The following is a 72089-nucleotide window of genomic DNA, read 5'->3' as shown; positions in this document are numbered from 1 at the left end:
CTACCTGTCTGAGCCAGCGAAGATTGTCCACGGACCAGTAATGCATGTTCCGTAGATTCACTGCCTCGTGGTTTGGAAACCCTCTTCATCGGTAAACAGGTAGAACTGCAATGCATTCTGTGTTAATGTCCATTGACAGAATTGCACTCGATGATTAAAGTCATCACCATGTAATTGCTGATGTAGCGACACATGAAACGGGTGAAAGCGATGACGATGCAGTATGCGCATGACACTACTTTGACTCAGTCCACCGGCTCTCGCAATGTCCCGTGTACTCATGTGTGGGTTCATGGCAACAGCAGCTAACACACCATCTGCACCCGCTTCTCCTGTGACGGGCCTGTTACGGACCCGTTTGCGTGCTACGACCATGCCTGTTGCATACAGTTGGCGGTAGATGTTTTGCAATGTGCGGCACGTTGGATGCTCTCTGTCCGGGTACCGTTCTGCATACACCCTGCAGGCTTCAGCTGCATTTCGTCGACACTCGCCATAGATGAGTATCATCTCCGCCTTTTCAGAGTTCGAATACAGCATGGTCACAGTTCCTACAACACTACACTATCACAGACGTCTGGTAACACGGTGTACTACAGTTGGTCTGCGTGCGGAGACGAATGTAGAATAACAATAGCAGCAAGCGCTACATGAGGACACTGCGACAGCTAGACCAAACCACAACAGTGCACTACAGCCACACTCGTAAACACGGTCGTCATCGTAAACATGTCCCTGCAGATGCTGCTCGCCGACCGTGGCCCTTGTTTATTACACGCAACTAGCTGCGAGGCGGAAGCCAGTTCAAATTCTGAAGCTGAAAACATTTACATCACTGTATCATCTGTCTTTGCAATAATGCACTGAGTAGTGTAGCAAGGTACTGTCCACATATCTTTGTTTACATTTGTGACGTCACTTTCACAGCTCAGCAGCCTACCCTTGTCACAATCCACATCATCCTTTTCAGTGACTTAAACACTTTCATCAGTGACACGATTACCCTTATCAGTGTCACCATCACATGATAAGCAACACCACACCTTTCCTCCTCTTCTGCCTCTCCTCTCCAGCCCACTATGACATAGTATTTTTTGCCATAGCTTCAAAAGTACACTACTGGCCATTAAAATTGCTACACCAAGAAGAAATGCAGATGATAAACGGGTATTCATTGGAAAAATACATTATACTAGAAATGACATGTGATTACATTTTCACACAATTTTGGTGCATAGATCCTGAGAAATCAGCACCCAGAACAACCACCTCTGACCATAATAACGGCCTTGATACGCCTGGGCATTGAGTCAAACAGAGCTTGGATCGCGTGTACAGGTACGGCTGCGCATGCAACTTCAACACGATACCACAGTTCATCAAGAGTAGTGACTGGCGTATTGTGACGAGCCAGTGGCTCGGCCACCATTGACCAGACGTTTTCGTTGGTGAGAGATCTGGAGAATGTGCTGTCCAGGGTAACAGTCGAACATACTTTGTATCCAGAAAGCCCGGAAAGGACCTGCAACGTGCGGTCGTGCATTATCCTGCTGAAATGTAGGGTTTCGCAGGGATCGAATGAAGGGTAGAGCCATACCTTCACGCAGGGTGATACGCCAGTACGGCAATGACGAATACACGCTTTCAATGTGCGTTCACCGCGATGTCGCCAACCACGGATGCGACCATCATGATGCTGTAAACAGAACCTGGATTCATCCGAAAAAATGTTTAGCCATTCGTGCACCCAGGTTCGTCTTTGAGTACACCATCGCAGGCTCTCCTGTCTGTGATGCAGCATCAAGGGTAACCGCAGCCATGGTCTCTGAGCTGATAGTCCATGCTGCTGAAAACGTCGTCGAACTGTTCGTGCAGATGGTTGTTGTCTTGCAAACGTCCCCATCTGTTGACTCAGGGATCGAGATGTGGCTGCCATGTGGATAAGATGCCTGTCATCTCGACTGCTAGGGATACGGGGCCGTAGGGATCCAGTACGGCGTTCCGTATTACCCTCCTGAACCCACCTATTCCACATTCTGCTAACAGTCATTGGATCTCGACCAACGCGACAGTAATGTCGTGATACGATAAACCGCAATCACGATAGGCTGCAATACGACCTTTATCAAAGTCGGAAATGTGATGGTACGCATTCCTCCTCCTTACAAGAGGCATGACAACAACGTTTGACCAGGCAACGCGGGTGTATGAGAAATCGGTTGGAAACTTTCCTCATATCAGCACGTTGTAGGTGTCGCCACCGACGCCAACCTTGTGTGAATGCTCTGAACAGCTAATCATTTGCATATCACAGCATCTTCTTCCCGTCGGTTAAATTTCGCGTCTGTAGCACGTCATCTTCGTGGTGCAGCAATTATAATGGCCAGTAGTGTATTTATGCAAATAATTACACGAATGGTTTGCCTTGCAGAATTTACGCACTTAAAATACCTCAAACAAATATGCCCATGTGCACAAACACACACACACAAACACACACACACACAAATTAGGTGCACCAATGGTATTTTCATTCCAAAACAGTTACAAAACAGATGTTCTAAATGAACAGTAGACGTTTCATGTTACGCGTAAATGAAGCGATGAAGCAAAACTAACCTGATCAAGCTAACAATTTTAGGACTACACCTGGTATAAGGAACAACGAATCCTCAAACTGCATATTTCCACAACTAAAATTGTTCTGTGATAATTGTCAATTGTTTATTTACCAACTGGAACTAATGTGCAAACACTCTCTAAGGTATGCGATTCAAAACAGTCACTGCATTCAGGTACGTTGGCAACGTTCGCTCGTAAAATGGTTGAGATCAGGGATGACGGTTATCGAGGAAACAACCGATTTTTTAAACGCCGGTTAAACCGGACTGTTAATATCGCTCGAAATAAGCAATTTTCAATTTTTTATTTCTATTATTTCCAAAATCGATCACAAATTGAATGATTTTCTCTGTTTCAAAATACTTAGGTTCAAAATACTGAATGAAACAGGCAAATAAAGGAAAACATTGTTCGTCCACCGTTCGCTGCTTTTCTCAGAAGATTATTAGTGGTTGACTATTACAAGAAAACACTAATATTCTCCGATTGGTTCTACTTGTATGAAACTCTTCACGAAAGGCGTGTAGTTATTTGGGATTATACCACTATTTGCACTCTACGAATACTCTGTGCTAAAGGTTGAAAACTGAGGTAAAAACGTTTCTCTTTTTAGCGTTAATTTGTCCGTTTTCAAAGGCTATTAGCAGATAAAGTTATAGTACTTAGACATAGACGGCAGGTCAGCTGTTTTCTGGTTTTACTGTGAACTATGAAGGAAATATTATGGCTTAAGTTTTCTCCTTATATTATGTCGCAAGTTTATTGTGGCTTCTTTAGTTTCCACTCTTTTAAAGCAAATGGAGCAGCGTGCATCACTGATACTGCATTTCGTAAAATACTTCTGGGGTAGGGGTGGTGCTAGTTTGTAACACAACTGATGTCCGACGACAAAAGCAAGAAAGTCCTATATAGACGAGATGAGGCAAGCCTTGTGCAGTACTTGTACATCCTTATCTTCTACAGACCACACCACATGTTAACAGGTACATTATCATCTCAGCGTGTAAGACGTGTATATCTCTATTGTCTATTGACAAACCACAATTTATGAAAGATGTTTATATTTAATAGGATTAAGTAGGAGTAATTAATATTTGTCATGTTGGAAATAATTGTGGTAGCAGGGAATGTCTGCACCAAAGTATTGTTGGCAGGAGAGACCGCTCATTGATATAATTTTAAAAAGGGCGGGAGAGGCCGTGTATGGATACATTTTAAGAAAAGAGCGGGAAAGACCGCGCATTGATACATTTTGTAATGGTAGCAGGGAGTGTCTGCACCAGAAAGCACTGTAGGCGGGAGAGACCGCACTTTAGCGTTCGTAGGAAGTCAGTAGTAAGCGAGATGTGAAGCGAGTCGGTAGCAGGTCTGAAGCGAGAGGTTGAGAGGAGCGGTGTGTCTGCCAGCCACCAGCTATGAATTACAAGAGATTATAAACGGATGTACAGACACATCAGCCAACTATTATCATAAGAGGAACTAATATTATTGAATAAATTTTTTGAGAAACTCAAGACTAGTGAAGGTATGTTTGCGCAATGCTAGCTGTAAGATTATTTTAAAAAATAAGTCCCATTTGAACGTTTGTAAAATCATTTCATTCAGAATATAATTAATTTTTGCTAGCAATATTGCATTACTGATTATAATCCATCCCAAAACCATCAACATAAAACTTTGCAAAATTTTATTGTTGTCAAGAAAAAGTTTAACTATAAATTGCGTAACTTCAGTCAAATGAAATAAAGAATAATGTCAGCTTTGCTATTAAAGAATAAAATCAGCTTTGGTCATAAATACAGCCACTTATTATGACAGCCCACCAGCAGCTAATAGAGTATAGTAAAACGGAATAGGTATATTCATGTCGCAGTTCGATGTAGCAGTCAGATGGCGATCCTGTAACAGTAAAAAAGGTATGGAACAGTTTTGGATTATTGCTTATAACGACTGAGGGCCACGACGACGACACATTCTATGTTTCATCAAAATAATCAGAAAATCACTTTTAATAAGCAGCAATTAAATTTTTATGCGAAGATTGAGAAAGAGAATAAATTTCAAAGGGAAGATTTCATTTGTTATTATTTAGCAAGAGATAGAAATCCTAAGGGAAGGTTTCATAGGTTATTGTACAAGGGAAGGTTGCGTAACAGAAGAGATATGGAGGAGGCGGGAAGGCTTCAAGCAATACTGTACCGTTTCTTATGCCAAGCGTGTTTTTGCTCGTTTCCGTCGTTATTGATATTTAAATAACACTGATCGCTTTTCCTGCTTTCTATTATAACGTAATATTTCAAAGCAATGCATATGATAAGCATAAAAATTAATCGTTCTTTAAAAAAGTATACTTAAGAATGAAAGATTTTAACACTGCTGTCTTGGCTAATTGATTTTCAGTTTCTTTACCTACTTATTAGTAAAAAAATAAGAACACGAGAATTACCGCTTAGCAAATGAATACATATCAGCTAACCAGTTGCAACGAAACGTGGTTTTATTCAATATTTTACAATGGTTTCCGCAGACGTATACCTTTCTTCTTCACCAAAACAATGTAACAAAATTGCACATGTCCAGAGTATAGAAATATTGCTATCGGTTTTAACCGTTCGGTTTTTACCATCCCTAGTTGAAATGGACAAGCAGCAGCAGTTCCTTCCACGGGGTAGCCGTGCGATCTAAGGCGCCTTGCCATGGTTCGAGCGGCTCCCTCCATCGGATGCTCGAGTCCTCCATGGAGCGTGTTTGTGTTTGTGTGTGTGTGTGTGTGTGTGTGTGTGTGTGTGTGTGTGTGTGTGTGTTGTCCTTAGCGTAAGTTAGTTTAAGTTAGGTTAAGTAGTCTAGGGAACGATGACCTCTGCAGTTGGCTCCCATAGAACTTTACCAGAATTAAAAAAAAAAAAAATCACGGTGAGGTCATGGGCACGTCCGAAGATAACAGCTCCTTTCTGGAAGACGACAGCTCCTTTCTGCTCCTCTACCATGTCACTGTGTTGACCCGTCCTGTTACAGCGAATCTACCCTTCCGACAGGTACGTACAGAACAGTTTACTGCCGGCCGCCATGGCCGAGCGGTTCTAAACGCTTCAGTCGGGAATCGCGCGACCGCTACGATCGCAGGTTCGAATCCTGCCTCGGGCATGGATGTGTGTGATGCCCTTAGGTTAGTTAGGTTTAAGTAGTTCAAAGATCTAGGGAGCTGATGACCTCACATGTTAGGTCCCATAGTGCTCAGAGCCATTTGAACCATTTGAGCCGTGGTAAAATTTGCTGTTTCGAAGAGCGCGCCAAAGCGCGTAGTGTAAAGCAGTCGCCTTCCGTTTCCGGCGGTGGCACCGTTGCAATCGCAGCCTTGCTGTCTCCCTCTGGTACGAAAGGAGAAAAGTTGCCTATTCTCGTGGATTTAAGGGGCGCTATGAGCTCGGAGTCGGTCAGTCGGAGTGAGTCTGGGGCAGTCTGGGAGTCTCGGCGAGTGTGGACGGATGGTCAGCCGGGTCAGTGTGGGGCAGTCAGTGTCTGTCTGTCGTCCGGAGTGCTAGTATATGTTAGGCCACCAGTCTGCTCGAGTTTGCTCAGACAATGGGCATTGGCGGTTGGATCGATCGGTTGGTCGGTCGCGCACTGGGACACAAGATGACTTGTCCGCCTGGAGCGTCGGCGCATGTGAGGTCGCCACGTGAGTCCAGTGGCCCCGTCGCAGAGCGAGGCGTAGTGGCTTCGCGGCCGACACGAGAACACCAGTCAACCCACGACATCGGTGTGGCCGGGGCGAGCTGCGACCCCATGAGATGGGAGAACGGCGCGCCTTTCTGCGTCCATTCAAGCGGCTGGCAGCGAGCGGTTCGGGAGAGCTGCGCCAGGTCTTCGCCAGGAATCGCAGTTATTAGAAGTTACGTGATTCGTGATATGTTGTTTCAGTTACTTGTTAAATTCTACTTGTTTTCTTCGTCAGTCTCTCGTCCCCAGCTAGCTCGTTTTTCTCTCGTCCGCATCTACATCTACATCTACATCTACATTTATACTCCGCAAGCCACCCAACGGTGTGTGGCGGAGGGCACTTTACGTGCCACGGTCATTACCTCCCTTTTCTGTTCCAGTCGCATATGGTTCACGGGAAGAACGACTGTCTGAAAGCCTCCGTGCGCGCTCTAATCTCTCACATTTTACATTCGTGATCTCCTCGGGAGGTATAAGTAGGGGGAAGCAATATATTCGATACCTCATACAGAAACGCACCCTCTCGAAACCTGGCAAGCAAGCTACACCGCGATGCAGAGCGCCTCTCTTGCAGAGTCTGCCATTTGAGTTTGCTAAACATCTCCGTAACGCTATCACGGTTACCAAATAACCCTGTGACGAAACGCGCCGTTCTTCTTTGGATCTTCTCTATCTCCTCCGTCAACCCGATCTGGTACGGATCCCACACTGATGAGCAATACTCAAGTATAGGTCGAAAGAGTGTTTTGTAAGCCACCTCCTTTGTTGATGGACTACATTTTCTAAGGACTCTCCCAATGAATCTCAACCTGGCACCCGCCTTACCAACAACTGAATTTATATGATCATTCCACTTCAAATCGTTCCGCACGCATACTCCCAGATATTTTACAGAAGTAACTGCTACCACTGTTTGTTCCGCTATCATACTATTTTTTTTTTTTTGGTCATCTGTCTACTGACTGGTTTGATGCGGCCCGCCACAAATTCCTTTCCTGTGCTAACCTCTTCATCTCAGAGTAGCACTTGCAACGTACGTCCTCAATTATTTGCTTCACGTATTCCAATCTCTGTCTTCCTCTACAGTTTTTGCCCTCTACAGCTCCCTATAGTACCATGGAAGTCATTCCCTCATGTCTTAGCAGATGTCCTATCATCCTGTCCCTTCTCCTTATCAGTGTTTTCCACATATTCCTTTCCTCTCCGATTCTGCGTAGAACCTCCTCATTCCTTACCTTATCAGTCCACCTAATTTTCAACATTCGTCTATAGCACCACATCTCAAATGCTTCGATTCTCTTCTGTTCCGGTTTTCCCACAGTCCATGTTTCACTACCATACAATGCTGTACTCCAGACGTACATTCTCAGAAATTTCTTCCTCAAATTAAGGCCGGTATTTGATATTAGTAGACTTCTCTTGGCCAGAAATGCCTTTTTTGGCATAGCGAGTCTGCTTTTGATGTCCTCCTTGCTCCGTACGTCATTTGTTATTTTACTGCCTAGGTAGGAGAATTCCTTAACTTCATTGACTTCGTGACCATCAATCCTGATGTTAAGCATCTCGCTGTTCTCATTTCTACTACTTCTCATTACCTTCGTCTTTCTCCGATTTACTCTCAAACCATACTGTGTACTCATTAGACTGTTCATTCCGTTCAGCAGATCATTTAATTCTTCTTCACTTTCACTCAGGATAGCAATGTCATCAGCGAATCGTATCACTGGTATCCTTTAACCTTGTTTTTTAATTCCACTCCTGAACCTTTCTTTTATTTCCATCATTGCTTCCTTGATGTACAGATTGAAGAGTAGGGGCGAAAAGGCTACAGCCTTGTCTTACACCCTTCTTAATACGAGCACTTCGTTCTTGATCGTACACTCTTATTATTCCCTCTTGGTTGTTGTACATATTGTATATGACCCGTCTCTCACTATAGCTTATCCCTACTTTTTTCGGAATCTCGAACAGCTTGCGCCACTTTATATTGTCGAACGCTTTTTCCAGGTCGACAAATCCTATGAAAGTGTCTTGATTTTTCTTTAGCCCTGCTTCCATTATTAGCCGTAACGTCAGAATTGCCTCTCTCGTCCCTTTACTTTTCCTAAAGCCAAACTGTTCGTCACCTAGCGCATTCTCAATTTTCTTTTCCATTCTTCTGTATATTATTCTTGTAAGCAGCTTCGATGCATGAGCTGTTAAGCTGATTGTGCGATAATTCTCGCACTTGTCAGCTCTTGCCGTCTTCGGAATTGTGTGGATGATGCTTTTCCGAAATTCAGATGGTATATCGCCAGACTCATATATTCTACACACCAACGTGAATAGTTGTTTTGTTGCCACTTCCCCCAATGATTTTAGAAATTCTAATGGAATGTTGTCTATCCCTTCTGCCTTATTTGACAGTAAGGATCCCCTATCTCTTCTAAATCGACTTCTGTTTCTTCTTCTATCACATCAGACAAATCTTCACCCTCATAGAGGCTTTCAATGTATTCTTTCCACCTATCTGGCCTCTCCTCTGCATTTAACAGAGGAATTCCCGTTGCACTCCTAATGTTACCACCGTTGCTTTTAATGTCACCAAAGGTTGTTTTGACTTTCCTGTTTGCTGAGTCTGTCCTTCCAACATTCATATCTTTTTCGATGTCTTTACATTTTCCCTGCAGCCATTTCGTTTTAGCGTCCCTGCACTTCCTATATATTTCATTCCTCAGCGACTTGTATTTCTGTATTCCTGATTTTCCCGCAACATGTCTGTACTTCCTCCTTTCATCAATCAACTGAAGTGTTTCTTCTGTTACCCATGGTTTCTTCGCAGCTACCTTCTTTGTGCCTATGTTTTCCTTACCAACTTCTGTGATGGCCCTTTTTGGAGATGTCCATTCCTCTTCAACTGTACTGCCTACTGCGCTATTCCTTATTGCTGTATCTATAGCGATAGAGAACTTCAAACGTATCTCGTCATTCCTTAGTACTTCCGTATCCCACTTCTTTGCGTATTGATTCTTCCTGACTAATGTCTTGAACTTCAGCCTACTCTTCATCACTACTATATTGTGATCTGAGTCTATATCTGCCCCTGGGTACGCCTTACAGCCCAGTATCTGATTTCGGAATCTCTGTCTGACCATGATGTAATCTAATTGAAATCTTCCCGTAGCTGCCAGCCTTTTCCAAGTATGCCTCCTCCTCTTGTGATTCTTGAACAGGGTATTCGCTATTACTAGCTGAAACTTGTTACAGAACTCATTAGTCTTTCTCTTCTTTCATTCCTTGTCCCAAGCCCATGTTCTCCTGTAACCTTTTCTTCTACTCCTTCCCCTACAACTGCATTCCAGTCGCCCATGACTATTAGATTTTCGTCTCCATTTACATACTGCATTACCCTTTCATTATCCTCATACACTTTCTCTATCTGTTCATCTTCGGCTTGCGACGTCGGCATGTATTCCTGAACTATCGTTGTCGGTGCTGGTCTGCTGTCGATTCTGATTAGAACAACCCAGTCACTGAACTGTTCACAGTAACACACCCTCTGCCCTACCTTCCTATTCATAACGAATCCTACACCTGTTATACCATTTTCTGCTGCTGTTGATATTACCCGATACTCATCTGACCAGAAATCCTTGTCTTCCTTCCACTTCACTTCACTGACCCCTACTATATCTAGATTGAGCCTTTTCATTTCCCTTTTCAGATTTTCTAGTTTCCCTACCACGTTCAAGTTTCTGCCATTTCACGCCCCGACTCGTAGAACGTTATCCTTTCGTTGATTATTCAATCTTTTTCTCATGGTAACCTCCCCCTTTGCAGTCCCCTCCCGGAGATCCGAATGGGGGACTATTCCGGAATCTTTTGCCAATGGAGAGATCACCATGACACTTCTTCAATTACGGGCCACATGTCCAGTGGATACACGTTACGTGTCTTCAACGCGGTGGTTTCCATTGCCTTTTGCATCCTCATGTCGTTGATCATTGCTGATTCTTCCGCCTTTATGGGCAATTTCCCACCCGTAGGACGAGAGAGTGCCCTGAACCTCTACCCGCTCCTCCGCCCTCTTTGACAAGGCCGTTGGCCGAATGAGGCTGACCTCTTATGCCGGAAGTCTTCGGCCACCAATGCTGATTATTTATCAATATTTTAATTTAGGCCGTGGGGGAGGGGGGGGGGATCGAACCCGGGGCTGAAGACTTTTTGATTATGAATCAAAGACGCTACCCCCAGACCACGGGTAGACAATAAAGGATGATTCTTTCTATGTATTCGCAATACATTACATTTGTCTATGTTATGGGTCAGTTGCCTATCCGCTGCAGATCTTCCTGCATTTCGCTACAATTTTCTAATGCTGCAACTTCTCTGTATACGACAGCATCATCCGCGAAAAGCATGGAACTTCCGACACTATCTACTAGGTCATTTATATATATTGTGGAAAGCAATGGTCCCATAACACTCCCCTGTGGCACGCCAGAGGTTACTTTAACGTCTGTAGACGTCTCTCCATTGATAACAACATGCTGTGTTCTGTTTCCTAAAAACTCTTCAATCCAGCCACACAGCTGGTCTGATATTCCGTAGGCTCTTACTTTGTTTATCAGGCGACAGTGCGGAACTGTATCGAACGCCTTCCGGAAGTCAAGGAAAACAGCATCTACCTGGGAGCCTGTATCTAATATTTTCTGGGTCTCATGAACAAATAAAGCGAGTTGGGTCTCACACGATCGCTGTTTCCGGAATCCATGTTGATTCCTACAGAGTAGATCCTGGGTTTCCAAAAACGACATGATACGCGAGCAAAAAACATGTTATAAAATTCTACAACAGATCGACGTCAGAGATATAGGTATATAGTTTTGCGCATCTGCTCGACGACCCTTCTTGAAGACTGGGACTACCTGTGCTCTTTTCCAATCATTAGGAACCTTCTGTTCCTCAAGAGACTTGCGGTACACGGCAGTTAGAAGGGGGGGCAAGTTCTTTCGCGTACTCTGTGTAGAATCGAATTGGTATCCCGTCAGGTCCAGTGGACTTTCCCCTGTTGAGTGATTCCAGTTGCTTTTCCATTCCTTGGACACTCATTTCGATGTCAGCCATTTTTTCGTTTGTGCGAGGATTTAGAGAAGGAACCGCAGTGCTGTCTTCCTCTGTGAAACAGCTTTGGAAAAAGGTGTTTAGTATTTCAGCTTTACGCGTGTCATCCTCTGCTTCAATGCCATCATCATCCCGGAGTGTCTGTATATGCTGTTTCGAGCCACTTACTGATTTAACGTAAGACCAGAACTTCCTAGGATTTTCTGTCAAGTCGGTACATAGAATTTTACTTTCGAATTCACTGAACGCTTCACGCATAGCCCTCCTTACGCTAACTTTGACATCGTTTAGCTTCTGTTTGTCTGAGAGGTTTTGGCTGCGTTTAAACTTGGAGTGAAGCTCTCTTTGCTTTCGCAGTAGTTTCCCAACTTTGTTGTTGTACCACGGTGGGTTTTTCCCGTCCCTCACAGTTTTACTCGGCACGTACCTGTCTAAAACGCATTTTACGATTGCCTTGAACTTTTTCCATAAACACTCAACGTTTTCAGTGTGGAAACAGGAATTTTCGTTTTGATCTCTTAGGTAGTCTGAAATCTGCCTTCTATTACTCTTGCTAAACAGATAAACCGTCCTCCTTTTTCTTATATTCCTATTAACTTCCATATTCAGGGATGCTGCAACGGCCTTGTGATCACTGATTCCCTGTTCTGCACTTACAGAGTCGAAAAGTTCGGGTCTGTTTGTTGTCAGTAGGTCCAAGATGTTATCCCCACGAGTCGGTTCTTTGTTTAATTGCTCGAGGTAAAATGGTTCAAATGGCTCTGAGCACTATGGGACTTAACATCTGAGGTCATCAGTCCCCTAGAACTTAGAACTACTTAAACCTAACTAACCTAAGGACATCACACACATCCATGCCCGAGGCAGGATTCGAACCTGCGACCGTAGCAGTCGCGCGGTTCCGGACTGAAGCGCCTAAAACCGCTCGGCCACCGCAGCCGCCATGCTCGAGGTAATTTTCAGATAGTGCACTCATTATAATGTCACTCGATGCTCTGGCCCTACCACCAGTCCTAAACATTTGAGTGCCCCAGTCTATATCTGGTAAATTGAAATCTCCACCTAAGACTATAACATGCTGAGAAAATTTATGTGAAATGTATTCCAAATTTTCTCTCAGTTGTTCTGCCACTAATGCTGCTGAGACGGGAGGTCGGTAAAAGGAGCCAATTATGAACCTAGCTCGGTTGTTGAGTGTAACCTCCACCCATAATAATTCACAGGAGCTATCCACTTCTACTTCACTACAGGATAAACTACTACTAACAGCGACGAACACGCCACCACCAGTTGCATGCAATCTACCCTTTCTAAACACCGTCTGTGCCTTTGTAAAAATTTCGGCAGAATTTATCTCTGGCTTCAGTCAGCTTTCTGTACCGATAACGATTTCAGCTTCGGTGCTTTCTATCAGCGCTTGAAGTTCCGGTACTTTACCAATGCAGCTTCGACAGTTTACAATTACAATACCGATTGCTGCTTGGCCCCCGCATGTCCTGACTTTGCCCCGCACCCTTTGAGGCTGCTGCCCTTTATGTACTGCATTTGTTAGGCAGTTGGGGTCTGTCTGTCTGTCGGTCTGCCGTACGTTAATAGCTGCCTCTGTCATGTTTGTCGGATTCGCTGTAAACGAATTTATTCCTTGAAATGCAAAGGCTGAATTCCTGAAATATGTTTTTATCTTGCATTTCATCTTGCGAGGCGGTATATGTGTAATGTAGAGAATGTTGTACATTTTATGTAAGTCTGAATTTCATGGGTAAGGCTGACCAGTGCTTGGAGGAGTTAAGAGGCAGTGAAGCACTAAGACGGGTGCGTGTTGCTGCAATAGCTCGCCAATATACAGGGTGTTACAAAAAGGTACGGCCAAACTTTCAGGAAACATTCCTCACACCTAACGAAAGAAAACATGTTATGTGAACATGTGTCCGGAAACGCTTACTTTCCATGTTAGAGCTCATTTTTAACTTCTCTTCAAATCCCACACAGCAACAGAACGTACCAGCGTGACTTCAAACACTTTGTTACAGGAAATGTTCAAAATGTCCTCCGTTAGCGAGGATACATGCATCCACCCTCCGTCGCATGGAATCCCTGACGCGCTGATGCAGCCCTGGAGAATGGCGTATTGTATCACAGCCGTCCACAATACGAGCACGAAGAGTCTCTACATTTGGTACCGGGGTTGCGTAGACAAGAGCTTTCAAATGTCCCCATAAATGAAAGTCAAGAGGGTTGAGGTCAAGAGAGCGTGGAGGCCGTGGAATTTGTCCGCCTCTACCAATTCATCGGTCACCGAATCTGTTGTTGAGAAGCGTACGAACACTTCGACTGAAATGTGGAGGAGCTCCATCGTGCATGAACCACATGTTGTGTCGTAATTGTAAAGGCACATGTTCTAGCAGCCTAGGTAGAGTATCCCGTATGAAATCATGATAACGTGCTCCATTGAGCGTAGGTGGAAGAACATGGGGCCCAATTAAGACATCACCAACAATGCCTGACCAAACGTTCACAGAAAATCTGTGTTGATGACGTGATTCCACAATTGCGTCCGGATTCTCGTCAGCCCACACATGTTGATTGTGAAAATTTACAATTTGATCACGTTGGAATGAAGCCTCATCCGTGAAGAGAACATTTGCACTGAAATGAGGATTGACACATTGTTGGATGAACCATTCGCAGAAGTGTACACGTGGAGGCCAATCAGCTGCTGATATTGCGTGCACACGCTGTACGTGGTACGGAAACAACTGGTTTTCCCGTAGCACTCTCCATACAGCGACGTGGTCGACGTTACCTTGTACAGCAGCAACTTCTCTGACGCTGACATTAGGGTTATCGTCAACTGCACGAAGAATTGCCTCGTCCATTGCAGGTGTCCTTGTCGTTCTAGGTCTTCCCCAGTCGCTAGTCATAGGCTAGAATGTTCCGTGCTCCCTAAGACGCCGATCAATTGCATCGAACGTCTTCCTGTCGGGACACTTTCGTTCTGGAAATCTGTCTCGATACAAACGTACCGCGCCACGGCTATTGCCCCGTGCTAATCCATACATCAAATGGGCATCTGCCAACTCCGCATTTGTAAACATTGCATTGACTGCAAAACCACGTTCGTGATGAACACTAACCTGTTGATGCTACGTACTAATGTGCTTGATGCTAGTACTGTAGAGCAATGAGTCGCATGCCAACACAAGCACTGAAGTCAACATTACCTTCCTTCAATTGGGCCAACTGGCGGTGAACCGAGGAAGTACAGTACATACTGACGAAACTAAAATGAGCTCTAACATGGAAATTAAGCGTTTCCGGACACATGTCCACATTACATCTTTTCTTTATTTGTGTGTGAGGAATGTTTCCTGAAAGTATGGCCGTACCTTTTTGTAACACCCTGTATACGCTTACTCGTTAGCACACGCGCTAAGGGTTAAGGCGACGGTATTACGTCATCGTAGACGAATCATAGAACACGACGACATCCAGCACCCCCTGCCGTACAAACGCGCCACGGGCTTCTCACTTGCGACGCGGGAAAAGCGCGGCCGCGTATAGCGGCCCAGTTTAAATATGCGGACTTTGATTCTCCGTCCGTGTTGACTCGGCTTCAAATGGGTTCAAGTGGCTCTGAGTACTATGGGACTTAACATCTGAGGTCATCAGTCCCCTAGAACTTAGAACTACTTAAACCTAACTAACCTGAGGACATCACACACAGCCATACCTGAGGCAGGATTCGAACCTGCTACCTTAGCAGCGGCGCGGTTCCAGACTGAAGCGCCTACAACCGCTTGACTCAGCTTCATTCGAGTGAGGCCGACGACGCCTTAGTACCGCCAATGCTGATTGCCATGTCTTGCTGAGCCGAAGTCCCATGTCTGTATTGATCAGGTCGTTACTTATATGAATTTCGACTGCTTCTTTGATGATGGAGTCCCAGTACGTGGAAGCTGACGAAAGGATCTTTGTCTCTCCGTAGTTCATGCTGTGTCCCATGTCAGGGCAGTGTTTCAGCCACCGCTGACTTCTCTGGCTGACACAGTCTTGTATGACGTCTATGTTCAGAACATCTATCCTTAACAGTGCGACACGTCTGGCCAATGTATGATTTCCCACATTGGCACGGGACTTTATATATCTCTGGTCTCTTGAGACCTAGGTCGTCTTTAACAGAACCCAGCATAGTCTGCACAGGCGACGCGTTTTTTCAAACAGCCTGCCGATCTTGGCTATCTAAACACAGCTGAGAACGTTTCTGGAAGCTTTAGTAGCAAACAGGGAAATTTTCAACTGCGATGACTGTAAGCTCATTTCTCAGAGCCCGCTGCATGTCTGCGATTTCTTGATGAAGCTTTCCTTTCAGTCACCTTTACACTCGCGGAAGCAAGACAAACCGCAAGGTGAGAGGTCCGGCGAATATGGCCAATGTGGCATGTTAATGACAGAATGTCTGAGGAGGCACTCAGAAACAGATAAAGCAGTATGGGGGTCTTGCATCGTCATGCAATAAGAACCAGTCCTGAGAATGCCACAAATGAGAGCAGCGACGTCGAATTGGTCGTGTCAAAACGCTTGAAGACTTCGATGTGAAGAGTTTGGCTCACCGTTTGAAATGGAGGTACATTCTCGTTGTGGACTAACGCCTTCCTGTCAAAGAATGCAACCAACATTGACTTTGTTCTCGAAGGTTAGTGATGCAGTACTTCGCCATTCAGCACTTTAACGCTTCGTGTGAAGGTAATACTGGTAGCACCATCTTTCGTCCCGAGCAATAATCTCCGAAGAAATGTGGGATCACGTCTATCTCTATACAGCAGTTCGGCAGAAATTCTTCGCCTTTACTCTTTGTGTCTGTTGGTGTGTGAGGGATCAGTTTTGTGTTAAGTTACTGCTTACCAGAACCTCGCGTAAACTCTTATGACACACATGACGATTCAAATTAAGTTCTTCTGATACCGCACACACAGTTATACGACGCTCTTCTTGCATCAGCTGTCTTACACGATTGCATTGGTATGTACTGTAGACGGGCTACCAGCTCTGGGAGTGACTTGCACTAAATCTCTGCTTCCACGAGACCTCTTGTGGTACTATAAAACACCACTTCTTGAGAGTGCCTCTCCTGCATATTCTTGGTTAATTATTGTCCACGTTTCACAAGGATTTTCCCAAACTTTACGCAGTACTTAATGTTCACTTTTGGCTCACAATCAGCATCCATTGTATCACTGTTACTAATGCGTCAAAAGCCAAAACGGTTTCTTGCTAAGCACAGTCCTGCCACCTAGTGAGCTCGCACAGAAACATGGCCAAGGTCATTTCAAGTATGTACACTTACCAGGTATCATAACAACAAAATTTGCTCCTTTTTAGTATTGAAAACTTTGAAATAAAAAACTTGTCTTGAACTTTTCTGGCCAAGAGAGTATATCCACTCGACCATGCATCCGCATCAAATTGTTTACCGAGTTTTGTGGGTCAATTTTTAAGACCCTGGACACACGTCCTAGGGAACATGGGTTCACAGGCAACTTAAGAAGAACTCAGGTTTCCTTAAATCTAGTAAAGAAAAATAATGTATTCGTTCTCTGCAAGTACTGGGCAAATATCCTATACAAGTTTGAAATCCATTCTACTGCCCTTGTCCTCGACATAATGTTAAAATCAATCGTCATTTCCCAGATTATTCATTACGCCGTTCATGAAGTTGTTTGGCTCGTGGACACGGACCTTACAAGCCTCAAATATTATGGTGTGAGACTGTCTATAATTACGTTCACTGTAAATTAAAAAATATATCATAAGTATAAATATTATTCTATGTGTGTACAATCTTAGATGCAGTTTTTGTGCAGTGTACGAATATGGCAGAATGAGATAAAATGAAATGTGCGGTATGGAATATTTGGTCAGGAGACCCATTCTGGGGAGATAGGCCACCTGATACAACTGTGTTGATATCACGGTGACTTGCGAGTCAATGATGATGAAGTGATGATGGCAACAACACACACACACACACACACGCAGTCCCCAGCGGAGAAAATCCCCAACCACCGCCGGGAATCTACCTTGGGGTCCCGTGGTCAAGACTCATGAACTCTAATCACACACCACAAGCTGCTGAGACGGAATGAGGTGACTCAGTATAATGAGGAATTCCGTTGAAAAACCCTAACATCCTGACTTTAGCCTTTGAAACGCTTCAAGATAACAAGACAAAGGTGTGCGGAGCGAAGTAATTTCGTCTTTTGTAATCACGGAGACAAATACGATGTGTATTAGGAAGACGGTGCTGTGTGTAGTTGAGGACGGAGAATCGTGGAGTTCATCTGGTCTGCTGAAGAACGCACTCTGAACTGCTGATGAGCGGTGGCCTTTGCGCTCGACGTCATAGTGCGGTCATAAAGGCGTTTCAGTGAAATGTACGGAGCCGTGTAATTACGCAGGGTCTCCGTATCGTTTCGCTCTGTCAGTTATTGCAGCCGGAATCTCTTCTAGGAATATTTGTATGCACGGAGGCAGCTGTGTAATTTCCCTGATGTTATCTCGTCGAGCAGTGCGCGTGCGTTAGAGAGGAAAATAGTCCTGGGAATTCCTTGAGAGAATACGGCGGAATAAACTGTGTCTGTACGCTCACCGAATTAACGCTATTGTTTCACTTAGAGATAGGGCGGAGGCAGGCACTCGACGTAACTCCACTTACACACCGCCCCGCGTCCAACAGAAGAGATTAAGAAATGGCAGCATTGTGGAAGCCCCTTCTCCTTTGTTTCGCTATGCGCTGCTTTGTCTGAATTAGTCTTTATTATTGTAATGGACACTTTTCTGTGACTTCGAATTACCTCTAATGTTTAGAGCAAGCTGAAGGCTAGTGCTCATTACACTCTAATACATTTCCTTATGTATTATATATATGGCTTCCTATTTTATGTCGACATTTCACTTTGGAAATGAAACCGCATTACAATCCAGTAAAGCACAACCTAACCGCAGTCAGTTACCTTCAACCCTTTAGTTCTATTCAGTGTTCACCATCCACTACCTGAAGTTTTTATTTGCCAATGTTTTTCCATCCATGCAATCAATGCATGAAGGGCACTTAATTAGGAGACCAGAAAATACCCTAAAACCATAACCCATTATCTCCAGTCCAGTTGTTGACAACTCCAGCTTCTGGAAAAATTTGCCTGGAGAAAGATTATTTGTAGTAAGGTATGCATTTCTGGATATAATGTTAAGTTTCATTGATTAAACTGAAGTATATTCAGCAGTGAAAACTCCACAGAAATAAAGTTCTAATCAATCTGTACTACTGTATAAAGACAAGGCATTGCTTATCATCGTTACCAAAATTATCGGAAAGTTCTTGACTCGTTTAGTTCAAATTTTCACATTGCACATTAATAAGAGTTCAGGCAGACCTAGGCTACAAATTTTTTAAATATATAAGGTTGTTGTTGTTGTTGTTGTGCTCTTCAGTCCGAAGGCTAGTTTGCTGCAGCTCTCCATGCTACTCTATCCTGTGCAACACTCTTCATCCCCAAATAACAAACGCAACCTACAGACTTCTGAATCTCGTTGCTGTATTCGTTTCTTGGTCTCCCTCTACATTTTTTACCCCCACACTTCCTCCAACACTAAACTGGTGGTCCCTTGATATCCCAGAACGGGTCCAACAACTGTCACCTGGTCACATGATGCCGCAAATTGCTTTTCTCTCCAATTCTATGCAGTACCTCCTCATTAGTTCCGTGATCTACCAATTTAATCATTAACATTATTCTGCGGCACCACATTACAAAACCTTCTGTTCTCTTCTAGTCTAAACTGTTTATTACCCATGTTTCACTTCCATACAGGGCTACATTCCATTCAAATACTCTGAGTGAAGGTTTGATGAAACTTAAATCTACATTCAATGTTAACAAAATTCTCTTCTTCAGGAAAGTTTTTTTTTTTTTTTTTTTTGCTGTTGCCAGTCTATATTTTATATGCTCCATACTTCGGCCGTCCTAAGTTATTTTGATGTCCAAACAGCAAAACTCATCTTCTGCTTTAAATGTCTCGTTTCCTAATCTAACTCCCTCAGCATCGCTGTCTATTCAGTTCAACTACTCTTCCTAGTCCTATGCTGTCTCTGACAGAATAACAGTATTATCGGTAAACCGAGAAGTTTTTATTTTTCTCCGTGAATTTTGATTCCTACTTTAAATTTTCCTTTATTTTCCTTTACTTCTTGCCCAGTGCACAGATTGAATAACATTGAGGATAGGATGCAACATTGCCCCACTCCCTTCTCAGCCACTGCTTCTCTTTCATAAGCCTCAACTCTTAATAACTGCCGCCTGGTTTTTCTACAAGCCTGAAATACTTTTTTGTCTTCCGTATTTTACCTCTGCTACCTCCAGAATTCGAGGGAGAGTTTTCTAGTCACCGAGGTCAAAAGTGTTCTGTGAATCTACAAATACTATAAACATAGATTTTCCTTTCCTGAAAGTATCTTTTAAGATAAGTCGTAGGGTCACTATTACCTCGTTGGTTCCTACATTTCTCCAGACTCCAAACTGATGCACCACAAGATTGGCTGCTATCAGTTTTTCCATCCTTTCCTTAATAATTTTGCAACCATGATTTATTGAGCTGATAGCACCTGCTTTCTTTGGAGCTATAATTATTACATTCATCTTAAAGTCTGAGGGTACTTTACATCTTACATCTTACATCTTGGACACCAGATGGAATAGATTGGTCATGGCTGGCTTTCCAGGAGCTATCAGTAGCTCTGGCGGAATGTCGTCTACTCCTGGAGTCTTGTCTCAAATTACGTTTTTCAGTGCTCTGTGAAATTCTTGTGGCTGCACCACGTCTCCCATCTCAACTTCATCTACGTCCTTTTCCATTTATGCATTATTGGCCTGAGTTTATCTTCCTTTTAAAGAACCCTCTATATACTCGACCCCATTTCACCTTGATATATATATACTCCATCCACATTTCCACATTTCACAATTAAAAGTTTGAACTTTAGATAGGGTTCCAGTTTTCTACTGTACTAATCGAAATAATTATTGGCCGGACAGTTTATATATCCTAGCCATGAAAGAGTTAATACTCAGCTTTCCACCATATCTCATGCAGGCGTGACGAAAAATTTTATATGAAATCTGTGATACGTTAGTGCGTTATTTTCAGTCCAATTGTAAAAACATAACTCGAAACAGACGGTTTTGTAAACACCAATAAAACGCAGTCCTTTCTACCCATTTACCCACAACAGCCGTCCGAACACGCGTTTCCATCTTCTGTAGCGACAGCCTCGCGCTGATTAGCGTGGAGTGGTTTCATCCACTCACGGCATATCCCTGTTACGAAACCTTCTGCCTACCATCCTCTCCTACACGATGACCACCCTTTCCCGGACAATACCAGTAATACCAGTCACCTTTGCCTCACACCTGTCAGACGCCTTTTCCGTCCCTGACGATCCCCGATTTGATTGCTCCCTCTTCCCTGACATCCAGGACTGCACTGACACCTTTCTTCCCTCACTTGCTCCTTGCTTGCAGTACTTAGGGGTCACACCACCATCCGATCTCAACACCCCTATCGTCACACAAGACATCTCACCACACTACGCACCAAACGCAACACGGCTCACGGTCTCGATCGTATTACATACCGCCACCTCAAAGAAGCCCTCATCTCCTTCCTTACAGTCCTAGCCACCCTCTATAATGTTATCCTCTCCACCGGCTTCTACCCCGACTTGTGGAAGACTTCCTTATGTTTCCCAAACCTGCCAAACCCCCTTCTAGCACCTCCTCCTATCGCCCTATCAGTCTCACGTCGGTCTTCAGCGAGTTCCTGGAGTCCATCCTTACCTGCCGCATTCACCACAATCTCCACCAGCACTGCCTCCTTCTCTTGACCCAACGTGCTTTCCAACCTTCCTTCTCTGGCAATGATCTCCTCCACCTGACGGACTTCCTATCCACTCACCCCAATTCCCGTCTGTCCGCGATCGTGGTGTCCCTTGACCTACGACCGTGTATGGCATCCTGGCCTCCTCTTCAAACTCCACACTTATGACCCTTCCCATCAACTATGTTCACCTGATAGCCTCCTTCCTCTCTCACCGCCCCTCCTATGTTACCATCCATAACTCCAACTCTTACACCTTTTGCCCCTCTGCAGGCATGCCCCTCTTCTTCTTATACATGGCAGACATACCACAGCCCCCACCACCTGCCCATCTCCTGCAATATGCCTATGACACTGCCTTCCTTGCTCTTGACCTGTTTACCACATGGTGTAAATGGTTCAAATGGCTCTGAGCATCTAACCTAAGGACATCACACACATCCATGCCCGAGTCAGGATTCGAACCTGCGACTATAGCGGTCGAACGGTTCCAGACTGAAGTGCCTAGAGCCGCTTGGTCACACCGGCTGGCCATGGTGTAAACAATGTCTCCTTAAGATCAATCACTCCAAGACTCAGGCAACCATTGTAGGCTGCACCACGCCCTTCTTCTGCCTCCTAGATTTCTACTTTACCATCTGTGGCCGCACCATTGCCCTCACTCCCACACTCAAGTACCTTGGCATTACCCTTGACTGCCACCTCCTGGAACCCCCATCTCCTCACAGTCCAAGCCAAGGCACATAACTGTCTCTGTCTCCTGAAACTTCTCTCTGGTCGAACATGGGGATTACACCATTCCACTATCATACATACCTATAAGTCCCTCATCTACCCCTTCCTATGTTATGCCCACCCCGCTTGGATCTCCGCCCCCACTCCACCTACTACAAATCCTTCCAAATCCTTGTGCGCCATGCACTCTGCCTCACTTACACATCTGTCTCCTGTCCCCCACATAGATCCTTTATGATCTGTTTCCCTTTCCCCCATCTCCTCCTGTTTCTAGAATGGATACAGATCCTATATGTCTCCTGAAAACTGGATCCCCCCCCTCCCCCATCCTTTGGTTTCCACCATCCTCTCCCACCCTAGCCCACTGCTGCACCTGTACCACATTGTCCACCCTGGTCTCCATCTCCACACGCTCCACACCCTCGCCCAAGGTGGCTTCCGCCAACTCTCCCTCCCAGATGATGGCCTCGTGCCTTCCATCTACCCCCTCCTACCACATTTACTCCCTCCTTCTTCCTCCCATCCTCAGGGCTCCCTCTCTCCCTCGCTCTCCCCATTCCCTTATTCCTCCTTTTCCCCCGCTGAACACCTTTCTCCATTTCACCCCCCCCCCCAGGCTTCCAGCCCCTTTCCTTCTCCTCTCTAGTGTCCCCCTCCTACCCTCTCCTGGTTTCCCCCTACTGTCTCTCCCCACCTTTTCTTCCCCCCTCCTCCCTTCACACCGGCCAGGGTGGCCGAGCAGTTGTACGCGCTACAGTCTGGAACCGCGCGACCGCTACGGTGCCAGGTTCGAATCGTGCCTCAGGCATGTATGTGTGTGATGTCCTTAGGTTAGTTAATTTTTAGTAGTTCTAAGTTCTAGGGGACTGATGACCTCAAGAAGTCCCATAATGCTCAGAGCCATTTGAACCATCCTCCCTTCACCCAGTGGTAGGTCCCCTTCGGTGCACTGATTTTGAACGTTTTCGTTTTGGTGTCAGTGTTACTGCAGTGCCATGTGCAGTGCTAGATTCCACCAGCACCAGCAGTGTCAAAAAAAAAAATGGTTCAAATGGCTCTGAGCACTGTGGGACTCAACTTCTGAGGTCATCAGTCCCCTAGAACTTAGAACTACTTAAACCTAACTAACCTAAGGATATCACAAACATCCATGCCCGAGGCAGGATTCGAACCTGCGACCGTAGCGGTCTTGCGGTTCCAGACTGCAGCGCCTTTAACCGCACGGCCACTTCGGCCGGCACCAGCAGTGTCGCCACTATCATTTATTTATGTTCCCACTGTGGTGTTTCTTTCTTTTCGTGTCGACTCAGTGTTCATACTCCACATGTGTGTGTGGCTCTCGTCTATGTTGTGTTTAAATCTACCGTTTATACTCATCTATTTTTGTTGTTGTTTATTCATCACTTTATACCATTCTATGTTATGTGTTATTTTGTCATTTGACTATGTTTTTTCTGTAACTGTCTTGGCTGAAGAGTGGCTTATTGTGCCACTGCCAACACGCCCCATTTTGGAGAGTGAAATAACAATAAAGAAAAAAAAACAGCAACACGTCACTCAGCGCCTGAAGATGACGAGCAGCTGTCTCGTTGAAATATTGTGCAGCTTCTACAACATTACCCGACGCGACGCGCGTGAACCATTCACTACGTCAGGAAAGTCTTAAACAGCACATGTTACTTTCTATTTTTAAAAGATCCTGTCCTGGAACTTTTCATGTGAAGGGAGTTAGATCGACACCAATGTTTGCTGACGTTATTACTCTGCCAGTCTAGAGGAAAGAATAAGGGAAGCAGTTGATTGCAGCTTACAAGTCGCGTAGTATAGATAGCATAGAATGCGGATTAAGCATGAACAAAATCAGATGAAAGTGAATTAAGGGTAAAGAAAATGACGAGACCTGAGTTTTAATATATAAAAGAAAGAAAAATGTTCTAATTTAAAAATCAGCAACATGAACATTTTTTAAGATCAACTTAATATCAAATTTCAGTGGCAATACTGACTAATTATATTCAAGAGTTGTCAGCGTGAACACCTTTAAGCACGTACTTCAATGCTCTGTTAGTTTGTTTATTCGGGTTTGTGAATTAGCTTGTAATAAGTAGTTTAACTTGGCTACGAGCTCTGATTACTGAACTCAAAACCGATATGAGTTTGGAAGTTGGGTTCAAGAACATGGGCGGATCGAGTAAATTTGGTTCATTCCTTAAATATCCTGTCAAATTCCTGGGGAAACATTTTTAAGCTTCGGGTGATGCTTAAATGTGAAGAATGCGGCTTTATTTACTGGATGAAATGATTTGGTCAACGAAATTATCAGTTCTGTAGTTGTTTAAAGCTTTCTAACAACACGTCCGTCAGCAGAAATGAAGCTGACAATGTTTGACGATTCCAGTTATCGTGCTGTAATGTAGAAGACGAAGCTCCAACGCATCCCCACGTCCGGTGACATTTTCAAACTTTCTTCTTCGAGATTTACTCTTTTTTGCAATATTTTATTGGATGATCTGGATTTACGTAATTACAGAACATCGCAGACTCAGCGATTCACACCAATGTGTAGCAGTGTAATTACGTTTGGTGAGTGTTTTATGTTGATGTTCTCTGCGCATGATCGGAGAAAGCTGATCTATCTGTTATTTAATTACTTTTTGAGAGGTCGATAATTTTTTCGAAGTATTTTACAACACTTGTACCTTCCAACAGCAGAGAACGTTGAGCATTTTCTGACAAATAAAGAGATTCAAACTCTGTCTGCTACAAACTGATTAACTAAAGAATGTGCAAATTGAAGTTTATAAACGAACAACATATTCTATGGGATCTAATTGACACTGATTTCAATTTCATGTCATGAGATACTTCTAGTCCTACAGCTCAGCACAGACTGAGCGATTTTCCGACCAATCTTTTGTGGGAGATGTGGGGCAGGGGAGAGGAGTGGAAGTGGAAGAGTTGGGTATGGCTGGCGATTTCCCAAGAGAGGTGGGGTGCGGAGGGCTGGGAGTTTGCCAGGAGGGGTGTGGAAGCAGAGAGGAACCCTCTGATGTCGTGGGGATTTCCTAGAGGAGTAGAGGGTAAGTAATAGATCAATTTAATTACTTATGTACCAAAACTGTGCTCATATTGGCTTTGGAGGCTAGCAGCAGGTGCCGTAGGGAATTATAGCCCCTCCATAGTCTGACGCTAACAACATAACAGAAATGGCTGCATTTGCTGTGGTGCCATGGCTGGGAAGTGTGGACTGTGGATGAATGACATAATACTGTGTTCAGCCATTAATTGCGGTTCTGGGTTGCTCCAGATGGCCGTGATTGGCGAATATGGCAGCAACCTGGGGGTTGGGAGGGTGGAGGTCCCGTTCTTCCAATGTTTTGGAGCGGCACATTGGTGTTACTGCTAGCATCATATTGCCAGGAACCATTGGGTATGTCTTTGGGGCATGGCTGGACATGATTAAAGAAACTCTGATGGTTCGGTCTATTGTCATGGACATCCTGCATCCTCATGTTTTCCTCCTGTCTAACTCAACCATGATGCCAGTGCTCAAGAGGAGGAAGCTCTTCCAAACATGACACATGGCGCAGTTATCTATGAACCCTCTCATCCTGTTAAGATTCATTTCACTTTGTGCTCCACTTTTTATTTTTCTTATATGCATACATATAGATAGGATGAACTACCTCAATCTGGAACCGCAAATATTGCGAAAATAGAAATTGCTATTGATGTAAGGATTTCACAGAATGGATTGGTAGTCAGGGGATCATATTTTTGTCCAGTCAACATACTGTAATAATAGTTAGAAAATGTAATTATTGTGCAAATATACATTTAAATGGAACGGTATCTATTGACGTGAACACAACAAAATTAAGGTAAATTAGAAGGTCAGTGGTGTTGGTTATAGAATTCTAATCTGAGGCGTTTACGAAATGTCACATTTTAAAAAGATCCCACACTGAAACTTGTACAATACCTTTGGCAGCACTACCTGTGGCAGCACACACCAAAGAACTACACAAGTGCATACACTAGTTATGTAGATTCTGACCAGTAACGTGACAACTGAGTATCACAGGTTGTACTCTAAAAGACCACGTAGCAGCAACACATGCTTCCGGTCTGGTATGGAATGAGTGCTGCACAGGGGCTACCATTTCAGTGGAGAAACCCAGCAGGCTGCAATAATACAACATTACATTACATTGGGTGTTGTTGCTATATCCTAGTCGACAGCATCTTTCAGCTTCCCCCACAGAAAAAAAGTCTACAGGCATCAAGTCTGGGGACAGACTGGCCAAGGCAGAGGTCCTCTGTATGCAACCCAGCGACTTGGAAACAATACTTGAAGACATGCTACAATACTTCGTTTACAATGGACTGGATGGCCGTCATGTTAGCACAATAGGTGCCACATAGTGTGCAGAGGAATGTCTTCTAGCATCCATGAAGGATGGTCTGTCAGATGTGAGATACTTGTACATGCTCACTGTTCTACGGAAAAAAGGCCTGTCAGATAATGGTTCTTTATCCCATTCCACATGATCACACTCCAGGGTCACTGACATTCCCCCTGACAAAGCCAATGGGGATTGTCAACAGATCAATAGTGCATGTTTTGGTAGTTTACCTGGCCATGATTGGTAGATGTGGCTTCACGCTGAACAACATACGGGATAAATCTTGGGTGTCCTGTCGTAATGCCCATGTATAGAAGTTAACGCAATTCTCGTAATGATTTCCATGCAGCTCCTAATCGACAGAGATGTGGTGAGAATTGAACCTATGTCAATGGAGAATGCGTAGGACACTTTCCTGACGCATACCACTTCCTCATGCGATTGCCTGGAAGTTAATGCGTGGACCAACTGCTACAGCAGCAAGATCTTTAATTTCCCCCTCTTTTTTCATCACATTTTTCCTTTTGTTACACTGTCTATATGTTACACTATTACTTGCACATAACTATCTGAGGAGGTTGGTAAATATATGACGAGATAGTTGACGTCAAGTGGAATATCTTGCCATATATGCTTTACAACAACTGACTACATTCTTCCTACACTCCCCATTCGCTACGAGCATGTCCCCTTTTTCTGTCTTGGTAAATCCCATCAGCAGAGATAAAAAAATCATATGTAACAACTATTCAGGCTGAATGACACAGACAAGTGTTGGTGTGAAAACTTTTCACAATATTTCTCATAAACGACTGGCACTAGAATCCTGCAAAAAAATACCACTGACCTTATAATTTACCCTACGTATAGTGTGTTAATGTCAAGAGGCATAGTTCATTTAGAAAAGTGTTTGCTTGCACAAAAAATTCACTTTCTAAGTATTATTACAGTCTCCCCCTGATATTCTGTGAAAACTACACATCAATAGCACTTTTCATTACTGCAATATATCTGACACACACACACACACACACACACACACATATATATATATATATATATATATATATGGTGAATGACCTAAAAATTGCTCTGTGATTCTGATCAGGAATAACAGCGAGGATTCCTACCGCTGTCTGTAGATTATGCAGACGACTTATAACTAAATACCGAATTTCAGACAAGCACCGGGAGACTTACAGCTCCAGCTGTATAATACCTTTGTCGTCAAGACTCACAATGTTAGTTACAGAGATATAATTTCACAATCAAAACAATTTCGTAATGAAATTTCAATAAATTAAATTTTTGTAAATAAGTTATACAGAACTGCAACCAGTCACTTTTGTGCATCGAAATGTGTAATGTGTACCTATTGTCAAATTTAGTGCCCGCGGCACGACGCGTGTTAAAATTTATCTATTTGTTTACACAAAAAATGGAAATGTGACGGTATTTCTCCTCTTGGACAAATTACTGTCCAGTCGATATTCGTGCTTGCCGCAGTAATATTATATTCACAATTCCGTGCTGTCAATCCTCTTATGGGCGAACACGCCCCCTGTATCGCTGGAAGCAGCAGGTTGGGCCGAGGGCGGCGAGTGGCGCCGAGCGGGGCAGCCGGACGGGTCAGAGTGGGAAAGAGCGGGACAGAGGGTCCCACCAGCAGCAGCAGAGGCAGCAGCAGAGGCAGCGGCAGCGGCAGCAGTATCGCACTTCAAAGCGGCCGCGCGCGCTCCCGGCTTTGTTGGCAGGCGCGCCGGAACAAAGGGCCCGTTCACTCGCACTGTTCCCATTCAGAACGCACTGCGACCACCTCCCAAATCTGTTGTGCGCATCCCCTCACGCCAGCCTGATGTAGTAGCGCCGCACAAAACAGCCACTCCTTCACGTGCCGTAATGTGATGGTCGTTTTACGCACCACGCAGCCTGTTATACAAGCGCGTTGTGACGTAGAGATCACCGCCTAAAATCGAATAGTAGAGAACAGCAATAGTGCCGTTTGTGCAACACATAGAGGCGACGCTGTAACTCCAGGACATAACAGTGACCATATTACACAATTTTATGCACGAAGCGCAATATACGTCAAATATTTTTAATGTGATAACTGGTTTCGGTTTGAGCAAGCAGTGAAGGAAACAAAAGATAAATTCGGAGTAGGTGGCTCAAATGGTTCAAATGGCTCTGAGTACTATGGGACTCAACTGCTGAGGTCATAAGTCCCCTAGAACTTAGAACTACTTAAACCTAACTAACCTAAGGACAACACACACATCCATGCCCGAGGCAGGATTCGAACCTGCGACCGTAGCGGTCGCGCGGTTCCAGACTGTAGCGCCAGGACCGCTCGGCCACCAGCGGCCGGCTCGGAGTAGGTATTAAAATCCATGGAGAAGAAATGAAAACTTTGAGGTTTGCCGATGACATTGTAATTCTGTCAGAGACAGCAGAGGACTTGGAAGAGCAGTTGAACGGAATGGATAGTGTCTTGAAAGGAGGATATAAGATGAACATCAACAAAAGCAAAACGAGGATAATGGAATGTAGTCGAATTAAGTCGGGTGATGCTGAGGGAATTAGATTAGGAAATGAGACACTTAAAGTATTAAAGGAATTTTGCTATTTGGGGAGCAAAATAAATGATGATGGTCGAAGTAGAGAGGATATAAAATGTAGACTGGCAATGGCAAGAAAGCGTTTGTGAAGAAGAGGAATTTGTTAGCATCGAGTATAGATTTAAGTGTCAGGAAGTCGTTTCTGAAGGTATTTGTATGGAGTGTAGCCATGTATGGAAGTGAAACATGGACGATAAATAGTGTTTAGGCAAGAAGAGAATACAAGCTTCCGAAATGTGGTGCTACAGAAGGATGCTGAAGATTAGATGGGTAGATCACATAACTAATGAGGAGGTATTGAATAGGATTGGGGAGAAGAGAAGTTTGTGGCACAACTTGACTAGAAGAAGGGATCGGTTGGTAGGACATGTTCCGAGGCATCATGGGATCTCCAATTTAATATTGGAGGACAGCGTGGAGGGTAAAAATCGCAGAGGGAGACCAAGAGATGAATACACTAAGCAGATTCAAAGGGATGTAGGTTGCAGTAGGTACTGGGAGATGAAAAAGCTTGCACAGGATAGAGTAGCATGGAGAGGTGCATCAAACCCATCTCAGGACTGAAGACCACAGCAGCAACAACCGGTTTCGGCTGAAGTGGGGCATGTTTAGACCTGAATTACAGCTTCATCAGCTGCTGCGCGTCGGCAAAACGGGCGAGTTCTTAATATAGACTACAGTTATTTCAGGGCAGGAATGAAGGTCTTGTGAGCATGCTACACTACTGGCCATTAAAACTGCTACACCAAGAAGAAATGCAGCTGATAAACGGGTATTCATTGCACAAATATATTATACTAGAACTGACATGTGATTGCATTTTCACGCAATTTGGGTGCATAGATCCTAAGAAATCAGTACCCAGCACAACCGCCTCCGGCCGTAATAGCCGCCTTGATATGCCTGGGCATTGAGTCAAACAGAGCTAGGATGGCGTGTACAGGTACAGCTGCCCATGGAGCTTCAACACGATACCATAGTTCATCAAGTGACTGGCGTATTGTGCCGAGCCAGTTGCTCGGCCACCATTGACCAGACGTTTTCAATTGGTGAGAGATCTGGAAAATGCGCTGGCCGGGGCAGCAGACGAACATTTTCTGTATCCAGAAAGGCCCGTAGAGGACCTCCAACAAGCGTCGCGCATTATACTGCTGAAATGCAGGGTTTCGCATGGATCGAATGAGGGGTAGAGCCACGGGTCGCAACACATCTGAAATGTAACGTCCACTGTTCAAAGTGCCGTAAATGCGAACAAGAGGTGATCGGGACGTGTAAACAATGGCACCCCATACCATCACGCCGGGTGATACGCCAGTATGGCGATGACGAATACACGCTTCCAATGTGCGTTCACCGCGATGTCGCCAAACACGGATGCGACCATCATGATGCTTTAAACAGAGCCTGTATTCAACCGAAAAAATGACGTTTTGCCATTCGTGCACCCAGGTTCGACGTTGAGTACACTATTGCAGGCGCCCCAGTCTGTGATGCAGCGTCAAGGGTAACAGCAGCGTTGGTCACCTAGCTGACAGTCCATGCTGGTGCAAACGTCGTCGAACTGTTCGTGCAGATGGTAGTTGTCTTGCAAACGTCCCCATCTGTTGACTCAGGGATCGAGACGTGGCTGCACGATCCGTTACAGCCATGCGGATAAGATGCCTGTCATCTCGGCTGCTAGTGATACGAGGCCGTTGTGATCCAGCACGGCGTGCTGTATTACCCTCCTGAACCCACCGATTGCATATTCTGCTAACAGTCATTGGATCTCGACCAACGCGAGCGGTAATGTCGCGATACGGTGAACCGCAATCGCGATAGGCTACAATCCGACCTTTGTCATAGTCGGAAACGGGATGGTACGCATTTCTCCTCCTTAGACGAGGCATCACAACAACATTTCACCAGGCAACGCCGGTCAACTGCTGTTTGTGTATGAGAAATCGGTTGGAAACATTCCTCTTGTCAGCACTTTGTAGGTGTCACCAGCGGCGCCAACCTTGTGTGAATACTCTGAACGGCTAATCATTTGCATATCGCAGCATCTTCTTACTGTCGGTTAAATTTCGCGGCTGTAGGACGTCATCTTCATGCTGTAGCAATTTTAATGACCAGTAGTGTATTTTCGCGAGTTGATTTGTTACACAAGGGGTGTGGAGCGGGGCCGGGGAGGGGGGGGGGGGTGTAGTCGGGGAGGACAAAAATATGAACACACCAGGGGAGATGCGACAATTCATCCTCGCGCTTACAAAATGAGTCCTGCACAATGCGAATTGTCTCAACAGGCGTCCTTTCGGCCTGGAACACAGCATCATCTTTGGGGGACAAACATTGTACAATGCGATTAGCCTAATGGGCACATAATCCTTGTCACCAACGTGACCTATCATGGTAGCCATGGGACCTATGGAATAACACGCTGTGGCTGCACGCACAATCACCGAAAACCCGCCATTTACCTGTCTCGGACGTGAACTCGGCCAGAAATTGGAAACAATTTGAAAGAAGATGCACTTTACCACATGATTTTCCACTGCTTTGTAGTTAGCTGTCATCCTTTTATTTTTCATCTCAGTCATCTTCAATAGCCGTCTCTCGCCATCACTCAACAAACACTTCCGTACGCGTTGTGACTTAATGGATGATATTTAGCCGCTTTCTCTGTTTGCGATATAACTCTTCCATTTGGAACCTCTTGAAACAAACAATTGGGCTTCCTTCGTTACGAAAGCAAATGACCATATGAGCTCCAACAATTTTCCCATGTTCGAATTCAGTTAGTTGTCACATAATGCACTAAAGCTACACAGAACACTGTTCTGAAAACAATTGCAACGGATTGAGGACTCTGCACAGGCGCGGTCGTGGTGAAACAGAAAAGCGCAACTTCAATCCTACATTAGCGACTGTATTTATGTTCAAGCTTCAATGTCACACAGTGTTTCCCTATTTTTGTCCAACCTCAGTGTGGTTTGACTGCAAAGATCTACAATAGATGCTTGCCCTATACTGTTTATGGACATCACTGGTTACGACACTTACATAACTCCTAATAGCCCATTACGGCCTAAGCACTTCTAATACCACCGAAGGGGGATTCGCTGTGTCTATGGCTTTTCTTATAGGACAAAGTCGGTTGTCATTATTCGGACGACGTGTGACACTGTCGCCTGTGGTGTGAGCGTCTACTTGCATATGCAGCGCGATTGGAACGAGAAGAAATTCTGATACGTGGTGCGGTGCTAATTGTAAGTACCCTCTAACCGTGCACATTGCAGTGGTTAGCAATGTACGTGGACTTAGCAGTTAATAAGTAATATCTGCGACTGAGACTGACAAAAATATTGAAACCAGTTTAACCGATGAACAGTACATCTTAGCTCTGACGTCTGTAGCCAAACTCAATGTGCTCACTGATGGCCTACCCCAACAACATCGTAAATATGAACATACGTATTATATTTTATTACTTACGAAAAGACACAATTTCAGAGACTTTACTGGATTCATACAGATGCGATTTTATGTACCGTATGTGGACTGAAGCAGAGAGTGAAACTTTGTACCAAGACTAGGATTCGAACCCGCGTCTCCTGCTTACTAGGCAAAAAGCCACCTTGGCACAGCAGTTCAGACAGCTGCAGGGACTACCCTGGCGAGCCTGTCTCCTCGACCCAAGCTCTCGCTGTCGCCCCAGACTTTTTTTCTGTTTTTTGCTTGTTGTTTTTTGTATATGTGCCTACTCGTGGGTTTCAGGCTAATTTCTCCTTTACGTCCGATGTTCATGTGCTATCGCAGAACATGGAGAGCCTCCACAATTCTCATCGTAGAAAGGGAACTTTAAAGCAGACTGGGGCAGCACTGAGAATTTGGATAATTCGGATCGAGGAGGGAGACGTCCCAGAGTAATCCTTGCAGTTATGTGGACCGCTGTGCCAACGTGGCGTAGTTGCTATCGCACCTGCATCGTAAGCAGGAGACCTGGGTTCGATTACCTTGGTACAAATTTTCACTTGCCTCTTCGATCATAAAATTTTATTAGTCTTCCGTGTTAAATTACCTAATATGACACAGGGATCTGCTGAGCAGGGAAGAGTGTTTTACCTTGGAATACTTTTCAGACTTTCACCTCATGCCGGCTCTGTAATAGAAGTTCAACACAAGACATTGAAGTACCATATAACATATTAAATATATTTCGAAGGTCCTGTTAAGTCTTCAGATACAGAACTTGATGGAGGGTTAGAATCCAATTTAGTTTTAAAACTTTATATAATATGTGTGGACAGTTGGGCTATACTTCGTTGGTAGTGCACCATCTTGCACCTTGAAAGAGATTTTCTACCATGGAACATGTGATATTAGCAAATGAACTCAGTATCTCAACAATTATATCTGTCTTTACAAAGGATATTTGTGTTGCTTTCAGTAGCTTCTGTTTCATAATGTATTCAACTTTGTGTTTCGATAATACTTAGACTTAATCTGATTTCACTTACTATCAAGATTTTCTTGATGCAGCATTTTAATTTTTAATAAAATCCTTGATGAATGGTGCACGATTTTCTCACGTCTGGAAAAACGTTACTTCTACCGAGTAATAATTGTAATTTCAGGAAACGATTACAAAACGCAAGAGTGAGACGTATCACAGTATAAATGGAATAAGAAAATACATTCTAAGACACACAAAAAAGAGATTTGCCACGAAGAATTACCCGAAGGGGACGGACATAGATAGATGTGACATAAATGTACGAACAAACTGCATGAGATTTTCTACTGCTTGTCTCCGTACTAGCAAAACCCTGCCTTGGGCAGCAAGGTCGCGGGATATCTCCCCAAATGAAAACGTTTTGAGCTTTATGGGCAGGGACCTCAGACCCGCGTGGAATTCTGACGATCTAACGCGCCAGTTGGACAGAATTCGGCACGATATCCCTCAGGACATCACAAAACTCTATCAATGAATTCTAAGCCAAATAACTGCTTGCATACGGGCCCGATCTCGATCAATGCGTAGCTGACTTCCCCAATTTGTGAAGTTTTTCGTCTTGAATAAATTATCAATTTTTTCTGAAACTTTAACCATTTGTTTGTCCGTACATGTACGTCACACTTACTGATTTCCGTACCATTCGGATGATTCTTCTGTTTTGCATCGCTTCTTTAATGTTTTACACTCCATTTTCTTGTTCCGTTTTTAATATGATAAGATTCACTTTTTTATGTGCTGAAGTATTTTTCTGGAATTACAAAAAATACTCCGGAAAAGTAACGTTTTTTCAGATGTGGAAAAATTATGTAGCTCTTGCAAATTAAAAATGTTGCTGTTCAGAAAACTGTCAGTATTATATTTAATACAGTATGTTATTTCATTTGTGCTCTAACACATACCAATTATCAGTAAATGAAATTAAATTAAGTGAAAATATTATCAAAACATAATTACAAGTTGCATACATTATGAAATAGAAGCTGTATATACTAACACAAATACCTATTTTTAAAGAAAAGGTAAAATTGTTGAGACATTAAAATAACTCAGCTCATTTGAAAATATCACATATTCCATAGAAGAAGATCTCTTTCGTTTTCAGGGAACAAGATGGTACACGACCGACGAAGTGTGGCTCAACTGTCCACTCATTATGTATTAAGTTTAAAAATTAAATTGGATTTTGCTCTCCACAAAATCTTGTAACTGAAGAACTAATTATATTTAATGTATTGTACGGCACTTGAATGTACAGAACTAAATACATTTCCAAGCATAACGCAAAACACAACATTATGTCTCACAACTACAGAAACAGTAGTAATAGCCGGAAATTGCTGACGTTGGTACGCCGTGTGTATTCTTTCATGTATTCTAGTCCGTATAATCGATCTCTAGGGTGTAACATCGATCAGGAAACATCATGTGTTCCCAGCTACTGCGTCCTCAGTGTACAGCATTCTTCCCTCTTATTTATGTAGTGGGATTTCAAAATGGACTGTCTTTGAAATTTCTCCTAGATGGGAAGTGTATAGGTATTTTTTCTAGTCACTTTTGTTTCAAATTTTGAATTAAGCGTAACGTGGAGGTTGGTGAGATTAGTTGACTGCAGCTCAATGTCAGCCCAACTACAGCGCGTAGTGGTCGCACGGTTTGAGGTGCCATGTCACGGATTGCTCGGACCCTCCCGCCGGAGGTTCGAGTCCTCCCTCGGGCATGGGTGTTGAAACACGTATGTATTCATTACCAGCGATGGCGAGGCATGACAGAATCTCTGACCAGAGAGTTATTTATCGTTGCTAGTCTGCGCTTGACCGTGCGAGAGTTCAGTTGTGTGTGGCGAGTCGGCAGAGGGAGTAGACAGTCGGATAGTAGTAGCAGTCTGGTGTAGTAGTCGGTGCTAGTATGCGGGAGTCGGCATGCGTCGACGGCGTGCTGTTCTTCCGAATCTGGTCAGGATTGTGGTGGACGATGTGTAATATTGTAGAAGGTAATGAAGCAGCATTGCGCTCAGCTAATAATGTATGGTAATTGTAATTAATTTATTCAAGAAATGCCCCAATCATAATTTTTTTATAAAGTAAATCTTTTAGAGAAAAGTAATGATTTCAATTTAAAGAATTTTTTCACTCTTTTGAAGAAAAAGCATTCATTTCAATTTAAAGAATATTTTCCTATGCATTTCCTCCAAGAATCAGAATTAAATATGGGCCAGCATTGCACGGAGCTGTGCCGAAAAATAAGAGCAAATATAGACGCAGTTTTACTGAGGTAAGAATTTATCAGGTTTAATTATTTCTGTTGAGATGTTATATTCAGTTGATGGTTCATTATTTAATTAATATTATTGTGTGGGTTTATGATCAATTATTATTCTAAAATTTTGCGGGGAGGTTACACTTGGCAACATCCTGACCAGGATCGTATTTCTTTGAGAATCTTCTGATAAGTAGTCAGAAATCTGCTCTTATTTACTTAAATATAATTAGCATTTGGCGCAACGCTATTACTAATTTTGTGATTTTCCTCACAGATAATCGGCAATTCGTTGCTCTTTGTTGTATTTGTGTTTGTTGCTTTGTGCATTGTGCTTATTTCATTTGTGATTAATTTGTTCTGAGAAAAATGCCGCGAAAAACTGTTAATAATACATCGCGAGGTATAATTAGTGAAATAACCGACTTAAACAACTTGACCGATAGTACTTGTGACACGCAGTGTAATGATGACAATCCTCCATTTACGGACAATCAGTGTGTACCGACCATTAATGTTGATTTTGATCCTAGTGATGAACAGACAAATTCAATTGTGTCGTCTGTTAATCTAACGACAATTGATGACGTGGGACGCTCTGTTGCAATGAGCGCTGCCCAGCTCAACACAACCGGTTTGCAAAATTTACGTGACAAACAGACAAATTTTTGTAATGAAAATGTACAGTATAATCAGAGTACGACAGATTTATTTAATTCCGAGGTAGTGACCGATAGTGCACATACGATCAGCAAACATTTTCTATAATCACAGAATATCCAAATGGATACACAAAACGTGACAATTGCAGGTACACTATCAAACAACACAGAGAATAGAAATGCTAATTTTGGCTCGTATCAAATGATGGCATTATTGCTACAAGTTCTTGAAAAACAAGACAACCTTAAAGAAGATCTCAAACAACAACTTAGTGAAAACCTCAAACAACAGCTTAATGAAAATAACGAAAACCTCAAACAATTCCAGACAGCTTAGTGAACAGATTAGAGCCGTTGCCGCGCAGTGTCATGATACTAAGGAACAATTACGCGAGGAAATTGAGGCTTGTGCTAGGAAAAGTAGCGAAGAAATTAGATCTGTTGCGCAAGAATTAAGAGATGCCAACAACTACAATAGAATCACTTAGAGACTAAATTAGTGCAGTCGGTAAACAATGCTCTGAAAAAGCAACACAGTTACGGGACGAGTTTAAATTAATGACAGTAGAACTTTCGAGCACACTGGATGCAAAAATAGACGCGAAATTCGACCAACAGATCACTCAAATTGACGAACGTTTTAATCATCACCTACAAAACAGTGATACGCGTTTACATAAATTTATACAGGATCAGAATAAAGTAAAATGACAAGTCATGGAAACAATCACCGCACAGAGACAGGAAGATAAACGTAAATTGTTTGCGAAAGCAAAAACATACGTGGACAACAATATTGCTACAGTGTCCGACGAAATTAATACCATCAAACAATTGAACACAGAATTACGTGATGAAATTTCCGATCTTAAATCGAAAACAGACACACACACACACACAACAGACTTTCAGACAGTGACAGACAGACTCGAACAATTAGAACTAACACAGGATTCCGATGTCATTAAAGCTGACATTAAAAAATTGAATGAAACCACACGTAAATTACAAAAACAAATTAATACTTCAGATAATAAAAACGATGATCAGGTAAAAATACTGACTGAAAAATGATGAATTGGCCAATCGTATTGACGTTATTGAAAGTAATAATGACAGCAAATCAGACGATACTGCACCGATTTTGTTTAACCAAACACCTGAATTCCAAAATTTACAGCAGACAATCAATGAGATCGATTCGTCTAATAATACATTACGTAGAAAATTGTCAAGTTTACAGCAAGAGGTAACAGAGATAAAAAAATATTTCAGTTAACAACACGTCACAGCATACGGCGAATTCCGAACATTTCCCACACTCACACAGCCAGTATAATTTAGGTAATCTACAAAGAGTATGTGAGTTAGATTCCGAACAGTCCCAGTCAAATAGATTTTCATTCAATCCTGAACCCGTTCCGACATACAGAGACGATAATTTTGATTACAAACATTTTCTATCAGTGAGAAAATTGAAAGTATTTAAAAATGACAGAGCACAGGTACACGCTTTGAACTGGATACGACAATATGCATTTGTATTTTCAACAGCATGGCCTGTAATGCAGAAACTAGAATTAGCAAGGATACAACAATTTGTTTTTGAATTTTCACCGGCATTGCCTGTAACGCAAAAGCTAAAATTTATTTGTAGCGCGTAATTGACCTCAGGGGATTCACTACGCTTTAATGAGTATGTGCCGTAGCGTGCACAGGGCCCCAAGCTGTAGTAGTGCTGTTTCATCTTTAGTTTTCTGCACTGCTGCCTTCTCTTCTACTATCCTTTATATCTATCAAAACAGCTCTTTAACTATTGCTCTACCTAGTATTAAGAAAAGTGAGTAAAGAAAACCCGATAAGACAAGTTATACCGAAAGTGACACTTTTTCATTAGACGCTCCAGAAATGACAACTACAAGAACTTTAATATCAGAGAAAATTTTAATTATCAGAATCGTCAAAATTATCAGCAACAGGAATCCCATTTTCGTAACAATAGATGTTTTCCACCGCAACAGCAAGAAAGCCAGCCGGTTAGCATACCTAACCAACAATGCAGTCTACAAGGTCAACCAAACTTTAATGTTTCGCCGCGAGCACGTATAGTCTCAGCTCCAGCAAATAGTAACGCTCGGCAGCAAGGAAATAACTACGTGCAGAAAACACAGTACTTCAATTCCATCGCAATCCGCCGTATCGCAATGACTATCACGACAGACGTAAAAACAATGAGCACAATTTTCAGCGTACATCTAATAACAGTCGGTCTTGCCAACAGCAAAATCATCCGCAAGAACATATTCTCATGAATGAACCAGATAGTAGATATCATCCAGAACGTAATACGTCAGGAAGAATTAACAGAACAGTACAAATAGTGGAAATGCCACAGCATCCTCCTGAAAATAATAGCACGTCAGATGGAATTTGATTAAATACAGTACAGATTGTATATTCCAGTAACGCAAGCAATAATTTTGACACGCAGAATCTGAAACATGCTTTGTTGAATGCACTACTTTTATCGCACCCAGATCTTACTAGAAATTTTTCCATTGCGACCGACAGTTCTAACACCGCTTTAGGCGTACATATTTTCCAGGAAATTAAAGAAGATGGTTCTACAGTAATTAAAAACATCGCTTCTGCGAGTCGCATTTTGTCACCTGCTGAACGAAATTATTCTGTTACAGAACTGGAAACATTATGTGTTGTTTGGGCTTTCACGAGATTTAGGCATTTTCTTTATGGAAGACACACCACCGTTTACACAGACCACAGAGCGATACAATTTTTACTTTCGGCTAAATTTACTCACGACAGATTGAGCAGATGGAAACTTTATTTTCAGGAATTTAATTTCACAATTGTTCACATTCCCGGCACACAAAATATTGTAGCAGACGCACTATCCCGTTCTCTCAGCAACAATCAGCAAGACATCGCAACCTACTTCTGCAAAGCAAATTTCAGCGTCATGTACATTCAACAAGTGGCATTTGAAAATTTAATTTCGTCCTCATTACAAGACATAGCACGAGAGCAAAATAAAGGCAACGTATGGAAAGAGATTAAACACCTTTGGCAAGATAGGAATAATGTTACCGTTAGAAACCATTACACTGTACGCAATGACATTCTGTTTCGCCGCTCTCATCCTGACAGCAACAATTGGTTATTATGCATTCCTGACGAACTTGTTAACAAATTAATCTGGTATACTCATTTAAGTTACGCACATTACGGAGCCACAAAATGTTTTCGTATACTGAGACAGAACTGTTATTTTGCCAACATGGAGAAACGTATACGACGAGTTTTAGCGTCATGTAAAATCAGCCAGAAAGCTAAGTCAGATACAACTTCTCATATTCCTCCGTTACATCCCATTGTACCTGTTAAATTAAGACATATGGCCGCTGTAGACATTTTTGGTCCGATTCCCAGAACTAATAGAGGTTTTTGCTGCTACATCTTTGTCGCTGTTGAACTCACTTCAAAATTTGTTACCTTCACCCCGTTACGCAAAGCTACTCCTAAAACTGTTTCGAAGGCATTTGTAAAACATTTTCTATTTCATGTAGGGCATGTGTTGAAAGTAATTTCCGACAATGGACCACAGTTTCGATCTGCTGTATGGACACGTATATTACGAGCTAGAAACATTTCTCCGATCTATATATCCAGGTACCATGCTTCTTCGAACCCTTGTGAACGATTAATGAAAGAAATTGGTAAACTGTGTAGAATATACTGCCATAAAAGACATATTGATTGGGACACACACATACTCATTCCAGGATGTAATTAAGTCCATACCGAATGAATCGACTATGCTATCTCCGTCTGTTATACTGAAAAATGTTGAACCACATAACAAAATTAAGGAATTAGTAAACTTTCCTACATCTCGTCGACTACGACACCATGAAATAATTGACATTGCGCTGAACAACATCAAACGTGCCGCAGAGCGCCGGAGAAGACAACAAAAACAGGTTTGTACACGCCGTGACTTTCACGTTGGACAGAAGATATTAGTACGTACACACTATTTATCCAACAAAATAAAAGGTAGGTGCAGTAAATTTGAACTTCTATACGCAGGTCCATATCGGATTCGCAGCATTCCTCACCCCAATGTTGTACACGTCGAAACTTTGAGAACCAGAAAATCGAAAGGAAACCACCACATATCCAACATCAAACCCTTTATTGAATGAACATACTTTATGATTTATCACACTGTAATGCCATTTCCTAATTTTTTTTTTATAACCACTTATGCAATTATATTCACATGACTACTTACTTATGATTATCGTATATTTTCTTGGCAAGTGCCCGGCAAGGTAAGGTTAGCAGGTCGCTTTTGTTGTCGTTACACATCAGACCGTGCACATCTTCAATTTTTTATGTATGTATGATTGTTTTCCTGTTTGTTTGTATGCATTATGAAATAGTTAAGATATAGCAAACAATAGTTGACTATGAAATTTTTGCCCTACGATATCTCAACATCGTGACTATTTTTACATTTTTTGCTGCTGCATAATGATATTCTGTGTACATTTTTGCATCTGAACACTGTCTATATTTTTTTGACATAATACGTTTTCTGTCATGCTACGCTGTATGCTTAATTATATCACTATAAACCAGTTTTTATCTAATGGGTATATCAATTAAATGCAAGACATTAATCTTTGTTCATCATATTCAGAAAGAAATAACGTGTAAAGGAAATAAATTAAACAGAAATGGGAATTTCACCTACGGAATAAACGAAAGAATATGCAAAAACCTTATGAGAAAGAGTAAATGGATCAGAATTAACAAGCATTAACAAGAATATACTATACACATCGTAGAATAGCAGTCTTAACTAATTTTTTCTTTCAGAATACGGAGCGATTGATGCAGGCTGTCAGACAGAACTACACATCTTAGTTTTAGTGAGGAAATATGTTAGAAATAAGGAATAGTTCTCTAATGAATAATGAAGTGGTTTTTTTTGCAGATGGTAATGAATGGTGATGAATAATGATGAAGAATATGCAGCTATGAATAATAAAGTTTTTCTCTACAGGTGATGATAATAATGGAGTTATGATAATGAAGTGATGGATAATGAAGTTTTTTCTTTACAGATGAGGATGATGTTGAAGTTTATGTATTTATGCTCTGTAGTTATTTAAGTATTTGTTGCAGTTCGTTTTGACAGTATGTGTTGTATTGCGTGGTATGATGACTGAAGGTTTTGAAAGGAGAGCTAGGGAACACATTTTATACACATTTCACTACCTGTTAATTCGAAGTTCACTACTTTTCAGCATAAAATGCGTTTCTTCTTTCAGTCTAATAATCAATTTTTTGTATATTTTGCAGGAGAAATTATTCATGAAATTAATGTTCTATAAGCAGTTGTTCATTAAACCCATGTCATTTATGAATGTGATTACATATACTCTACTTGTTTCATAATCTTGATACAGCTGACTCATGACGAATGACGTTACACATCTTCATTTGCTGCAATAACTCAAAAGCAAATATTGTTATTAATTATCGAACCCAACGCAATGCATTGCTAGCACAAAAAAATGCTTTGTAACTGGCAAATGAATGCCACTGATTAATGTAATAATATGAACTATGAGCATAATGTTTACTATAATTAGATTAATTATGCCATTTATTAACTCATTTTCAATGATGACTTCTGATGGTAATTAGGCAATGAGTGCCAATTTTCTCTGTAAATGACTTCTGTTGTTAATCAGGCAATGAGTGCCAATGTTCTCTGTAAATGAATTCTGATGGTTTGTAATTAGGCAATGAGTGCCAATGTTCTCTGTAAATGACTTCTGATGGTTTGTAATTAGGCAATGAATGCCAATGTTCTCTGTAAATGACTTCTGATGGTTTGTAATTAGGCAATGAATGCCAATGTTCTCTGTAAATAACTTCTGATGGTTTGTAATTAGGCAATGAGTGCCAATGTTCTCTGTAAATGACTTCTGATGGTTTGTAATCAGGCAATGAGTGCCAATGTTCTCTGTAAAGTTACTCATGAACATTATTCTGTAATACTACGTACATGGTACAGAAATGTTCAATGAATGGGCAATGAGTGCCACCCATTACTAGAGTAATTCTCAATGAAGACTAGTATCTGACTTAATGTCCTTCACCTTCTAACCTAATTACCTGGAATTACTGCAATATCCGTTTGTCCTGTATATCCTCATGATCATGGAGCACTATATTTGGTTTTTGCACTAATTCTACGTTGTTGCAACGGACAAGAACGTGGTGTTGACACGACATGCTGTCCACCACAATGAGCGATGAGATGGTATTATGGTCCCACTGTTTGGTGTACCTAATGTACTACCAAAAGGATAACATGGAATATTACTACGGCATTTCAGTGTCTTGGATACGCTGATTAATACTTCTGGGAAAAGAACTTTAGATTGCCTCACTTGGTGTTGTGCTTCTGTAGAAAGGTATGGACTTTCAGTGCAGCTGCGTGCAACCTAAAGTGCTACAACCATGACGCAATCCTTCCCTTTCCTATCCTAATTTTTGTAACATATTAAAAATCATTTTGTTATCATGATTTGTATTTATGGCCTATACATTTTTGTGATTTGCAAATATGTTCTGAACTACAGTGCATGTGCACTTTTGTCATTTTGTTAACATGATTTCTACTCATTGCATCCGACTGTCTACTCCCTCTGCCGACTCGCCACACACAACTGAACTCTCGCTCGGTCAAGCGCAGACTAGCAACGATAAATAACTCTCTGGTCAGAGATTCTGTCATTCCTCGCCATCGCTGGTAATGAATACATACGTGTTTCAGTGTGTGTGTTGTTCCTAAGATAAGTTAGTTTAAGTAGTGTGTAAGTCTAGGGACGGATGGCCTCTACAGTTTCGTCCTTTAGGAATTCACACACATTTCAACACTTTTTTTCGGCTCCACAAATTACGTTATACCCCCAACAAATACGTAATTATTTTAATAATGGATGCATTTAATACGGTGTTCAATGAAAGGGGTGACAACTACTACTTAATACAATGCTACACGACAGTATAATGTCATTGTCCCCCTAGTCAAACGAAAGCGAAATTTGTGCCTGTTGAAATGAACCGACAGCGCACAACTTATAGAATATGGCTTAAGGAATAAATAAGCCCCAGACGAAGGTTATGTATTATCTGGAGTAGTACAAATCAGAATAACAACTTATATCACTGTTAAGAGCAAAGGAACTCTCCTACTTTGGAAACAAGATATCGTAGAATAACCGAAGAAGGTAAGATGTCAGAATGCGGAGGGCACTTGCGAAGAATGCTTTCTTTGGTAAAAAAGATGATATAGTATAACGAAGCGGAGCTCAGCAACAAATTCCTGGATGCCTATACCAGGGCCATAGTACAGTCTGAAAGTGAAACGTGGGCCATTGGAAATCCATAGCAGAAGATACTCTAAGATTTGCAGTTTATTGCTACCGAAGAATATTAAAAATTAGGTGGATACATAACGTATAGTACACAGATAACTTAAAATGCATCTGTGAGAAATGACGTGTATATAATGCTTTTAACGGAAGAGGAAACAGATTAGTGCAATTTCTTTTGCGGAATCTAGGAATAGTGAATATGGAGCTCAGAGACAAGTAGAGGGACAAAAATAGTAGTGGTACACGAAGACTACATGCTAAACAGATTATACAGGGTATAAGGTGTGGCATTAACGTGCAGATGGAAAGTACTCAGAAATGAAAAATTTTGCTCAATATAGAGAAACATAAGCCACAGGAAACTTCTAGAAAGACATGATTTAAGGGTGAAAACAACTTTTGTTATGTTCTTGATGCTCTTAGTCTAAGATTAGAGGACCCATGCGAAACTTTAGGACTTTTATAATTGTAAATAATAAGAGTATGTGGAATAAGTGTAGTCGCTGGGGTAAGGGTATCTGTGGGAATGAAGAGAAAACATCTTCAAAATGTAATCGAACGACGTGATATAATAATCATGAATTTATGGTATATCCTATATATACATTTACTTGCACATAACAATGAACAAAATTCAGATACACTAAGAAAGTTAGGCAGTAGCAGCAATATGTAAATCACAATTCAAGGCGACAATGACAAATACGTTTGTCGTTTCAGAAAGTACATTCGTTTAGAAAAATGAACTTGTACAACAGGCAGAGAGGCGACTGTCGCAGCGGTCACGGCTATTATCTTTGACAATCCTGTATTCAAATTATCCAGTATATAAGTACTTTAAAACAAATAAATTGGTATTTGCAATCAGATAATATGAAACGAGAGCCTCTTGTTCGTGATAAATAAGTTAGCTTCGTAAAATGTGGGTATGAAGCTGGGCATCCGTGATACGCTTTTGCCTATGATAGTTAAAAGTCTCTATTATGTTAAAATTTTCCATAGAGATTAAGTGTCAGTACAAAATCGGTATGCAATGTGAGAATCCGTTTAAAAAAAACTTTGTAACCGTACCACACTCATGCCTGTACGAATAGCAGGTGTTGAGAAAAAGGGATGTTTAATTGAGAACTAATACACTTGATGATGATCTCATCAGAGAAATAAAAGTGGAATAGTAGCTATTTCCGGACTGTACCATCCCTTCAAATGAGACACACATGTCTGAAACCCTGAAAATAATTTCATGTAGCTAAAAAATGTTATGGGAAATATGCAAGATTTTCAAGAATTGCTTTAGCGTAAATGACAGCTATCTGCGGCAAGTGCAATTCACAAATATTGTAACGGTCTTTTGTACTATGCTTACTTTTTTTTGCCACGTTTTCTAGCAGTCCCGAGTTTATGAATGAGGTTGTTGAAACACTATTTTGTAATGATTCTTCTTACATTTATTTTTTTCCTGATAAATTTTCTAAAACACATCGTTAATAACTGTCAGACAGGGAATAATATTTACATCTTGTGCACTGAAGTACATATCACGCGTCCTATGCCAAAATAACAACTGACGACCAAAGTGTCCTTATGTAGTGTGTTGTTTGGCGAAGAAAACTTCAGCGATATCTTAGTTTCAGTTTCTTAAAGTAATCAGTCTTATGCCTGCTTCGTTGAGGCCTGTCACAGTTCCTCTCATCTGTCAACCTCTTTATCGTAGAGTAGCGCTTGCAACTTACGCCCTCACTTACTTGTTTGATGTATTGCAATCTCAATCTTCCTCTACGATTTTTACCCTCTACAGCTCCCTGTAGGTCTGTGGAGGTTTTTGTCCGATATGTTCACTCAGGTCCTACCACCCTGTCCCTTCTCCTTGTCTGTGTTTTTTTATATATTCTTTTCTTCGTCGATTCTGTGGAGAAATTCCTCATTGCTTACCTTATCAGTCTAAATAGTTTTCAAGCATTATTTGTAACCTCGCATCTTAAATGCTTGTATTCTCTTCTGTTCCGGTTTTCCAACAGTCCTTGTTTGACTACCAGGCAATGCTGTGCTCCAAATGTGCATACTCTGAAATTTCTTCCTCATGTGATGGCCGATATTTGATGCTAGTAGATTTCTCTTCGCCAGTCTGTGCTAATCTGCTTTTCATGTTCTCCTTGCTTCGCCCATCATAGGTTATTTGATCCCATGTCACCAGAATAATTTAAATTCGTCTACTTTGTGATCACCAATTCTGATGTTAAGTTTCTCGTTGTTCTCATTCCTACTACTACCAATTACTTTCGCCTTTCTTCAGTTTACTCCCAATTTCTGTACACATTAGACAGTTCATTCCATTGAACAGGTCCCATAACTGTTCTTCACCTTCACTGAGAATGGCAATGTCATTAGCAAATCTGATCACTGATATGCTGTCAGCCTGTAATTTTAATTTTGTTCTTGAACCTTCCTTTTAATTCCGTCATTGCTTGTAGACGTTTAGATTGAACAGTCGAGAACAAAGACTGCTCCCCTGTCCTACACCCTTTTTAATCGGAGGGCTTCGTTCTCGCTCTTCCATCTTAATGTTCTCTCTTGGTTCGTTTACAAGGTTTATATTACCCATCTTTTCTTATAGCTTACTCCTAATTTTCTCAGAATTTCGAACGTCTGGTCTTGCACGATGTTACATTGTACAATGTTTTTTCGAGATTCACAAATCCTATGAACGTTTCTTGATAAATATATTTCATTCTTATTAGATCAATAATCTGCAAAGAGTTATATCGCTTCTGAATTTACAAGCTTGTAAAACATTGGTATTTATTTTTTTAATTTAATTTTTTATCTATTATCGAACTATCTATAAAACTAAACTATTGGTCCGTTGTTAACAAGTGGAATGTTTGGTAATGTTTCTTTAAACTAGGTTTCCTTAGGTAGAAAACAAATGAAGCGTGCGCACGAATAACGCTGTATGGCTCATTTTGACATTTCGTAGAATCGCGTGGAATAATGCTGTATACGGCAGTCTGCGTTGCCTGCTGTTATAATTGACATGTTCACCGTCCGAGGGCAGCACTAAACAGCGACATGACGCGCACAGTTTTCGCGCCTCTGCGCGAACAATGCTGTATATTACAAGAATGGCGGAGTGCAGCAAGGTGACGCTTTCCGCAAGTGGTTTGAAACGTGCAAATAATGCACGGAAAAGGAAAATTAAAATTGGTAGTTGGCAGGATATTAAGAGGAAGAGGCTTCGTGATGCTGGACTGGAACATAAATCACGAAAAGGAAAGGTAGTTCCTGCGAAACAGCCTCCAACACAAGTGAGTGGAATAATGCTGTATGGGTTTTGTAAATAGGTGTATTTCTTTAGAGAAGCATATGTATTCTGTAAAGCGGCGACGTGCCCTGTAGAGTACGTGGCTCTAATGACATGTTATGTGTATCTTCTGAAAACATTACAGTAAAAGTATGCGACGTGAATGAAATTAACTACAGTTCTGTAGTTATCATTGGCGAAAAAATAGCATACTCAGTCTGAGTAATGCTATATTATTAAAAGTGAATGTGAAATTTGATAATCTAGTTGAATGTTAGGTAGTAATAGTAATTGTTTTCGTGATTCAGGATAGAGTATGCTCAAAAGAAGGATGCAAGGACATAAACCTGGAAATGAAGTTAAAGCCGCACGAAGAATATCATACCTTAACATACGATGAGCAGTCCATATACTTAATAAAATCCATGGAAATATGCGTGCCAGCCAGGCGCAAGAGAGGTAAGACAGACGATACTTCACGGAAACAAGCTACTTTCAAATACAAAGTTTGCTCAAAAGAAGTGTGTCAAAAAACATTGCTTGACATATTCTCCACCACCCAGCGACGAATGTAGACCTTGCAACGTAAAGTAGAAGGTGGAATAACCACTCCTAAAGACGGTAGAGGAAAACATTGCAATAGGCCTCATGCCATATCAGATGAGGACAGGGCTCTTATTTGGCAACACATATCGAGTTTCCCAAAGCAGATGATCCATTACAGCAGGAATAAATCCTCAAAATAATGTCTGCACCCCGATCTCAACCTCTGTAGATTGTATCAATTGTTTACCGATAAGCTTCCTGATAAGTCAATAAGCAGGTCATACTATCAAAGTGTGTTTCAAACAGATTTTAATCTGCGTTTCGGAACACCTAGATCAGATACTTGCAGACTGTGCGATTTGTTATTTAACAAAATGACTGCAGCTTCAGATGAAATAGAACTGCACAAGATCGAAATTGAGAGTCAGTTGCATCATTCAAGGGCAGACAAAGCATACAAAGCCCTAAAAAACGATACGGAAATGGTTAAGAGGAATAACAATATACATGTTATATGTGTTGACCTACAACAGATTTTATTTTGTCCTACATTGACTCATTCCACGGTATTCTACCAGAGACAGCTGTCGTCGTATAATTTCACGATTCATGACGTTGGTACTGGAAACATCACCGTAAATTTGTGGGATGAATCCACCTCAAGGAGAGGTTCAGCTGAAATAGTTTCCTGTCTGCTTAAATTTGAGACGCACAATTAAGATACGCTTGAAGAAGGTATGGAACGAAAACTGATTGTTTGGTCTGACCGCTGTGTAGGGCAGAACAACAACTGGAGAGTTTTAGCGCTTTATTTCTATCTGATCAGCTGCAAGTACTTTACAGAAATACATCAGAAGTTTTTATGTTCGGGTCACAGTTTCCTACATTGTGACAGGGATTTTGCAGTCATCGAGAAAAGAAAGGAAGTCTCAAAAGTTATGGTTACTTCAGAATGGAAGCACGTCATTGCTGAGGCCTATGTCGATTCTTCAAAACTGACCATTCACGAGATGATGATGGAAGACTTCAAGGACATAGGATCCATCGAGTTGCTTTTGAAGAAGCCGCCTGCTTTGAAAATTACCGATGTACTTTGTTTGAAGCTGTGTAATGACGATCCTCGAGGTTTAACCATGCGCCGTACCCACAATGTGCTTCGCCCATGGGAAAGATACTGTACTGTAAAGCATGGTTGTGAACATCAAGTAAAAAATTGTCCATTGCCTTCTGATTTCCGGTTGCTCTATAACGGGACACTGAAAGTTCATAAGGAGAAGAAAAGGGATCTATTGGACATGACGAAATATATGGAACCAAAATACAGGCAGTTTTATGAAAACGTGCAGTGTGACAACTGACTATAATGTACTAGATTTGAGCCTAAACTTGATAAACTAATGTATTATTTTTTTTAAGATCAAGAAATTCAGTTTACAGTTAATATTATTTAGTATCTTGTTTTAAATCTCTTACTTTTTTTGGATTCTAGACACCTTATAATTACAGCAGAGCACTGGCTGGTCTGGAATAACGCTGTGTATCCATTGCCATACAGCGTTATTCCATTTTTAAACTTACTTATTTTCGAAAAATCTGTGCTTAGCGCAATTTTAAAAACCAAAAATTAGTATTTTCCCCAGTCTGTATGCACAAACAATACATATCTGTTATTACATTATTATATCGTATTAATTCCGTGGAACTAGCTGTTTTTGTCAATTTCCGAACAACTGCCAAATGTGCCATACAGCATTATTCGTGCACTTGCTTCAAATAATGACCTTTTTTTTTCTCATCACTGGTTTCATGCGGTCCGCCACGAATTCCTTTCCTGTGCTAACCTCTTCATCTCAGAGTAGCACTTGCAACCTACGTCCTCAATTATTTGCTTCACGTATTCCAATCTCTGTCTTCCTCTACAGTTTTTGCCCTCTACAGCTCCCTATAGTACCATGGAAGTCATTCCCTCATGTCTTAACAGATGTCCTATCCTCCTGTCCCTTCTCCTTATCAGTGTTTTCCACATATTCCTGTCCTCTCCGATTCTGCGTAGAACCTCCTGATTCCTTACCTTATCAGTCCACCTGATTTTCAACATTCGTCTATAGCACCACATCTCAAATGCTTCGATTCTCTTCTCTTCCGGTTTTCCCACAGTCCATGTTTCACTGCCATACAATGCAGTACTCCAGACGTACATCCTCAGAAATTTCTTCCTCAAATTACGGCCGGTATTTGATATTAGTAGACTTCTCTTGGCCAGAAATGCCTTTTTTGCCATAGCGAGTCTGCTTTTGATGTCCTCCTTGCTCCGTCCGTAATTTGTTATTTTACTGCCTAGGTAGCAGAATTCTTTAACTTCATTCACTGCGTGACCATCAATCTTGATGTTAAGTTTCTCGCTATTCTCATTTCTACTACTTCTCATTACCTTCGTCTTTCTCAGATTTACTCTCAAACCATACTGTGTACTCATAAGGCTGTTCATTCCATTCAGCAGATCATTTAATTCTTCTTCGCTTTCACTCAGGATAGCAATGTTGTTCTTGCGGTAGCGTTCTCGCTTCCCACGCCCGGGTTCCCGGGTTCGATTCCCGGCGGGGTCAGGGATTTTCTCTGCCTCGTGATGACTGAGTGTTGTGTGATGTCCTTAGGTTAGTTAAGTATAAGTAGTTCTAAGTTTTAGGGGACTGATGACCATAGATGTTAAGTCCCATAGTGCTCAGAGCCATTTGAACCATTTTTGATAGCAATGTCATCAGCGAATCGTATCATTGTATCCTTTCACCTTGTATTTTAATTCCACTCCTGACCCTTTCTTTTATTTCCATCATTGCTTCCTCGATGTACAGATTGAAGAGTAGGGGCGAAAGGCTACAGCCTTTTCTTACACCCTTCTTAATACGAGCACTTCGTTCTTGATCGTCCACTCTTATTATTCCCTCTTGGTTGTTGTACATATTGTATATGACCCGCCTCTCCCTATAGCTTACCCCTACTTTTTTCAGAATCTCGATCAGCTTGCACCATTTTATATTGTCGAACGCTTTTTCCAGGTCGACAAATCCTATGAAAGTGTCTTGATTTTTCTTTAGCCTTGCTTCCATTATTAGTCGTAACGTCAGAATTGTCTCTCTCGTCCCTTTACTTTTCCTAATGCCAAACTGATCGTCACCTAGCGCATTCTCAATTTTCTTTTCCATTCTTCTGTATATTATTCTTGTAAGCAGCTGCGATGCATGAGCTGTTAAGCTGATTGTGCGATAATTCTCGCACTTGTCAGCTCTTGCCGTCTTCGGAATTGTGTGGATGATGCTTTTCCGAAAGTCAGATGTGAATAGTCGTTTTGTTCCCACTTCCCCCAATGACTTTAGAAATTCTGATGGAATGTTATCTATCCCTTCTGCCTTATTTGACCGTAAGTCCTCCAAAGCTCTTTTAAATTCCGATTCTAATACTGGATCCCCTATCTCTTCTAAATCGACTCCTGTTTCTTCTTCTATCACATCAGACAAATCTTCACCCTCATAGAGGCTTTCAATGTATTCTTTCCACCTATCTGCTCTCTCCTCTGCATTTAACAGAGGAATCCCCGTTGCACTCTTAGTGTTACCACCGTTGCTTTTAATGTCACCAAAGGTTGTGTTGACTTTCCTGTATGCTGAGTCTGTCCGTCCGACAATCATATCTTTTTCGATGTCTTCACATTTTTCCTGCAGCCATTTCGTCTTAGCTTCCCTGCACTTCCTATTTATTTCATTCCTCAGCGACTTGTATTTCTGTATTCCTGATTTTCCCGGAACATGTTTGTACTTCCTACTTTCATCAATCAACTGAAGTATTACCCGTGGTTTCTTCGCAGCTACCTTCTTTGTATCTATGTTTTCCTTACCAACTTCTGTGATGGCCCTTTTTAGAGATGTCCATTCCTCTTCAACTGTACTGTCTACTGCGCTATTCCTTATTGCTGTATCTATAGCGTTAGAGAACTTCAAAAGTGTCTCGTCATTCCTTAGTACTTCCATATCCCACTTCTTTGCGTATTGATTCTTCCTGACTAATTTCTTGAACTTCAGCCTACTCTTCGTCACTACTATATTGTGATCTGAGTCTATATAATGATCTGAGTATATATAATGACTAGTGAATATAAATCCCTGTCGTAAACCATTTGCATACAGATTTCAGGATTTCGTAATTTTACAGAACATTCATTATTACATCAATAGGTTAAGTATTGGATAATTGTGATGTTTCAACAAACAGTTCCTTTCAAAATTACGTCCACATTTATGTTGCTCTGTGTGAAAATGTAATAATAATAACAGTAATAATAAAGGATGAAGAAATTTTGTGGAATATAACATACTTATTTAATATGTAAAGCGATAACTAACAGGAATACTTATATTACTGCTTCCAGTTTCGTATGGAGCTTTTCCTGAATATAATCAAATGTATCATGGATCAAAAATCAGTTATTTATTGGAGTGTGAATTTATCGCCCCTTGTCGCATAAACGACATTTAGTTTGTCCGCTGATGCTTTGCACAACGCTACTTCAGAAACCTTGCTGAGTAATTAAAAGCTCATAACAGTCAAGGTGCTAACCAAAAATGTTCTGGCACAAAACCGTTGCACACAGCGTCGTTTTATCCCTTAATTATCTCTCACGCGGTTGTAATCCTTTAATAGACCTTGGCAATTATCTCCAGTAAACGGCGTATCCTTAAGGAAAATGTTGTTGATTTCACCCCTCCGATTAATATGTTCATCCAGAAAATGTGCTTGAAAGCCATATTATTTTAAATTCTCAAGTAGTCTGCTTGAAAGTAACATTATTTCAAAATTCTCAAGTATTCTGATCCGTATTTCCCATTAATTTCTGAAATATATGGCACTAGCGAGAACTACCCCATTTTTCTGACTTTTGGGAAGAACTGAACCTTCATTGTCGAGATTGAATTAAAACTGCATATGATAATATTTCTGACAAAGTGATACAAAAAATGGATGTGCTTCACATGACGCGTAAGAAACTATCATTCCTTGCTTTGCTGCGCTAGTAGCAAGTGCTCACAGGAGTTTACAGAGACTCAAACTGAAATCTTACAAAGTAACACCAAGTACGTGAAAGGATTAAAAGAACGAAAAGACATCCGCTTATTTCATGTAGAACAATGGAAGATCACACATTGACACTGCGTATATGATGATATTACGAAGTGTGTAATGTCCTTTGTAACGCTATAATCCTAGGAAGACATGTCACGCATCGGGACGAACACGTGTCCTTTACGTAGAAAGAAACCACAGGTAATTTAAAATCGGTATATGACACTGCAGATTGTTGGTCCTTTTTAACAACTGCTGAACTTTTTATCAATTCTGTTTAGAAGTTCTGCGTAAATTAAATGGGAACTCTGATTAATGATTCATAGAAAGAAGAGACCGTAGCAGATAGACTCGTGACGTAATGAAGAACAGTACGCCGAAGGCTAAATCCTAAATTTCAGAGGATTTGATATTCTGCTCAAGATGGCTGCTTGCCCCTAATTTCAGACAAGAATTAAAACACCTTCTTCTTCTTCTTCTTCTTCTTCTTCTTAGAGGAGGCAGAGTGCTAAAAGCCACTGTGTTTCGACAGCTGGAGTCAGAGCAAGAGAGGAGAGCTCCGTGGACAAAAGACCGTGTGCATTCTACAAGTCCCAGTAGGAAATTCTTGACCACGGTCCCTCACAGCATTTTGATAGTCTTTTTTTGCACGAAGGAAGTGTGCCATTGTGGCGAAGGACAGAGAAACTTTTTCAGTTATGTGTCTGTATCTGCTCTTCGGAATTTCCCAGTCAACACTTTTTATCTCGGACACCCCGTTCCGTCATCTCGATTACTATCTCACGGTTTCAGTTTTCTCTCTAGTAGTACAGGACTCAACTCTCTCCTGCACTTTTAAGCTCCAGGGGCCGTTGAATTTTTTTTCTTTTAATTACGCATGTTGATTCCTTCATTCATTGATTCCTATGTGTGTCAGCAGTTTATCTGTTCTGTGAGGGTTGTTCTTTGGTACAAATTTTTAAATTGTACATGAACGTGTCCTAACAAATCGCCATCCACTGTAACAGATATAAGTGTTGACAACTGTCTCACCTAATAGCTAAATCAATGAATCCATGTTACAGTGTTTTCATTATTGAAACAACGTATAAAGTGTCGCTAAACATTCAAATACTCTTGTGCAGCGCAGGAGGCGGCACTACATGCAGACCAAAATATCAATATAATTGTAAATGTTAGCACTCTGAAGATGGGCACGATAGCCTGAAACCTTTTATGACAATGAAATAATGTATTTTAAAAGCATTTGTGGCTGGTTGCATGATTTAGCAACAATCACTTAAGGCCCAGAAGTTCAGAAGAGCCAACATGGGTAGAATGACATATCCCACTGGTTAACATTCATCTGTTTTAATTTGTGTTGTATCCTATAGTGGATTCTTCAAAACTCTTTGATATAACATAACATACAAATTACCAATGAAATCGATTTATCCTGGGAGGCAATAATTAAGTGACATCAACAACTAAGTGAACTGAAACCGTAAAGGGTTATGAGAGTAAGGGACTGACGTACGAACGGACGATTGGTAAGACGTCTAAAGCATGAAATGACTACGTTTATTTCAGTACCGTTGACACAAAACAAAACAAAACTACCGATCTTGGGGCTGATTTGACTGGACGTGGACACGATTCAATTATTAAGGTGAAGGAATCATCTCACGGTTCTTCGTCGATGTTTGTCGTGTGGGGGCGTCGGCTGAAGGCGATGGGCCGGTGCGGCGTGTCGCCTCAGTGCTGTGCGGCTCGAGCCGGCTGCCATCCCCAGTATACCGCGGCTGCGCAGAGAGGGCACGGACAGGCCACTTGCGTTGTCAGATCGCCGTGGCCCAAACAGCGTTATCACGTGTCGGTAGCCGGATGTCCTCGATGGTGAGTGTTCATCGGAGGTGAGGGTATCATCTGGAGTGCCCCAGGGAAGTGTGGTAGGTCCGCTGTTGTTTTTTTTTTTTATATATACATAAATGATCTTTTGGATAGGGTGGATAGCAATGTGCGGCTATTTGCTGATGATGCTGTGGTGTACGGGAAGGTGTCTTCGTTGAGTGACTGTAGGAGGATACAAGATGACTTGGACAGGATTTGTGATTGGTGTAAAGAATGGCAGCTAACTCCAAATATAGATAAATGTAAATTAATGCAGATGAATTGGAAAAAGAATCCTGTAATGTTTGAATACTCCATTGGTAGTGTAGTGCTTGACACAGTCACGTCGATTAAATGTTTGGGCGTAACATTGCAGAGCGATATTAAGTGGGACAAGCATGTAATGGCAGTTGGGGGAAGGCGGATAGTCGTCTTCGGTTCATTGGTAGAATTTTGGGAAGATGTGGTTCATCTGTAAAGGAGACCGCTTATAAAACACTAATACGACCTATTCTTGAGTACTGCTCCAGCGTTTGGGATCCATATGAGGTCAGATTGAGGGAGGAAATAGAAGCAATTCAGAGGCGGGCTGCTAGATTTGTTACTGGTAGGTTTGGTCATCACGCGAGTGTTACGGAAATGCTTCAGGAACTCGGGTGGGAGTCTCTGGAGGAAAGGAGGCGTTCTTTTCGTGAATCGATACTGAGGAAATTTAGAGAACCAGCATTTGAGGCTGACTGCAGTACAGTTTTACTGCCGCCAACTTATATTTCGCGGAAAGACCAGAAAGATAAGAGAGATTTCGGTTCGTACAGAGCCATATAGGCAGTTATTTTTCCCTCGTTCTGTTTGGGAGTGGAACAGGGAGAGAAGATGCTAGTTGTGGTACGAGGTACCCTCCGCCACGCAAAGTATGGTGGATTGAGCAGTATGTATGTAGATGTAGATGCAGATGTTAGGCAAGTAAATCGCAATGCTCAGTCGAGTGTTTCATTCTCAAGCACTGGACGTAAGTATTCGTGGTGTGTGAGACTTGTTTTCACTACCAAGGCTGTTCTCAGTGTTGGTCGCACATTGTTCCGAGATTTTTCTGCGTTCCTTTGTAACTTGTGGTCTGGACAGTCTCACTTTTATGCTATGTCTAAGAATCTTCTGGCGTTCGTGTTTTATAAGCAACCTTCAACATTCTTAATGTCCGAAAACTTTTTTTTTTCTTAGAAGGCTGACTTCTTCCGCAGTTCTTTGGTTTCACACACCTCCCTGTGCGAATTCTTGGCATTTCGTGGCTGCGCACTGTCCCGGTGCCTTCAGGGGTCCATCACTTCTAGACACCTGTCTCGCTGTTTAAAGCAGACGATAACGGCTGCTGCCACCTAGGAGTTTCGCATGCCTCCAGGTGTGCATTCCTGTTTCATTTCTGTCTACGCTCTGTCTTAGAGCCTACATGGATCCACAGCTACCTGCAAACTTCCAAACGTTCACCAGGTTCTTCGCAAGTTGTTCATTCCTTAGCGAATCGAGCACATTCCCTACATGGCTGCAAAATTCTCCCAAGGCTGCGTCTCTCCAGGCCACTGCATGGGTCTGGCTTTCCCCTGTCCTGGGCTGCAGGCACAGGTATCACAATCATCTGTGCACTTTCCTCGATCTTTTAAGGAACTGTGATCCCCTGCAAGTAGGAACGATGTTGATAGCCTTCTGTGATAGGATCTGAGTTACATCTCCAGTAAATTTCTTGCAGTTTGCGAATGTCCGCCCAAGAGACGGAGCCGGCTGCTGTGAGCAGAGAACTATGTCGCGAGCCTTGTTTCCTGTCGCTTAATGACGCAACGTGGGGTACTACCCTTGGCAGTAGTGCCACAGACAAACTGGCGATGTGTGCGCCTGTATTGTCATATACGAAATAACCATAGGTCTTTTCGTTAGTTGTTAGTTCTCTAATACCTATCAGAAGTTATAATTTAATGTAAAAGGACTCGTCCAAGAATGTGTTTCATTCATTCATTACCACACTTCTGTTTTTATGACATGTAAGATTCTTGATGTAGTTAAGATTTTCAGAGTTTCCTCTTCCGTTTCTCTGCGAGCTCACTTTCCAGAATGACTGCGGCCACACTTCATCTGGAGAAAAAGGCCATTCAGGATGAGTTTCCCCATAACGCTCATTTACCAATAGCCAGATGCAGTACTGTAACTTAGCAAGATAATCTGATCTGGTCAGTCGGAGGCCTACCGTTACTTCCTAAAGATTCAGATTCAATTTCTGCAGAATAATGGTAGCAGATGCTGCCGAAAGAGCAGTCTGTAGTTTTCTGAGACAACTTTCCAAAGGGGATCATTGCTCGCCGGGGTGTCACGCCGTGATCGCAGGCTACCTCTGGGTGAGTCATGGTCCCCCTCACACAACTCCGAACACAGTGGTCGTGTCGTACGTGAAATACGCTGATTTTCATACTTCACTGTGTGCTACTTAAAATGAAAGTCGTCTGCTTGTTTTAAGCATCCTAATTCAACTCTAACGTTTCTCAGCCGGTAATACTGCTTGGCCTGGGGCACGACTGGTGAGGTAAGGGAAACACTATTGGCTTTCTCCTGCAGTCGTGGACACTCTCTGGCTTGCCTGCTGGGAGTGTTGGGCTATACTGTATAGACACTTGTTCGTCCCGGTGCCAGCGGGGTCAGCACAGCAGCTTGGTTATTGATGGGAACCAGGTTCGAGGTCCGCCTGTGTCGGAGATTTTCTCCACTTGAGGAGTGAGTGCTGCGCTATCGAAACACTGTCGCATATACTGTGCAGAAAGCTGTAGGGGGCGTCAGGAAAAGCAATAAATTGTTGTAAAAAATAGTAGAACGCTTGTCATGCCATATTGAAAAGAATACATTGAAGTGGGATCGTGCTGAATTATGGAGAAATGGTTGCCTGCTTTCTCAGACATTGTGTAATTATACGTTAGCTGGTTCATAAATACATTGAAGCAAGATACCTTGCAACTGTATTTATATGAGCTAGGTTATTTCCTTTGTTTGATTCCATAACCCGGTTGGAACACGTAGGGAAAACAATCATTCATTTTCCTTTCATTCATCTGAGTCTGCAAATAGTTTATTCCAATGTTTTTCCACTCATTAATTTGTCTCAAGGGCGTTAGTATAAATATGGGATTATTTTCTGTGGCTTTTGCAAATGCATTAAGGTTTAAAGTTACTGACGTGTTGAAGAGGATTTGTACATAAGATTTGAGACCTGTATCTATTTCCTGCATAATACGTACGTGCTAACTCACGAAGTATAATCGCGATGTGTCTCGTGGGCATTCAAATCATGTTTTCCATGTTCGAGGTGCGATGAAGAGGTAATGCCGTTGGTTGTTTTCTCCTATTAGACCAAGTGCTACTGGTCTAGCGGTTCTAGGCGCTCAGTCAGGAACCGCGCGACTGTTACGGTCGAATCCTGCCTCGGGCATGGATGTGTGTGATGTCCTTAGGTTAGTTAGGTTTAAGTAGTTCTGAGTTCTAGGGGACTTCTGACCACAGCTGTTGAGTCCCATAGTGCTCAGAGCCAGACCAAGTGCTACCCCTACTGCGATGAATGGTGGAGGGGAGTACTAGTTTTCCGGCGCTGCCTTCCGCAGTCCGCTCCCGGCTGTGGATGCGTCAGCATCGTTGTCTGCTTTTTGATCACATATTGTAGGCGTAACCGATCTGCTAGTTGTCGGTAACGCACATTTTAGATGCCCACTGTAACTAATACGTAACGCAACGCCAGTTGAAACATTCCTAGCAATTTAAAAATGTGTGGCAGAAAGAAACTCGACTTGGGACCACTGCCCGGAATCACATCACATCAGCGCACACTCCGCTGCTGAGTGAAAATTTCATTCTGGAAATACCGGCTGCGGGTAATCCGTGTATGTGGCAGCATAGTGCCTTGGCAGTCCGAGAGAAGTACATTCTGACTCTGAAGTATTTGTGTGTGGGTAATATAGTGAACTATGTGGGCATTTTGTATTTGTGTTTGTATCATCCGCAATGTGACTTCATTCAAACAAGGTGTTAGAGGATTTACACCAGACTGAATTACCACCTATATCACGTGAAATACATACCACTATCACTCATATCCTGAGTATAAACAACTGGTGCAAATATCTTCCGTGGACATTACAATGTCGAACCAATTTATGAGCGTTTTACTGATGACGTAGCTAATGACTGCGTTCCTTTTAATTATGCCAAGAAGGTAATTGAAGCAAAAAATAAAGGTTGAGCATTTAAAGCAATTTCTGAAAGTATTTGCATGGAGTGTAGCCATGTATGGAAGTGAAACATAGACGATAAATAGTTTGGACAAGAAGCTTTTGAAATGTGGTGCTACAGAAGAATGCTGAAGATTAGATGGGTAGATCACATAACTAACGAGGCGGTATTGAATAGGTTTGGGGAGAAGAGAAGTTTATGGCACAACTTGTCTAGAAGAAGGGATCGGTTGGTGGGACATGTTCTGAGGCATCAAGGGATCACCAATTTAGTATTGGAGGGCAGCGTGGAGGGTAAAAATCGTAGAGGGAGACCAAGAGATGAACACACTAAGCAGATTCAGAAGGATGTAGGTTGCAGTAGTTACTGGGAGATGAAGAAGCTTGCACAGGATAGTGTAGCATGGAGAGCTGCATCAAACCAGTCTCTGGACTGAAGACCACAACAACAACATCCATCACATCAGAAGGATCAAGGACAGGGGGTGCCTATCTGGTTACCAGGGATATTATGAATAGCATGGAACAAAACGTGAGAAACTCAAGGTCATTTCGGAGTATATTTGCTCTACTTTTCATGAGGCAAGGCCTAATTCCTTGGCTGTGCATGATGTTGATATAAGGCGGTGTGCATGCACAGAAGCTATAGCGCTTGCACTGACTCATTTGTAAGCTCAGTCTACCTGAGTGTGGATTTTAAGGCAGATTTTAAATCGCAGAGTTTCGTAGTTTATAACGTAAAAACATACTCAAGCGCAAGAAGAGATAGGGAATTCGGAAACTGCATTTGGTACTGAAGTCACGGACACTATCGTTCCTAATTACTCAGCAGCCGAAATTCTAAATACCGATCAATCTGAATTTAATTATGACATTCACAGAGACCGCACACGATGTGATATGGGTGAACGAGAGACGACTGTCGCGGTAAAATCAGCGTCTGGAATATCACATTCGTATAGAGTTCAATTATTTCCATGGATGTTAGGCTCCATTTTCCACTATTCATTGTCTTCCGTGAACCAAGTGGTACATTTGGTCCCCTTGTGCAAAAGAAAATGAACCTACCTCCGAACGTATACATAACGGCTTCAGATTCAGCGAAGTGGACAAGCGTATTCTTGTACAACGCGGGATAGCTATCTTCCTCCCAGTACTGGAACAAAATGTTGTTTGGTTCTGGCTTCGTTTAGCTGCATCAAAAGGGGCTGTTCGTAATTCAAAATTAAGTCACCTGGCACAACGTTACTCCTTCAACCTTTGGATGTATACTTTTTTTGCAGGGGACAAAATTAGCTAAAAGTTTTTATGAGTTTTAATCGACAGCATTGATATTAATTCCACAGTCGCAACGTTGCCGTCATCCTACATGCACTTATCCGTAATTAGATCAGTGCCCCTATACTCAAAAATATGGTCAGGCACGCCTGGAAGAGAGCCACGTTTCCAGTTGAATGTGATGCTATTGATGCTCCTGACAATGTCACGTAGATTAATATATAAAATGTAATAGTCAGCCAACCAGTTGCACACATTTTTTTCAGAAAAAAACACATTAACCAGGTTTCGATAGTTCTAAGACTATCTTTATCAAAATGGTAAAAGAAACCTAGAAAACTATATAAGGTATAAATAACATACATAAAGTAGATACATATGTGAACATTCTCAACCAACTTCAGAAAACTTTACTTACCTAACTGTACTCACGTAACAGCACAGTGCTCTCGTCAAATGACACGTTTGTGTTCCATGAGTCATGAATAAAAATCATAATAAAAAAGATAGACAGTCATCACAGAAAGATAAAACGATGATTGCAAGTGGCGGTACAAATTAACAGCTGCAGCCGACTAAGACCGGCACATACACAGCGCAAAAGGCATCAGACAAAACGGCATGTAGGCCGACACTGCCATGAGATGGACCCGAATATTAGTGGTGCCATCTAGTAAGAAACGGCAAACTTATAAAAATCTGCGTTAAAGCAAAATTACATGGCTGTAGGTACATACTAGCATCATATAGTACCCAGGTAATAGGCAATAGGAAAGGTTGCAAAAATAACAATTCAGCCTTTTTTGCAGGTACTGACAATGGCAGTTGGATAATGGAAACATTCCCAACGCTACTGTGGCGAAAAATTCGAAAATAGGCAATTCTAAGTAACGTCTCTAAACCTTGAAAGAAGTTTTTATACGCAACTGTAGTTATGGAATAAGGATATCGAGTCTGAGACCTTTTCGCTCGGAGTTAGGATACTGAAATCTTGCACTTCCTTGGGTTTATGCCTTGTGATTAACAAGTAGTCGCCAAAAATGAATTATGAATAGTAGTACCCTTTTTTCCTAGAAATTGTTCTCTAAATCTTGCAAATATAGCTGACCCTGTTTGTCCTCTGTAATAGGCTGGACAAGAGACACATAGGATTTTATAAGCTCCTGACTTTTGCAAATGAGACCGTGTTGAATCAAGATTGTGAATAAGATTATTTTTTAGAGAATTATTGGTGGTAAAAGCTACTTTGCAATCATATTTGTTTTGTAGAAGACACTGTATTCTGTAAGAGACAGGTCGAAGAAATGATACAGAAATAAAATTCTTCTTATCATTCCGGACATTAATGGAAACGCCCAAAGTTCTTCGTTTTATTATTCATAATGTTCCTTACTATGCTGGGTTGTAGCCATTATTAACTGCAGTAGCTTTAATCAAATTTATTTCTGCTTCAAAATATTCATTGGATAAGGGAATAGAGATAGCTCGATGGACAGATGAATGAAAGAAGGCCTTTTTATGACAGTTGGTATGTGTTGAAGTAAAAGGTACTGTTTGATCAGTGCAAGTTTCTTTACAGAAGATATAAAAGGGAATTTTGTCATCTACTATTGTCAGGGTGGTGTAATTAACGGAATTCATTTTCAAGCCCGGTACTGAAAGTGATTTTTCCGTGACGTTCGTTGAAAATTTTGAATAGGTGATCGACCTCGTTATTTGGTGCTCTGCAAATCAAAATATCGTCAACATATCTAGAATATGGAATAACGCCTAAGGCATTATGTGAAATTTTTTTAAAAAGCTTTCTTCTAGGGAATTTATAAAAATGACTCCTAGAATTCCTGCTAACAGGTTTCCCATTTCAGGACTCTCAGGTTGTTGGTATAATTGTCCATTGAATGCGAAATAATTGTTTTTAACTACGATTTAAAGCAAATTCATGAAATCAGTAATTTGTTTTCCAGAGCAGCCTTCCACACCAAGACTCACGAACATTCTTTATAACAGGTACGCACAGCTAAATGGAATAAATAAGTAAATAAATGATTATTCTCAAGTTATACCTGTGTTTCCCATCCTGTTCATTATCAAACCGCTATTTATAAGGTCCACTAACTAGCTATGGCAGCCAAAACTGCTGCAGTAGGTACTGATTATACTTGATGTCTCCATCGAAGTTAATTTTATTTCAGCTTCGGTGTGACTTTTCACGAATGTACTTTTTCAGTTTCCGTATGATTTGCGAGAATTATGAAGTCTTTTCTCACTCCACTGATATTTGACTAAGTACTTACAAGTTCTCACTTACCAAGCTCATTCATGAGAGAACTACATTCAGTTGTAAGGTGGCTATAATTTCGCACCTAGCAAACAAGCACTCATATACATACAGTGCCGTGATTTAAAACCGGAATTAGGTATCATTTGATAGGATGTACGTCGTATATATAAATATTTAAAAAAGACTGACATTGTCATGTACAGCTTGTAAATAGTTGTTAATGCTTATTGCATGAAAGGTGATGGAATGTCATCATCATCAAAATGGTGTAATGAATGATTATCTGTATTAGTAGGGGTTGGAATGCCAGTAGAAATGAAACGGCAGGCGTAACTCAGGCCCTGGGTGGAAAAGTCCGTACAGGTGTGTTGGTCCTGCTTAACATAGGAACTGGCCCTACACTGGCGGTCGGGACACCTGAGCGCTGAAGCACAATAGAGTGGCAGCTGGTAGGTATTGTAGCTAGGCCGGAAGGATAACTGAAAATCTTGGACGCAGCAGAGAGGAACAAGGAAACGTTACCTCGGAAATCGCGCAGTCTGGGTTATTTCCAAGGATTTTTGCTCTGAGAAGTGTACCGTTGTATGAATTCGTAATTAACGGGTAACGGGGATAGGTATTTACTTGCAAACTTTCCACGCTGGACGACAGAAGACTACAATATGGTTGGTTGGCATTCGGAAGAATCTGTAGAGAGTGAGCATATTCCTTGGTTTAGAGAATATGATTCACCTTCTGCAGTTACGAAGGAGGGGAGTCGAGCTTTGCTGGGAAGCCAGCGGTGGAGAGAATGAGGTCTTCCCTTTTGAGCGCCCTTGTTTGACGGTCGCTCAGTATCAGCTTTGTTGCTACAGACGGACTTGCTGTCTTTGCTCTCAAGAGATTTTATAGTTATAACTTTTAGGCAATGTACTGTTGCGAACTTATACAATTCGGGACTTCACCTCCGGGCAGGGAGTCGTCGTTGAGTACGCAGCGTAAAGTGATTGAGAGCACTTCTTCCGCCTACACTCACTTTCAGACGTTATCTGAACTCCGTCCTTGTGGCCGGGAGTTCGCGTTTCTCGTCTGTAGAACACAGAGCGGAGAAGACAGTATTAGATTATACTAGTCGGAGGACCGTCTTCCGCTGTCCTAGTGTTTGAATGAGGTTTTTTTATATTTTGTGACTGGAGTTCTTCCGTCGTCGCAGATGTGTACGAGAACCATCATTCGACGCACTGGATGCAGTACATACGGTGATATTGCTAATTGCTTCGGCTTTTTAGGGCTATAAAACTTAACAGCGGTGATCACGTAAATTTTATTTCCACTGAGATTGCACATCACTGTAGATCATCTTTGAAAGTAGTGTCTTCTAGTGTTTGGTACCTAGATGACATCAGTCATCTCACGTTATTTATATTAGATTGCGTAGCCATAAAAAGGGGCAGATTTGAGCAATTGATCTATCACATTAGTTAGGAAATCCACTTCTATGTCTTTATGTCCATTGGACATTGATATGTAAACATTTGTAGTATATAAAGGGATTTAATCTACAATAAATGTAAGCAGAAACAGCATTTATCATTTGTAGTTACTAGCTCCCTTAATCATTCATTTATGTTATGTTGTAATTTATGTGTTAAAGAGCAAGAAGGAGGAGATAATAACACTATTAAGAGATCCTATGATCTGCCTCAGGGGGTAGTCAGACAGAGCCAAATGTTCATTTTCGCTTGCAGTATTTTTCGTTGCGCACGTTCTTTTTACACCCGCCTCGAGTAGCATCTTGGACGTTTTCCTTATAGTTGAAGAAGAAAGAAAATGAGCTTGCCATTATTAGAGACTGAATTATTTTGAAATGTACTTTTCAGGTGACAAGTCAAGTGTGTGTCACAGTGAACTCCAAGGTTCGTGTTTGCAGTGACGAAGAATTTGATATTTAGCTACCATACAAGCTCTTTCTCAATGTATTAGGCGTCGTAGGATTTCATGTGCAAGTCCATTTGCACTCCTAATGAGTAAGCAGATGAGACTTTTCGGAAAGGTTACCTTTGTTTAGCTTATCTGAAACTCCTTTCGTTATTCCCTTGCGCTATGGGGAAGATTATGCTCATTACACCCTATATGATAAAAAATTAAGTCATATTGTATTCTTATTCGCTTATGAATCAGACTGCAACTGAGGTGGACATTTCAAGGCATTAAAACCGCCGTCGTAGTATCCAGTGAATACAGTTTAAAATTTCATATAGTGTAAGGCTTTAAAACTATAATCATGTGTACGAAGTTACTTTGGGTCTCGGTACAATCCTTGAAGCAGAGAGAAGCTATGTTTGATTTATTTTCTTTTCTTTTAGCAGCTATGTTTGATTTATTTTTTTCTTTTCTTCTCGTTTTTTTTAGCTACGCAGCTAAGCGGAAACGTGAGAATGAATGGAAGGTGATGCGATGAGAGAACCAATTTACTGAGTTTCCACCTTCCACGAATTGTTATTTTCCGTAACTACGTTAAGAAGGCCTCTACCGTCTGGTCGGCCGCACTTAAAGAAAACAACTAATATTGACACGGGAGAGTCCATTAGCGATTGTAAACAGGTGTTGCCGATGTCGACTTGTTCTACAAATAATAGTACTTGCGATCGTAAAAGCAAAAACCTTCAGTACTTGATCATCAATGGATTGTTGATTCCAGACGTTGTTCAGTCGCTGATGAAAATATCAGATACTTATTTAATATCGCAGCAAGTTCTGACACTTGTTTGTCACTTACGAGTTTATTACGAAGCAGCTGCCTTGGAACTGTATCAGATGGAGACAACAAAAGCATAAGGAATCTACAAACAGCCATAGCAACTAATGGTGATTACTGCAAAGAAATATTGCACATTAAATATGACAGACTCAAAGTACAGATCACGTTCTCTAGGGCTCTTTAATGTAATATGCCGTCTGTGTGTAATACAATGTACATGAACAATTACTATTACATTTTCCGTTTGTTTCGGTAGTTCACTGTCTCAGTAAGCTGCACCACTTCTGCTTATACTCTTCATTTATTCTCATAAAATTTTAGTAACAAGCTACACGAAAGACTAATGTATGTAATTACTTTATAGTTATATAACAACACAATAACATCAGTCCGCAAGTACGAATAACAGTCGTTATCAGGAAGCAATGGTAGACATATTAAAATCTTGTTTTGTGTGTATACTAAAATATGGAGTTAATGATTGACAACCAGCCAATCCATCAATCATATCTCCGCTATTATTGATAACATTTTTATAATAATTTTCTTTAGCTCTCGGGTTCGAAACTTTACTGCAACTGTAGCTCATGACAGTTCCATCATAGCAGCCTCATGAGTAATCGGGTTAATTTCCATCAGGAACAGCGTAGTCCACGACCGTATTAATGAGATCCAAGATATGAGAAATGACAGCACTGGTCGTGAATTTTTAATCTGTTTATTGCAGATCGATTTCAGCTACTGTTTGGCTACATTCAGTGCTACACGAATAAAAGAATATAACGAGATTCAGGTACTAAAATATAAATTAAAACAAGATTTACGGTTGAAATCAGTATGGGACGTATCATAGATTTCCTCGATCTGAGTATCAGAAATGAAAAGGGTAAAAACAGGGTAGTAATTTTTCGAAAAAGTACTTGCTCTGATGTCATTTTAGACTACCGTTCTGATTATCTCAGTAAACATAAAAAGGAATTATTTAACATTTGCATTTATAGGATGTTATTTAAGCTCCTACTGTTAAATACTGAGCACAAAAAATAACTTAAAATTGTACGTTCCGAAAACGAATAAACTATCTTAAAGATTACGTAAGTAACATCTACAGAAGCAAAGTCATGAAAACAGAAAAGAACAAATGTTGTGACTATTAAAGAGTATGGTGGCAGAAAACGTTAATTACTTTGCTGTATTATGGCACTATCAGCACAAGAACAGCATGTATTTCGTAAGAAACGAACTGTTCTTGCTTCTTTTTCAACTGATAGTAAACTTAGTCATGTGTTAGCCAATTATAACCATAAGACTAATTTTCTCAATGAATGGGAACAAAAAAATTGCAAAGCCCTTTCTGAAATACCTATTATGTGGAACGAACTGTGGAACGCTTGAGGTTAGACATCCCGAGCACGTGGCATTAGAGAGAATGGGTAATCAAGTTCTGCTGCCCATCTTGTTCACACTGGGCATGATCATGCCCATGTGATCTCGAAATAGAAGCTGCTGCATAGCGGGGATAAGGGCAGATTTAGGGATCTCCTTGACTAAACGGAGATGTTTTGTTTTCATAATGCTCAATGAACAGTTAGCATTGAGAAGCACGCGGATTTCGGAGTTCTTGCAAAGCCACATAGATGGGAAAAAAGAGGCATTCAGACGTCCAAAGAAAGAGATAAAACATCGCGTAAGTGCTGCTCTACGTCGTGCTGTGCGATTGTTCATTGAAAATTCATACCTCACGAACCTAGCCATTTTACAAACGCCAAATCGAATAACATATATTTCTATTTACATATACATGTTTTTATAATTCTATTTGTACATTGCACATTGTGTTGTATTTGTGTAGTAACACTCCTTCATACTTGACAATCATAAGGGTTACTCTTCGTAGTACAAACAAAGCAGAAAGAGATAATTATGCACTCAGTGTGCGATAGGTATCCATGATGTATAACTTGTTTTTAGTATTAGTATCGATTTTAGGTTTTGTACAAAAAAGTTATTAATATTTGAATTTGCACAGCGTACATGTGGATTCTTCCTTCTGGTTTTAAGATAATTACTGAATGTATTTTAGTATTTATGGATGCTACTGAAATTTTATGTAAAGCTACTACATTTTATTTTTTTAAAATTTCTTTAGGAAATGTAGAATACAAATAAGAGTAATAAAGAGGGCCCTAGTAACTAATGAAATCACACACAGAGATTATCAGCATGGAAATGTAAGCAGCAAGCTCAGGTTGTTTGTTTCCTATGACAGCATGGTTCCATGTGCGATTTTATTACGATGGGTCATCATGACTTCAATATAACTGGTATGTAAATTTATGATTTTCAAGTTGATAAGTTTGTGATCTGGTTTTAATTTATATTTTAATGCCTAACTCTCATTTTGAACTTTTTTCATGTAGTACTGAAGAACTGCAATAAACAGATTAAAAATTTATGACCGATGCTGACCTTACTCCTATGTTGGATCTCTTGAGTAATCATTTGAAAACATGTAATTTTTCAGGGAGTTTCGATAGCTTACTCATGAGACACATCAGAAGGGACTTTATAAACTGTGCTCTAAAATTGCAATGAAATTATTCCGAATAACGGTCCGTGTAAGAGGCCCAAGCCACCAACGAGCCCCGCGTTATGGGAGTACGCAAAGCTGTCAAAACCTCTTACAGTGTGGAGAATGCTGCATTGTAATGTCACATTTTATTACTGAAATAACTGTGTCAGATACAACTCTGTGTGTAGGAACCAAAGACGTTACTCCTAGTATAAGGAAAGCGAACACTATGATTGCATTATGCTTTTGTTATCTCTGTCCTTGAATGTAATGTTAATGTCTCCGATTTGGTTCCTGCTACGATAAAGACGAAGGTAACTTATGACTGTGAGTATTACGTATTACAACTCGATAATGAAAGTTGTGTTCAAGGAAGAAATAATCAAGTGTTCTTCTTTGACAAATAATCGGGTGAGACTCGAATGTAAATATTGTTGTTGTTGTTGTTGTGGTCTTCAGTCCTGACACTGGTTTGATGCAGCTCTCCATGCTACTCTGCAAGCTTCTTCATCTCCCAGTACCTACAGCAACCTATATTCTTCTGAATCTGCTTAGTGTATTCATCTCTTGGTCTCCCTCTACGATTTTTACCCTCCACGCTGCCCTCCAATCCTAAATTTGTGATCCTTTTATGCCTCAGAACATGTCCTACCAACCGATCCCTTCTTCTAGTCAATTTGTGCCACGAACTTCTCTTCTCCCCAATTCTATTCAACACCTCCTCATTAGTTACGTGATCTACCCACCTAATCTTCAATATTCTTCTGTAGTACCACATTTCGAAAGCTTCTATTCTCTTCTTGTCCAAACTATTTATCGTCCATGTTTCACTTCCATACATGGCTACACTCCATACAAATATTTTCAGAAACGACTTCCTGACACTTAAGCCTATACCCAATGTTAACAAATTTTTCTTCTTCAGACTGCCAGTCTACATTTTATATCCTCTCTACTTCGACCACCATCAGGTATTTTGCTCCCCAAATAGCAAAACTCATTTTCTACTTTAAGTGTCTCATTTCCTAATCTAAATCCCTCAGCATCACCCGACTTAACTCGACTACATTACATTATCCTCGTTTTGCTTTTGTTGATGTTCATCTTATATCCTCCTTTCAAGACACTGTCCATTCCGTTCAGCTGATCTTCCAAGTCCTTTGGTGTCTATGACGGAATTACAATGTCATCGGCGAACCTCAAAGTTTTTATTTCTTCTCCCTGGATTTTAATACCTACTCCAAATTTTTCTTTTGTTTCCTTTTGTGCTTGCTCAATATACAGATTGAATAACATCAGGTAGAGGCTACAACCCTATCTCATTCCCTTCCCAACCACTGCTTGCCTTTCATGTAAATATTACTCTTCCTATTCACACTAATTACTACAGAATGTTTCAGCTACACTACGTCCATGTGGAGTTGGAGAGACGCTGGGGAGACTGGCGAACAAACCTGCAAATAAACACTGCGACTTTCAACGGACTCTAGAACACGCAACAATAAATGTGCCACAGATCTTTACCAACATATTACCACACGACAAAAGATACAGAAGTGAGTTTAGGTTCAGTGGACATCTCATTGAAATAATACATGCTAATCTTATCAACAAAATCATAAAATACAGTACAAATAACTATACAACGCCTCAGTGAATCAGAACTCCAGAGAGCCGCCACATGCATGTGCAGTGGCCAGCACAGCGAGACCTGGGTTCGACACCACTATCAGCTCTTCATCGACGTGTGGACCACTGCGTTGTTTACATTCCATTCGGACTCTGGCAACCTTCTGTTGTACGCCAGCTTTTTGGAGTCACCGGTCCGATGCTCTGTGATGTTTGACAATATGTGGCTGTGCACTCGTGATCACCTCAGGTGCAGAGTCCAATTTCTGATATAACGATCGAGATTTCATAATTCCATGATGCTACACCACGATGTCTTTTATCCTCCATGTCCTCTTTAGGAATCAAAATGGATTCTGCAGTTCCAGAAGTAATAGCTTCTGGCTCAATGTCCACAGGAGCTATGAAAGGAACAGTGTAATCTTTATAAAGAGCAGCTGCAAAAGAGGCAGCGTCAGCATGTACTGCGGCAGCAAGACGTGTAACTACCTGACAAAAAGCATCCGCACACGCATGTGAGATCTCCAGTTGGTCACTAATGTTGCTAGACCTGCCAGTGTAAAAGACCATGAGGACTATCGTGTTACCAGCAGGCTAGACCTTCCAGTGTAAACGAAGATGAGGAGTATCGTGTTGCCAGCAGACAAGCAGTAACAGTGGAATGGGTCAGTCAAGGGAGCTCAGTGACCTCGAAGGTGGTCTAGGTAGTAAAATATCTATCAGAGATATGTACATTCTTCTAATGCTACCAAAGACGACTGCTGGTGATGTGATTGTGAAGTAGAAACTTCAGCGAATAAGAGCAGTCAAACTAAGACCTGGCACACCTCTTGCAACGACGGACAGAAGACGTCGAGCATTGCGGAGCGTGGTTGTACGAAAAAAAAAAAAACGCGGGAATGAATGGAATAAATCACTCGTGACTCCCAAAGTCCCTCCACCAGTCCAACTAACAGAGTGTCCATTAGTAGAGAATTAAAAAGAACGAGGTACAGTATTCGGACAGCTCCACGTAAGCCACACACTTCGGTAGTCAATCTTAAGTGACGCTTAAGGTAATGTAGGAAGCGACACCAGTGACCCGTGGATGTCTGGAGCGGATAGTGAAGTATGGAGGAGGTGGTGTTACGGTAAGGGAGTGTTTCTCGTGGTTGGCATGTGGTCCCCTTATTGAGCTTAAGCAGACGTTAAATGCGAAAGTTTAGGAACACATTTTACAGCATTTTGCATTGTGTGCAGCAGAGGAACAATTCGGAAACAATGACTGTCTCTTTCAGCGTGACAATGAGCCTAGTCACAAAACAGCATCTGTAAAGCAATGGTATGTGTGGCCAGTCGTGTTCTGTATACTGACTGCCGTGAATACAATGGAACTTCTTTGGAATGGCTTCACTTTAGATGCCGGGGTCCAAGATTGATACCTTCTATGGCTTCAGCTGATGCGGTAGACTAGGCTGTGGCTCCTCCACAGACATTCAGACACCTAACTGAATGAGACGCCAGCAGATTCAAGCCATCATAAAGGCAAAGAGTTGACGTACACCATATTTAGGTCCACTACTAGGTGTACAGATAATTTTTATCAGGTGGTGTAGCGAAACCGAGTAGTGTAGCGTTCATCGAAACAGCAGAGGTGTGTGACATCAATACGCGTACCTGCCACACTGTTTCCACAGTTATGTGTTACCGTCATAGAAAAGAAAATGTTACACCTATATCTACAATTTAGTATCAACAGATACATGAGTAGAAATATTCATACTGGAAATGACGTAAATAATTTCATTGCAAAAGAAACGTGTTAAGAACTTTCGACAAGGTAGATCGAAAACACACAAACATTCCATCATGAGGTGCTTCTGGTACAGCTAAAAGCATACAAACCAAAAGCTAAACTGGAACAGTGATGAACAAATAGACGAGAACCGATTAAAAATCCTGATGAACGGCAATTTATCAGGTTTTATTAACCGTCTCCAGAAATATTGTGTTCGAAACGTTAACGAAAATCCTTGGTAAAATCAAGCACCTCTTTCAGTATGTGCCAGAAACAAGCGGCACATTGTGTATAGCTACCTTAGTCGTTGTTATAACTTTATTCTTCGAATCCTATGGGTAGTGGCGGCCCTCGCTGTCTCCCAGAGGAAGACCTGATGCCAAATGCTGATGTTTGGAATAAATCACAAGTGTGTGAATATTATTCTGCTTGTGTCAGTTGCCGATCTTAACTGTCGTGACTAAAATCACTCTGTAAGAACCGTTTTTAGCTACACACAATACGCTACTGTAAACCTATAGAAGCAAGTAATTGCGTGATGTTATACAGGGTGATTCACGAAGATTTGCAAATATTTTAATATGTTATTCTACAAGTAAAACTAAAGAAAAAAGTTCATAAACATAGGTCCGCAAATGTTTAGTTGAAGAGTTACGTCTAGTAACAGATTTTACCTGAAACTTAGCGACTTCTC

This window comes from Schistocerca nitens, chromosome 6 (genome assembly GCF_023898315.1).
Source record: "Schistocerca nitens isolate TAMUIC-IGC-003100 chromosome 6, iqSchNite1.1, whole genome shotgun sequence".
Classification (NCBI taxonomy): Eukaryota; Metazoa; Arthropoda; class Insecta; order Orthoptera; family Acrididae; genus Schistocerca; species Schistocerca nitens.
This window is presented reverse-complemented; position numbering follows the sequence as displayed.